General features: G+C 51.4%; 1 protein-coding gene across 1 annotated transcript; it reads right to left on the bottom strand.

The window, feature by feature from the left end:
* Nucleotides 1-33,185: 33,185 nt before the first annotated feature.
* ADAM33 (ADAM metallopeptidase domain 33) lies at nucleotides 33,186-63,775 on the bottom strand (the record flags this gene model as incomplete). Its single annotated transcript, XM_082482067.1, has 24 exons — nucleotides 33,186-33,436; nucleotides 34,742-34,759; nucleotides 35,524-35,687; nucleotides 35,989-36,234; nucleotides 36,861-36,951; nucleotides 37,577-37,724; nucleotides 38,056-38,164; nucleotides 38,992-39,069; nucleotides 40,029-40,233; nucleotides 40,770-40,878; nucleotides 42,061-42,256; nucleotides 42,618-42,707; nucleotides 43,067-43,244; nucleotides 45,506-45,648; nucleotides 46,363-46,447; nucleotides 46,561-46,727; nucleotides 47,170-47,241; nucleotides 47,358-47,423; nucleotides 47,857-48,043; nucleotides 48,608-48,684; nucleotides 49,173-49,248; nucleotides 52,795-52,871; nucleotides 60,596-60,678; nucleotides 63,649-63,775. 24 exons carry the CDS (start codon nucleotides 63,773-63,775, stop codon nucleotides 33,385-33,387), a joined length of 2,844 nt encoding a protein of 947 aa, XP_082338193.1. The 3' UTR covers nucleotides 33,186-33,384.
* Between the last annotated feature and the right edge of the window lie 1,369 nt (nucleotides 63,776-65,144).

Genomic DNA, 65,144 nt, shown 5'->3' with positions numbered 1-65,144 from the left:
GGTGATATCCACGCTTCATCCTGATGGCCCATGATAAACCAACACAAAGCTTGGTGGAGGAGTGGTCTGGAAAGGTTGTTGTCAGGAGGATGATGGACCCAAGTGGTCCCCACACTGCCCCGCTCTCTCAGACCTGTGGACCCTGGGGTCAAACACTGCCTTGTGAAAAATATCTGATACATCTCTAAAACAATGTGGCCCCATATCACTAAACCTGGTCACATCTTTGTGCCAACATAATCTTACCTCATTTTCATCCATTATCAGCAGGGGCTGTAAGAGTCCTATTAAAAAGCAACTTTGTACGTGTGTGTGTGCTCAGAAGATAAATATAATCGCTGGGACTGATTGACTAATAAACTCCTTTCTAGAGTCTGCTGATTATTCCTATGGAGGCGAAACCATGCTGATGAATTAGCAATGGATTATTAGAGTAGTCCTGTGTCCTGTCTGCAGGGCTAATTTTCCTGCTGAGGTAACGTGTGTTTACCAAGCCAAATATTCAACTGTCTTATCTTTATCTTCTTGTTTGCAAGAGAGTAATTCAATGCTTCCTCACCAAACTGTGGTCATGGATAGGGGAATGATTGAAAGGCTGAGCTGGTTTGACAGACTGGGAAAAGAGGTTGTGTAAAGAATTACATCTCAGCTCAAACACAAGGCACCTATAAGGTAAACCAACAAAGACAGACAAACCAGCTCCCACAAAGTTCCAGTGCAATCTTTAGCTCTTCTGTTTACCAAGGAGACCTTGAACATGTAGGTCAGAGATGTCATCTGGGCATTTGATACACTGGCAAGGAAGCATAACCCCAGAAGGGTAGTTAACTCGGGTGCCAAGGCTGTTGGGAGCCCCATAGCACAGCTACAGGAACCAAGAGCAAGGTTCATATATAGTTGAGCCTTTGAGACCAAAGCAAGTAACATTTTCTTCTGAGAACAATGAGCTAGTACAACTATATTCCTCTGCTGTAGTTCTTCAAGGACAATGACATTGGCGGATCACAGACATCCAGCCATAAGTGAACAGGACCAGAATGACCAGGAGAACAAGCCTGGGTAGAGAAGGAACTGAAGATTAATTTGGCAATGTGCAATGTCCTTGCAGAGTCATGGAAAACAAAAGGGCAAACCCCACAGCTCCTGAGTTCCTGCTCCCATACAGGCTTGAAATGGAGTTTCTGCCCCCAGAACCAAGCACCCCTTGCTCCACCTCGGGGCACAAGCAAGCCAAGGGAAATTCAAACATTTCCCATTGGAAAGACTTTTTCTGAGCCAGGTCTGGCTCTGAGCTCACCATACTGGAACTGTTTAATGGATGTTGTGGGTGAGTTACTGAAGTGATATTTTATAGAGGGTTTTTCCCAGTCAACAAATTCTCAGCCCTTGTGAGGTCCTAAATCAATGCTGAAGCCATTCAGTCTCTTTTCTTGTCTTTCCAAAGTATATTGAAAGCTTTTCAGGCTGTATCCCTCTCAATCTCAATTCTGTCATTGGTGTTACAATGCTTAAACAGGCTGTGCCATGTGTGACCACCTGGACCTGTCTTTAACCAAGTGTTTACACAGAACAGTGGCAGGGCCAGACTCAATAGCTCAAATCATCTATGTACTAGTAAGTGTCTAAGTGCCAAATTCCCCCTTGGCATTTTCCCCCAGCCCAATCTCTCAACTCTGGAGTTAGAGAAGGCTCCCCAAAGCAGGCGGATGAATGAGAAGACAAATGATAGAAAATATAACATGGGGAATATCTGTCTAATCTCCTTCTGAATCTAGACGGGCTGGCTGTGTGGAAGGACCGGGGATCCAGGATGCCCTAAGCACTGAGCCAGGGGGTGTACCCTCCCCTCACTAGCCCATGAACATGATAGTATTTGCATTTAGATGGGAACAGTTATGAACTCAAATGGCCTTTTGTCACCACACAGCTGCTGCACACAGCTGCTTCTTGATGCAAAAAGGTCCCTTATGGTTGTTACACACTGGGGCCCTGCAGTCCTTTGGTGTCTTCCCCCATTCATCTGAATAAAAGTGCTGGGTGGAAATGCCAGAGAGCAGCAAGCTTTCCCTGCGGAGTTCTCCCATCGGTCTGTGATCCCAGCACCGCTGCTAACACACCACACTGTGTTGGAGGGGGGGGGGGGGGGGAGACAGATTCAGACACCTGCACATAAGCATTTCTGGTTCAGTTGCCAAAACATGGCATATGACATGAAAGATGCTGTAGGTTATCCATAGGGCTACCGTGCTACAAAGGTGAAGGTTTCCCGGGGTCTGCAGGCCCTGTGGGGGCAGCTTAGATGCCCCTGGACATCTCCAATGCCACTAGACAGCTGTCTTTAAAAAATCAAGTTGGGTCCCTAATAAATACACTCTTGAGCAATTCAGCTTGGTCTATACTTAAGACTTCCACCAAATTATAACATGAGCTGCCATGCCTTGCTCCTGGGAGGCACCTGCAAGTACAGAGCTAAGGCCAGGGTGTCAATTTGGAGCTGAATCTCTCCTGCGGTGCGTTTGGCATTAAAAAAATATTATTGGTTTAAAAACATACTACTTCTATGATATAGCAACAGAGCCAGCCTTTTCTGTAATGCTCTGGGAAACTGCGGTGATATTGGGCAGGGAGAAAACCCCCAGAAAGCGTAGCTCTGATCTCCCCAACCATCACATCGCTCCCTTGGTGTCCGCATGATTTCACATTTGTGAATGTGTGTGTCAATGGGATTTCACATTTACCCACTGCAATGTCCAGAGATTTGCAACGAACTTTGTGGCTCAACAGGACTGCAGGATTATTGCCCTCACCAAAAAAATACTGATTCACTGCAACCGAAATGTTTTGCTGAGACACAGTGGTTTGGGAGAGGTCAATGACTCACGGGCATGTGGGAGCTCACACTGCCCACACTTGGAGCTGGGAATGGGATAAAATCTAAGCATCTAACACAGGGCTTTATTAAGGCCCATGAACCCTGAGATTCTGCAGTGGCTGTAAAACAAATCCTTCACCTTGGGAATTCAGGAGGTTTGCGCTTCCAACTCAGAAGCAGTAAGGAGGTCGGCTAGACAGCACAGCCAGTATTCAAGACAGCTGGCCTTTGGATGCTGAAAATCATGGGTTAGTTACAAAACTGCAATAAAGATCTTATCTGAATGTTGAGACTTTTACATATGCAAGTTCTGCTGAATTCCTTCTGAATCTGGTTGCCTTTCCTTCCTGGAAGCTGGAATATTTGTAATGGAAGATTTCCCCTCTCTAGGAAGTGCCCCCCTGCCCCTTGCAGACGCACTGTCTATTTGTTTACCAACCTTATTTTAGAAGTAATATTAACCAGTAATGCTCTCTTGACAGGGATGGTTTTTTCCCCCTCAATGGTGAAATTGCATGTGAATTCTGAATTTTCCAGTTAATTGAGCAAGCTAAGCACTGGCAATGCAACAGGCCCCTGTAATGCACATATGCTTTATTCCACTTTTCCTCAAGGGGTCCATATTCGAATAGTCATAGGGAAAAGAAAAGACACACACACAAAAAAAAAAAAAAGATGATGACACTTGCTGTAACTTGCAGGGTCATTTCTCAGTGAGCTCTGAAATCCTTTTCCAGATTACTTTCTCTACATCTGGGGGGTTATCTCAGGATACCCCAGAAGCAGTGATGCTTCTATGAGTGATAGGTTTGAGGGAAAAAGGGCTCAAACAGAGCTGAGAGGACTAGAGGAGCAGAGGTGATCGGAAGTGGAGCCCTCATTCAGCAGCAAACACCAGGAAATGGCCATTCTGGGATGGAAATGTCAGCCTTTCCCAGGAATCTGGAAGTCCTGGGTCAGGTTCAGGAGTTAAAGTGCAATGCCGGCAGCCTCGGCTATAGGAGGGGTGCACGGCAAGCCCAGGGCTCAGACCTGAAATGAGGTAACCCGGAAAACCTCTCTCCAGCATAACCAACCTACTGCAAAGCCAACCCCATCCCAAGGAGCGCTTCAGTGCTGATGGGTGGGGGTTTCCCAGCGGGGAACGACAGTCCATCAGCTCTGCGATACAAAACCCATCAGCTTCAAGGCAAAGTGTAACTGAGGGCCAGGTCCTTTGCGGGTGTTACACCATTGTGGTTCCACCAACACCCAGCAGCAGAAAGCCAGTGGGACAATGCCAATTTACGGCCAGCAGGGAGCTGGCCCTGTATCAAAACATGCATTAAAACTCCATTTGGGCAACAGGATTTTATTTAACATATGTTCCCCATTGACAGAGTTTGCTTTATGCGAAAAAGGATTTGCATTAGGAGCATTGTCGAGAGCAGCAGATGTATGTAAACAGCAGACTCAGCAATGGGTCTGCCCCCCGTGCTGGAGGGGACAAGACTGGTTAAGCCCTTGGGCTGAATATAGCTCCATATTTTGCAGACAGCGCTTGCTTTCTCCTTGGGGTTTGGGACTGAGTTGCCAGTCAAAAAACAAGCCAGGTGTGACTTCCACTGCTGGTGTTGGTGCAGTAAATTTCTTCCCTTTTCACAAAAAAAAAAAAAAAAAAAAAAAAAGTATTATTATTCTCCTTCCATTTGAACAGGGGCTTTGCAGGAGCTTTCCTTCCCATGGCTGAAAGCTAGGAATGGAAAGCCCACGTGCTCCGCCTTCACGGGTTCGGGATGTCCTTACAACAGAGAGGGACTGATTTCCAGCACCCTATTTTTAACCTGAATTTTAAAGCCTAAAGAAGAGTTCTTACATAAATGCTCCACTTAGGTTTTCCAAGGCATTTCTTTCTGTCCTTATGGCCACTAGAAGCCAAGATTTTAGCCATTTCCAGGTCTCTCCAGTTCCTTTCCTGTCTCACACTGGAGATTTGGGAAACCACTCATAGCTCAGACATCCCCTAAATTATTTTTTTTTCCTCTTCCCATGCAAGGGTTAAGAATAAATCACCTCTGAGTAGCCCAGCCACTTACTCCCAGAAATCCGTTCAAGTGGGACCTGCTGCCAATGCCGGAACACATTTGTATCCCACTGTTCCCAGCCATGTGGCAGGTGATTCTTAGTCACAATGAATTTGCTTTGCTCCTGCAGGACTGTCATCTAGTGTTTATTCCGGGACTGCAGGAAAAATCACTGGTCTGAGGCAGGGCTTGAACACGGGAACTACTCGTTTACCGTCTTGCACAGGGTGTTATAATTTTATTAAAACCCAGACAAGCCTGACACCTTGGTGACAGAATATAATTTCCCTAACCAAATGCCTTGACACCAAAAAATAGGCTAAATTGCATTATTTTAAAAGAGCAGATGGGAATGCTAAACATTTGCCCAGGGAAATGCTTAGATTGCCACAGTCCATTACTGCCACAGCACGGCAGGGTACCTAATGGCCTCCATTAGCAAGTGCAGAGCAGAAGCCACAGGTAAAAGTCCATCCCTGGGTGGTCATGTTCCTTCACAAGAAATAGCTTTGCTCCTCCCCAAACACTGCAGGCCTGAAGATGCTGGGGTAGAAGATCAGGTTTATAGTGAGGCTATAAAGGTAAGAGGATAAGGGGTTAAAGCGTTACTGTCTCCTTCCCATCCACATGGTCCTGCAGCAGAAAGTGTCAGAGATGACTGCTCAGCCAGCTACATCTTCAGAAATCTCCCACTTGCCATTAACTGAACTCTTCACAAGCAAATCACCCCTGTGCAGTTCAAGTAGAAGACTACAGCAATGGGAGTCCTGACCCACACAGACCCCAGGAATGAGCATTACTGCCTTTCCAAGCTGTATGTAGCCAAGCAAGCCAGGAGATGTGCCTGTGTACTTGTCCTAGAGGTCAGTAGCAGATCCTTTCTCTGGACCTTATCTTCCCCATCTCCAAACAGCAGGATTGACACATGGAAGGTGTACAGGGGCAAGCAAACTTTTGTCTAGAGAAGGACTGAATATTGGGGTGCTTAGATTGGCAGGTGAGAAATCGGGATTCTTGGTATCTCTGTCCTGTCATCTCTGACTGATTAAATAAAACCTGGAGGAGATATCTGACTTCTTCAGAATGGTAGTGATGCCTCCTTCGTCTAGATGGAAAGGAGATACCTCCTGGAGGCTGCCTGAGCATCTAGGATCTTCAGCTCACAGCAGCCAGTTGTTTGTGTTAAACCATAGCATTGACTTTTACACGGGCAGCCTTTAGAGTTGCCCTTTCCTGATTTAAAGCCTATCAACATGAGCTGAGGTGTACCCCTGCAAACTAACAAATTGTCACAGGAAGAAGGCATTAGACTGGGAATCTGGAGATGCCAGTCTTGGCTTACCCACATGTTTGTAGTGTGACCACATATCCTGGGCTCCATCTGTAGAGGCATGAACAAGTCACAGCAAAAGCCGCACACTTAGAAAGCAAATCAAGCTTTATGCATAGGGCATTTACATCTCACATTTTAGCCCCCAGCTGGTCAGCAAACCAACCAAAACTCCACACGTGTGAAGGAGCAACTCACTGCTTCATCTCTCACATCTTTGGATTCTCAATGGGTGGAGGGAGGGAAGACACAGGTCAGTCCAGGCTGGTTGTCTGCTAATGTCAGGGCTGTACACCATAGCTCATGTTTCCTGCAGTGTTTATGGACAGTGTGCGGCTCCCCTTGTCCCTGATGACAGATTTGGGGACATCTTAATGGAAGAAAACTCTATCAAGTAAACATCAAGGCTACATTTTGGCTCAAAAAGTTCCTGAGCTACAGCCTGCTGGTGACTGGAGACTTACTAAAGCCTTTCTGGGAAAGTGTCACTGTGTTCTTGCATTGTTCTTCTTCCTTTACCTTCAATATCTGCTACCGACCACTTTCAGAAGCAGCGTATATGGTGACCTGGTGTGGACAGCCTTCTCTTGTGCTGAAGATGCCAAGGTACAAAGAAAGGAGGACTGGTTTGTCCTGAGTTGAGGAACATGAGCAGAGCCAGCACTGATTAAAGAGAGGTCCAAGCTTCCTCAAAGCCTCTTTGCTCCCACAAGAAAAGCAGGCTGTTGTTCAAAGCTCTCACTAGTTGTTTTGCTGCTGCTGGACCAAAACCACTTCCAACTGCTGGATGGGGGCATCAAACCAGCCCACAGTCCCTGCAGCACATTGCAAACCTGCAACTGCCAGCACTGCACTGGTACTTCAGTGGGGCTGGAGACGGGAGGGAGGCAGGGCTGCTGCTCCTGTGAGGTGAAGCACATCTACCCACATTTCTCAAACAGGCAGTAGCAGAGAGGCAGTGGCCCTGGGGAGATGGGGAAAGGCAAGGAAGAAAGTGTGAGAAATCTCCTTCACCCAGCAGCAGGGTCAGTCAAGAAAACACCCAGCCCCAGGAGATGGAGACAAGTCCCAGCAGAGCCACAGCCTAGGGAAGGCAAGTAGGTCAGGAGGTGGAAGTCCTCTGCCCAGGGCTCTCTGCCACCACTGAAAGACCTGCAGGTTTTTGTCTTGAGGCATAGCTGAGCTGCCTGTGTCCACATCCAGCACAGCTGCCCGAGCAAGGTCTGACCCAAATCATAGCTTAGTTTGAGCACTGCTGAGCTTTAATAAACTGAGAAAGCCATTGTGCTTGCCAAATATACTTCATTTCTGCCTCAGAGCTGTCTTGCAATTGGCTTCAATGATAAGCAGAGTGAAATCCATGCTGACACATAACCCATGTCTTGCCCTGGACAGCAAGTTTGCCACAACTTGGATCTTACTAGGGGCACTTTTCTGAATGCTTTCCAAATGATCAATGTGTTTTTTGAATCAAGGACTCCATATTCAACTAGTCATGTCAACAGTTTTGGAGAGGGATGGCACATTCAACCCTCTGCATACTCTCTTGTTACATGTCCAAGGTCCCTCAGGACTTGCCAGCCCCAACCATGATCTGAAACACCATCAGCTAGAAGTCTCTGTAGAAATAAAACAGCCTAGAAAACCCAGGGCAATTTCTCATAATGCAAACCCAAGTCCAAATTGGAGTAGATTGGACAATTTCTGCCTATTCTGGAAGCAGAATGCAAGGAGTGTTTAAGAAACAGTTGGGGAGAAAGCAATCAAGAGGACAACAACAACAACAAAAGAGAAGTAGATGTGGAAAAACAAAAACAAAAAAAACCAACAAACTTGGTGTACTGGAAACAGTAGCGGTTTAGCTGGAAAGAGACCCCCCAAGAGAGCAAACAGATGATGCTGTGGGGGAGGAGAGGGGAGGAAGCAGCATCAGAATAAAAATACAGCAAAGACACTGAGCTGGGGAAAGAGTGAGAGCCACAAAACAAGCAGAGAGAACACAAAGCAATCATTAATTAGAGGAGGAAAAAGAAATAATGTGCAACAAATTGCAGAGAGCATTGGCAATTAGCAGCAAGGAATCCATTCGATTCTGCACACAATAGATGACAGATAAGAACATCCATTTCAGGATGTTTTGCTCAAGTATTGCTGGAGGGCAAGTACCCATACCAGTTCGGGCATTTGTGCTGGCACTGCCTGTGCAAAGGGAGGGAAGATTTGTCATGAGAGGGAACAGCTGGCTGGGTGGGGGGGAACCCAAAGAGATCGGAAAAGTGTGGGTGGCAAAGGATTTAAGAAAAGCATTCCTCTCTGAAGAAGCTGAAGTACGTATTTAAGATCCAGTAACATGAGGCACCTGCTCCCTCAGTGGGGACTGCACTTAGAGCTGATGCTAGGTATCCCTAAACCTGTCTTGACAGCTACAGCAGTGATGCTCATTACCTGAAACGACTCGGGACAATGCAGGATTAGCTACCCATATTCCCTCTGGACTCAAGTGGCTCCTTAAATAACTTAAGTGCTTTGTGCTGGAAAGCTCTACAGAGATTGAAGGAACCGGTTCTCCCCCCCAATGGCTCTTGAACCAGTCCAGGGTACTTTTCATAGGTACAGAGATCTGTCCAGTTCCGTGAGTCAGCATGAGCAAACTACCAACGCTCCCCAGTGGCTGAAACCAGCACATCCTAAATTAACGTATACAAGATCAGTTACCACTGGGTGGTACCTCTTTAAAGCACAGTAGCTCAACTGTTTTTGAGCATGTTGCAAGAGTTTGCTTCTGTCCAAGTTTTCTGGAGGACTCCCAGCTCCATTAGTCATTGTGGCCTGCAATGAAAAGTGGAGATGATGGGGAGAGTGTTTCTTCACTTCCTGCCTAGCAAGCAAATTGCCAAGTTACAGCTCAGGTTCTAAGTATTGATGGTCAAGTACAGCTCACCCTGCACTCACTTCAGGTGGGATTTAATTCACTGATCTCAATGCGCACATTTAGATGTATCCAAGGGTCTGAGTACCCACTGCAGACTTTGGAGACCCAGTCAACACAGTCAAGAGATCCTGGAGAGCCGTTCCATTGACCGGGGAGGTCTAATTTTGGGAAGTTGAGTGGCTCTGTAGATCTCCCGTGGTTAAGTAGGAGCTTAAACACTTGTTGCACAGTTGGGCTCCTACCAAGGGCAGCTGGAGGCCAGCCAGGATGCCCTATGGCAGTAGAACTACCTGAAAGGAGGTTGCAGAGAGGTGGGAGTCCACCTCTTCTGGCTAGTAACAAGCAACAGGACAAGAGGAAATGGCCTCATGTTATGCCAGGGTAGGTTTAGAGTGAATATTAGGAAAAAGTTCTTCACAGAAAGGGTTGTTAAGCATTGGAAGAGGCTGCCCAAGGAAGTGATGGAGTTGCCATCCCTGGAGGTATTTAAAAGACAGGTAGACATGGTGCTTAGGGACATGGTTTAGTGGTGGTTTTGGCAGTGTTAGGTTGATGGTTAGACTTGATGATCTTCAAGGTTCCTTCAAACCTAGACAATTCTATAATTCTATATGATTCTATGAAATGTTTAGGCAACTGAACCAAGCAATAAGTGAGCTCACTCCCCACCCAGGGCATCCAGTGCCATTGGAATTGGTCTTGGGTGTCCTATCTGACCTCCAGTATCTCCTGTAAAATGAGTCACCTTCTATCCCACATCAGATCTGCAACCCTTGAGCAGATGTCTTGGAAATCTTAGACAGCCTGAATGGTGGGAAGCACCCACATCTTAGGAAGTGGAGATGACAGGGATGGGGAGGTGGGAGGCATGGAGAAGGAAGAAGAGGCACAATAAGTGAACAGTTAGGGTTGGTGGTATGCAGGTTGCACCTGAAAGCAGTGAAGGAAGCGGCAGGCAGTGCTGGCTGAAGAGGTGTTGTAAGGCTCAGGGAGTGACAGATACATAAGGAATGGGGAAAAGGGTAGACAAGTCTCAGATCCTCAAAGCGTTTGGTAACACTGGAGGCAGTAGGAAAGGTCAAACCCTTTATGTGCTTCTCCTAGAGCAGCTGTCCCCTCCAGGGTAGACACCAGTCAGAGTGAAATAAATAACCCACCTCCCACACTTTTCAGTTCACACGTCTCAGTTGCGTTGAGAAAGTTAAACACCACTGAAAGCCATGCAGAACCTGGAAAAGCCAGGTAAAACCCTGCCCTGACTAAAGACAGCAGTGTGAGTGCAGGGACGAGAGGTCTCATTTAGGTGATTTGTTAGACGTCTTTGAAGACATCACTACTGCAGTATTGGAAGAAAATTACGCTCTCAGCCTGTGATTTTTTTGAAGGAGCATCTCAGAGGGTTTCATCTGTGAGATAAATGGTTGAAGCAAAGGGCTGGGGAGTGAGAGGAAGGAAGGAAAAACAGAGGCTGGAGCACAAACCAGTTAGAGAATAGGCAAGAAAACAATGCCAGAGGTAGGAACCATCTCAGCTTGGAAACACACCATGGGACAGCCTACACCAATGGGGCCATTGGGGCAGTTGTGATTTGTAACAGGTAGGCAGCTAAAGACTGTGGGGTTTTGGCAGGACTAGGCAAAGAATGCTTAAGGCACAGAAATGACCCAAGGAGCCTAAATCGGTTTTCAAAGTAGATGTAGGCACCTACATTACTTTTTCATTCAGATTTTAAAGACCTTTTTCACTGGCTTTCAACAGTGCAGGCACATGCCACAGCACAATGTTTACCTCCTGAAGTGCTGAAGGAAAACAAACCCAACAAATTGAACAGTAGCTTTGAAACTTGTTGGTTTGGGATATAACTGAGCAAAATATTTATTATACAGTTGTTGTTTGGCCTCAGCCAGCAACAAAGAGCCACACAGCCACTCGCTCGACTCCCACAGCCGTGGGAAAAATCGGCAGAAAAAGGCAAAACTCGTGGGCTGAAATAGTGTAATTTAACAGAACAGACAAAGGGAAGAAGAAAGAAAAATAATAACACCGATAAAGGGGTATAAGAAAGCGATTACAGTACCGCCGCGCAGCACACCTACCGGACCCGCACCGCCGCAGCCCGCCCCCGAGTGGCTACTGACTCCCTCTCCCCGGCTAGCGCCTCTTATAGCCGGGCACGGGTCACGTGGGATGGGATGCCTGCCTCCCCTGCCGGCTCCTCGGGGAAATTAACCCCTTCCTCGCTGGAACATTATCCACCCCTTATTCCATACCATCTATGTCATGCCCAGATCTTACAGTTCCCATAGTCTATGAGCCATCCCTCAAAAATGTCCATTAAGCTCACTTAGTCCATGATGGTAGGCTCCATCGGTGAGAACAGTCTCTCAGCGCACAGAAGATGGTGTGTAGTGCTGAACTGGTGGGTGCTGTATTTGAAGCTTGTGACTGGGGTACCCGATGCAGTCCATGCCCACGGTCCAGAGGTTGAAGATGTCGATCTCAAGGAGATTGCTGGGCACCAGCTGCTGAGGCTGGTGTACCCGATGCAGTCCATGCCCACAGTCCGCAGATTGAAGATGTCGATCTCAAGGAAATTGCTGGGTGCCAGCTGCTGAGATCAGTTCTTATTACATCATCACTGCACTTTACTCAGTCTCATCAAAGTCCATCTGTCATTGATTTGGGTGATTCTTCTGTAGTACCGTTGATAGCAATAATAATGATAACATACACCAGCAAGTTTATTTAACATTTAACATCATAAAATTTATTAATTGGCTATTCTCACCCAAAATCAAATCCCCATGAGGTATGCATCAGACCTCCCCATCCTCTCGCATCACCCACCAAGTGCACCCAGGTCCTTGTGCAAAAGCAATCCCACGGATGGGTTTGCCTTTGCCTGAGGCAGGGCTAACCCAGACTGTCTTCCCTAACATATTCTTCATGTGCACTACAGGGACTTTATCCCCTTCTACTGTACGTGGAAGTTTTGATTGGGCAGGGCCAGCTCGATTGGCAGATCCCCTGGTGTTAACTAACCAGGTGGCTTTTGCTAAATGGGCATCCCAATGTTTGAACGTCCCACCCCCCACGGCTCTCAGTGTAGTCTTTAGCAGTCCATCTTAAGTTCTATCTTACCCGAGGCTGGTGCGTGATAAGGAATGTGATATACCCACTCAATGCCATGCTCTTTGGCCCAGGTGTCTATGAGGCTGTTTCGGAAGTGAGTCCCGTTGTCCGACTCAGTTCTTTCTGGGGTGCCATGTCACCATAAGATTTGCTTTTCAAGGCCCAGGATAGTGTTACGGGCGGTGGCATGGGGCACAGGGTATGTCTCCAGCCATCCAGTGGTTGCTTCCACCATTGTGAGCACGTGGCGCTTGCCTTGGCGAGTTTGTGGGAGTGTGATATAATCAATCTGCCAGGCCTCCCCATATTTATATTTTAGCCATCATCCTCCGTACCAAAGAGGCTTTAACCGCTTGGCTTGCTTAATGGCAGCACACGTTTCACATTCATGGATAACCTGTGCAATAGTGTCCATGGACTAGGTGACTTTTAAAGGTCCAACCCGAACTATTCTATGATTCTATGATCTGTCTCTTTGGTAGAGCCAAATATGAGTCTTATACCTTTTACTTTCCCAAAAAACAACTTTTCAACAACTGAAAATGAGAAGAATTCAATTCAAGACAAACTGAAAAGCACATGTTTCTAAATTTCTTGGCAAAAAATCAAGTCTTTCCATTTAAAGTTTAATTCTACTTTTGTATCAGTACTATTCTGGGGAGAGAAATTTGGAAACCAGAGTTTTGTCAACCAGCACATACTACTGGGAAATTATTCCTTCTGCACAGCAAAAGCAGCACGCTGACACAGAGAAAACCTCCTATATTAGATATTAGAATATGAACCTCACACATGTACAAGATATCTGTTTACCATGCATGGTTTTACCTCTTTTCTTGAATTTTTTTCAACTCCTCTATCAGAGATGCCATTCACTTTTCAGCCAAATATTTCATTCAGGAGCAATGAGTTCTTTTTTTGGATAAATACCTGTCACTGCCTTCCTATCAGCAGTAATTAAAGTCATATGATGCAGCTCTCAGCGTCACAGGTTGTGAGCAGTTCATGGCTGTTGATGGGTAACAAATTCTTTTGGGGAAGACGGTCACTGTACCAACATAAAATGCTGACAGATCCTGGATCCTCCCAGGACAGAGAGGCCACTGGGACCCACCATCACACTGTTCCTGGGATGCAGCATCTTCTTCGCCTCAGCAGGAGACATTGATGCTGGAGCTTACAATGCAACCTGGCTTACTAAGGACCCCCTTGCCCTCAGGGCAGTTTTTCCCTGGCCCCAACCTCCTTCACTCAGCACTGCGTCCAGAAAAAGCTGTTTTTTTCTTGTTCAAAGGTCCTCTGACCTTCCAGCTTTGTCTCACTGACCTCCCACACCAGCCACCTCATGCATCCCCATCCAACCCAAGCCACCTTCCCCTGCCCAGGTTGCTTATCCCATCACTCTGGCTCTGTATTGCTTAGGTATAAATATTTATATGTCCATATATATCTATTGGACAGATATAACTAAGCATAATTGCCTTATATATTCACGCAGAAGAGGTGGCTGTGACACCCAGCTATTTCATTACAGCTCAGCCCACTGTTCAAGTACCCATCCTTCAAGTACCAAAACCACCATGTACCAGGTGTTGCCAAAAGGATAATTAGGCCCCAAAAATTCCCCCCCCCACCCAGTGAAATGAAAACCTGAATGCAGGTCAGAAATGCTGATAGCTTGCTCTGTCACTGTTCCTCAGACTAAGATCCCATCTTCTCTTCCTCCTGCTGCAGCTAAGCTCCTCTAGCACTCCGGAATGGATAGACCTTATCCTCACCCATATGCTACTCCTGTTTGCAGTGTAGACCTGCCTTAGGTATGTCCCCAGGTCACGGTAAAGGGGTGGAGAGGCTCCATCTACTTTTGATCTCAAAGCACATGAGACTCCCCATCCCCAGGAGACTGAGAGGAAGGGGATGATGTGGCAATCCTGGGTCACCTGACAAACAGCACATATTAAACTCAGTCACAGTGCAGCCAAGGAGACAGGGAATTTATTAACTGCATTCCCTTCACTCTGCACCATGCACCATCACATGCACAGACATTCTTCCGCCCCCAGACACGCATGCACAACCCACGCAACACAAACCACACGTGCACTCCTGCTCTCTGCCCCCAGCCCTGCTAAAGACCCCAGCCCTGCCTCCAGAGCTAAACCATAAGTCAGAGCATGGAGGCCAAGCAGTAGAGAGGGTGGTTCTCATTTTCATTCCGGTTCAGTTCAGCATCCTCAAGAAGCAAAGCCACGCACAGGCACTGATAGTGGATTTCATACAAAGTAATCAGAATGCAATAATATTCTCCCCAGTAACTGTCCTGGCAAAAGCCTGGGAGATGTTGACATTATTTGCATCTTTATTGTTCCTGAGCAGTAGAGCAATGATGTTGCCGTGTTTTGACTAAATAGATGAAGAGAGATGTTTTGTTGCTTCCTTGAGTGTAGAAAGATTAAGCCCAATTACACATTCGCTCCATCTCTCCTCCATTCACACATACAGATTCTGCCTTTGCCGAAATTGCAGAACCGCCCTGTGAGCTATTTAAGGTGGGCATTAATGGAGACTGAGTATCATCTGCACAAAATAGAGAGGAATGCCACCCCCCAAGGAGGATTATAATGATTTTTTCTAGATGGGTTGAGAGTGGTGGTGCACAGGAGATTCACGCCATCCCAGAAGGCCCCACGGTCCCAGCCCCAAACAAGTTCAGCGTGCCAGCGTTAGCACACCCAGCCTGTGAGCAGTCTGGTAAAGGGAGCTTGAATGCCTCATTGTATCCCCTTTTGCACTGTTGGAGAAGATAGGACAGCCTCTCATCCCCAAGCTGCAGGAGCATCCAAGCAGGGCCCTCAGTACTCCATGAACTACCTCCCCATGGAGATCACACATGGGGCTGCAGCACAGCTACATCTGCATCATCTCCAGGGAGGACATGGCAAAAACAGGGACAGTACTGATCATCCAGTCAAAGATGATCATCCATCACCAAATCTGCTGCCTTCCAGTCCAGAGGGAACCACAATCCAGCGCACTCCCTTGGCAGACAAACCTCTGCCTCCAAAATTGCTGTGAGCTTCACAAAGCACGTCCCATCCTTCCTTCCCCCCTTTTTTGCTGTGCATGTCCTCAGACAACCCAGACCTCTCCAGTTCCCTTGCCAGGGAGAAAATTACGATGTCACTTTGGCTGTCAGGTTTCCGGCTTGGCATCGGCAAACATCCAGAGGAGGAGGAGAAGGAGGAAGGGCAGGAGGAGCAGGGAGAGGAGGGTGAAGGGGGAGAAGAGGAAAACAAGCAAAGGTTTGTGCAGTAAAGAGGGCAACAGCTGCTGCTGCAAAATATGAATGGCAAAGGGCCAGCACAAAGGATGGATTTTGCTCTCTGGCCTTCCCACCTGGAGGGAAGAAGGAACCGTTGGTTGAGGGTCTGGAAGAGAAAATTAAAGTCCAGGTGGTGAGGCTTACTGAAGGCAGCCCGCATTAAGCAGGCAAAGGTGCCATCTGGACTTCCCCAGCTTCCTAAGAAAGCTAACCATCCTTTGCCACCCTTAAATCTAGTTTTGGGGTTGCTGGGCAGTGAAGTTGGGATCTATGTGCAGCCTAAAGCCAGGGTTGCAATAGGGCAGGATGAATGAACTTTGTTGGACCATCCTGGGCTCAGGAAACTGATTACCACCCTGCACGGTACGTCTCCACCTTTCTCTAACCCTCCAGGTTGAGCATTTGTGCACAAGCAGGTCGTGCCCCTGCTAGCACTGCTTAAGGGCACGACCCTCACATGCACGCAGAAAACACCAAGGGACGGTGCAAGCTGGGATGATGACTCCTCATCCCACCTTTGCAGGGGCGGAGCTCTACCGGTGCAGAGGACCTCCCTCACTATTTTGCTGCTCCATCTCTATGCTGACACCTTCCTCAAAGGACCTTTCCCACAGTCCCCACAAGCTTCCTCTCCGGCAGCTGCATCCCCAACCTTGGTGGATGTAGATTACTCAGCCGTCTGTGTAAATACTATTTGCTTGCCTGCGCATCATGAATCTCTCTTGCTCTGAGCCAGGCAGAGCACAATCCCACTTCTTTCTGGCCTTCCAGGTGATTTATTTAAGCTCCTGTCACCCCACAAGCAAAGTGGCTTTGCTAAGGCTTAATGCATGGCAACGGCTGCTCCTTTTTCCACGTCTAGCCTTGTCCTTACACAATTTGCCCCACAGGTTTCTCTCCATCCCTCTCTCTGTGTTCTCCAGATGTTTCCAACCTACAGATTCCACAGGACCACAGGACCTGTGGCGTTCTAGGGATCTGATCAAGATGCCCAAGCAAAGTAGGTTCAACCAGGAGGGCCTTATGGATTTGCCTTTTTATTGTAGCGTATTGGGGACTCACAAAGAAAAGGGTTGAAAACTGCATGTGTAGGCAATTCCTTCTTGTCTTCCACATACTGCAAAAAGTCCAGGTTTTCAGTGAAGCTTCCTAAACCTATCGCAGAGTCCAGCTGCACCCACTTGTCCACAGACAGGTTCACCTTATCGTCATATCTCAGGTACCAGCTTGGGGTCTCTCCATTCTTCTGCCACTGTGGAGGTAGGAAATAAAAGGAAATTCATATATATCCCCCATGATACGTCCTCCAGAACTTGGTCCTATCTGAGTTGCATCCCAGCATTTTTCAATCATCTTGCAAAACAACAAGATACTCCATTTTTTCAGGTGAGAGCTGGCTTTATCGGCTGTGTCCACTCTTTGCTCCATCCTGACATAAGAAGCCAAAGACAATTAAGGGTAGTTAATGGCTCTCGGGGCAGCGTGGCCACGAGCTGCCAGGGTTACTTCATTTTTCACTCTCCACCCTGGAGGAACTGAACCGTCACCAATTAACACTCCTTTTCTCACACTTCCCCTCAATTTTAGTAAAGGCAGGAACAGATACTGTTGGATTTGTTTTTCCTGTTCAAATGAAGCGAGAGACTGCTAAACTCTCCCAATTGCAGCCACGTTCACAGCTTAGCAAATTGATCTAATTTTCCACAAATGCAACAGAAAGATGAAAGTGCAACCAGAAACCAACCGTCACTAAGCAAGGAGGCACAGAAGCAAGGACCAGTTTTAGTTCCCCATCGTATCAACTTCTTCAGAATAAAAAAATAACACTAGGGTGATGTTTATGGGATGGTTTGAGCTTTGAGTCCTCCAAGGGTATCCGTTCATCAAGCAACATGTTCCCATGTAGGAGAGGAATCCATCACCAAACATGAAGCTGGTGAGGAACCTGGAAGTACAGTGGTGATCACTTGATAAAGTCCAGTTGGGATGAGTGCAGGTAAATCCTCCCATGGCAGAGGGACAAATCTAGGAGAGGGATGTGCTGCCCTGTAATAACTCACCCTGCAGAATGGAAGGATTTGAATAACAGATGGGTGGTGAGAAATGCAATTTTTTTGAGCAGGGAGCAAATGGGAATCGCTGCAGAGATGGCCCTGGGGTGCTGGCTTTGGCCATGAGATGCAGCATGGGGGTTAATGGTTCCTGGAAGATTTTTTCCCCCAGTTCAATCCCTGAAGAATGACCAATCGCTGTCTTCTGTAGATGGCAGCACCAAGCAACGAGTGTTGCATTTTCTGCTCCCACCATCACCATCTCCCAGAATTTGTGAAGGCTTTCAAACAGCCTATTTTTGTCATTAGCCACCAAGAAAGAAAGGTTAGTCGCTTCTCCCCCTGGGTTGCCGCTGCTTGAAGGCTGTGCGCAGAGGCAGCAGGCACAAAACCACCATTGATGGCAGCTGCTTTCAAGCGCCACCAAAGCTCAGTGGAAAATGGGGAGTGAGACTCACTAATTAGACAGACAGTTGACTTAAAGCCCCTCCACAATCCTGCTTTACCAGGATGCTTTTGTTGCTCTTCTCAGGTGAAGCTCACCCCTGGTGTAAGAACCTGCATCCACCCCTGGTGTAAGAGCCTGCATCAGACCTGTGCACAATTTCAACCTGAATTTGAAGACACAACTGGGCACCAGCCCCCCGCTAGCATGGATCTCCTTTTCTTATCTCCCATCTTAGTAACTCCTTTCCACCTAATCCAGACCTCTTGCCTCTGCCCAACCATTGCATCCCATCCAACAGTGAATTTTGAAGTGTCTGTCCCATTCAACTTAAGGAACAACAAGATACTGACACTCAAGAATGTTTTTGAGTGTGTAAAACCCAGGCATAAAATTCCCCCTCTCTGAAGTGGGACTTCTGTGCTTGTAAATATTAATCCTACTAATACTTGGCTTTCAGACTTTACCAGGTTTTCAGCACTTCTGTTTACAATTTCCCTGCTCTGAGCCTCCTGGAGAGGAGCTCCGTGCATTCCACATGCAGCCACTGGTATGGGGAGACCTCTTAGCTCATCTGCTTGCCTGGCTGGTTCTCTCCACAACTCCAGGGTGGTGCCCACATGTCCCTAAAGCTCTGTTTTCCTCAGGGAGCACTGCCAGCAGCAAAACCAAAGCTAGAATTGGGTCAGACACGCTTATCTACCTCTACTATGAGGGCTTACAATGGTTTCCCAACTCCAGACACTTGATTTGAGAGGTGCACCTGTATTCATGCCTTGTGAGTTTGTATCATCTCCTTTTTGAAGCATTTCTTATCAGCAGCAACAACAGCAAGGAGACCGGGGACATCTGCTCTGAGGTCCCAGTGATCCAGCATGGCCATACCCCAGCCATCTCCGAACCAGTAACCTTGGTGATGTGACAGCTCCTATGGGATGCAGCATGAATGTCTGCCCAACCACCCACCTATCAGGGGGGTTACAGCCTTGCAATGTCCTGTATTTTAGGCTACTGGTGTGTCACAGTCACTGCTGTGCCTACTTGACAGCCAGGACAACCTGCTGTGCTTCAGGTATCTGGTGCATCAATACCTCCCCTGGGCTCCTCCAGTCATTACTGGAGAGCATGGTTTAGCTCATGCTTTGGTGGGGTAAAATGAAGGAAAGTAACCACGGACATGTCTGTTTCTCCCTACTTAAGATAAATGGGTTCATGACTTGCCAGAAACAGCAAAAGCAACATCCCACCCATAGTCGTGGGTGAAGACGCCCTGGCAGAAATCCCTCTCGTTGCATTACAGCTCATCTCCTCCTGGTCTCCAGAGAGACATGGCAATAGGAAAACTCACACGGCTTTAGCCCCACCAGCTTGTGCCCATCAGACACATCTGTATCTCAGTAAAACCCAATGAGATTTAGGTACATTAGCAAAATCACATCCCTTTTCTTTCTGACCAAAACTGAAGATTCTACAAAAAAAAATTCTTTTCATTGGCTTTCAGTACAATGCCCTCCAAAATCCATGTGGTACCCTGGGAAAAGGATCCTGAAACACTGAGTTCTTGCTGAATTTCAGTATCGAGCACCTTTCCCAGGGGACTGAGCCTGCTCAGGTCTCTATAAAGCTGGCTTAGTTAACACCAAAAGGATTAGAAAATCCTTCCCTGCTGAATCAGGGCTTAAATGGCAGCATTTCTGCACTTCTCAGTGACATCAGGAATGGTGATTTTGGGGCAGGAGGGTGGCGAGAAAAGCTCTATGATTAAGTGATTCAACTGAGGAAAAACATTCTTTTGAACCTATCTAAAGGTATACTTTTCAATTTTTCACTGGCAAATCATTTGAACAAAATAAGCCCATTTTGTTTACCTGGGAACTTCTTTCCATTTAAAATAAATACTTCTGTGTTTTAAGTTGAAGTGAAGCAAGTGAAATATTGTTTCAAATGGAGACATCAAACTGTTTGGGAGGGAAAAAAAGTAAATTGAAGCTTTTCTTTTTCAGAACTGTCTGGTTTGGTTATTTCAACCCAAACAATGAACCAAGATTGATATAAAACCACAGCATGTTGCAGGTGACCTGAAAGTGTATCTTTCAGTGTAAAAAGTTCCAGGTGAAAATGTTTTCCTGGTGCCAGCAACAACTGATTCATGAGCAGAATTAGGATTTAAAGCTTGGGCCACACAGTTTAATCCACTCCCCCCAAACCCAGTCAAATCTTATTTGAACATGCCTGGGGTGGAGGGGGGGGCAGAGAAATCTGCAGAGGAAATAAAAGAGCAGCCATAGAAGGCTCTGGTGTCCACTTAACATGAAAATGAGAAAGAAAGCAGCGTAAGACCAGGACAATTAGATCCTGAGCAACACAGGCCTTTCCAAAAAGGAAAGACAGCAGGGGGAATTAATGGGCATAAATGCAACCCAGTAATTAATTGATAAATGGCATTAGAGAGTTTTCTAAAGAGGAAGACTCCAACGTGACTTATCATCCCAAAGGCAGAAGACAATTTCTCCCTCCTTTCACCTTGCAGATAAGGACAGAGAACAGGCATCTTTCAGTTTTGAAGCTTAAGAGGAATCTGGAAGTTGAAGACGAAAGGAAAAAGCCCCACGTGGTAGGAGAGACAAACACAGGGGGCTGTTGTTACTAACTGAACCACCGAAGCTGGAGAAGAGCAACCTGCAACTATTCGCCACTGAGAAATTTGTCTTGGTAGGAGCAAAGTGAGGGGTAAAACAGGAGCGGGAGCAAAGTGAGTCCTGCTGCAAAGGCAATGGGATTATACCTTGTAGGGAAGAGGGGGACCTAGCGGCTGGGCTGCTCCACAGCTTTCCACATAAACCTTTTCGCCTTCCCCACTAGGCAGTGGGGCAGGTCTGCACTGTGGGACCGCTTCTGTTTGCTGCAGCTGCAACTTCCCAGCCAGCCCCTCAAGCATGTGCATTGCCCCGGTTGGACAAGACAAAGCCCAGCTGTGGGCTTTCCATCTCCTCCCCTTGCTCCTTCCATGCCAGCTGTAAGGTCTCACCTGTGCTTCACGCCAGCCAAGATGCTCAAGCTGATGCCCCCCGCAGCTATCCTGCAGGGTCCACCATCTCCTGACACATCCTGCAAGCAGATGCCCAACAGTACAGCAATGACTTTTTCAAGGCTGAATACACCTAATAATTGAGACACTTCCCTCCTTCCCTGCTAGACACTTATTATTAACAACCACATTGAATCCCTAGGCGGGATTAACTGATAGATGGGAACTCATAAATTTCAGTGTCTAAGTGTAGGTGTCTATGCCCCTGTCACAGACAGTGGAGACCGAAGACTCAGTTCAGTTGCCTGAAGGTAATGATGCCCAAAGGTGTGCAAGACACCTGCATACTTCTGGAGCAGTACATAGAGGACACCTGAGTTGCACCAGGGCATCAACCTAGACCTAGATGACTGGTCTCAGGAGACACCAGCTTCTGAACAGATAATGGCTGTCCCCAATATTCCTTTTAATGTGTGCTAAACAGTGATTCCTCTCCATGCCAACAAGATATGTGTGGTGTGAGTTACCCAGCTTCCTCCGAAGAGACAGGCCCAGCTTGGTTTAAGAAGAAGAGGCAAAATTTGGGCAGAACAGCAGGAGAAAAGGAGCCACCCTTGCTCATGGTCAACACAAATGGAGTGAAGAACCATGGCTGTTTGCTGGATTCCTCACAGCCTTGGGGGCAAGACAGTGAAAGTATCGTGAGGCCAGGCCAGATGCGTCAGCAGGGATGCAACAAGAGCCAAATTTCCCTGAACAGCTGTCTGTACCATGGTCCAGCTCTGAGGTTTGCACAAAAACCCTCAATCCTCACCTGGAGACAACTCTGCACCACTTCATAAACCCACCCGTTCACACTGGTCCTGGAGCAAAACTATTTGCTGCCACGGTCATCCCAGCAGAGAACATGGTGTAGTGATTTCATCAGAGCAGCCAGATGAGACCCAAAGACTGGCAATGTCATAGTGGCCTCCAGAACCACCTCCAGGGTATCACAGACCCTGTCTCTATTTCCTACCCCCTTAATAGGCTCCTTTGCAGGAGAGGACCTGGAGGCAGGCACAAGCAAAAGGGGCACCGTGTGTCTGGAGAATCCATTCTGCTGCATCTACCCAGTCGAGGTTTCTGGCTGACCCTGTCCCTAACTGGGATCCTCCTCTGCCATTCCTGCAGGCTGTACTCATGCAGGGTTTCCCCCTGTACCATGCAAGAGGCTTTTCTGTGCTTGAAAAGCAAGGTAGGTCTGTGAGATGGCACAATGCATGCCCAGGTCTTGTTCCTACATGTACAATAGCATTTAGCTGGGACATATTTCTGGTTCTGGAAACTAGGAAGACCTTGGCTTCCCCAAACCAAGCACCATCTCTGGTCCCATGAGCTGGTGGTGGGGAAGTAAGGTCTATGAGCAGAAATGCATCAAGTACTTATCTGACACCCTGACTCTTCCTGGAGCAGTTCCTCCATTCCCAGTCCTGCTGGGTAGCAGGCAGATGGAACAGCTCAGCAGCTATTCATTCTTGTCATGAAAATAGGTGTAATCTCCAGCCAACGCATCGAGCCAATTCAGCAAAAACCTGCACAATTGCCCTGAGCTGAATCAATAGCCCCCCAGCTTCATCGCTGGAACAGGTCATCCGCTTATCAAGGGAGAGCTGAAATCATTCATAGGATGCTTGTGGTTTTGCCGTCCTTGCAATGGCTTTCCTGAACTCTGTCCAAAGCAGAGACATGTCATTTAGATTCTATTAAAACAAAAGTGCACGTCTGCACATGCGGGAAGAGAAGGAGGGAAGAGAAAAGAAGGAGGGAGCTGGGTGTCCTTGAGGTCATGTAATCTAACAAATCACGGAGAAGCCATTAGCACCACGAAATGACAGGAGGCAAAACAAGGCAGAACGTTAAGCGCCCAGCACTACCAAATCCATCAGCTGCGCCCTTTATTCTGATGGTGTGTCGGCGCAGCATATAATCATCAAAATTGGTATTCTGCTGCAAACCATCCGTCTCCTGCTTTCACTCCAGGCTGAGTTTTGCTGGTCATTAGGGATCAAGGAGAAAGTACAGAGTCCACCTCGCATCAGTTCTTGCACAGAGTCTGCTTGGCCCTCCTTTTATAAGACTCCCTTATTGAAGCTCGCAGGGATGTTAGAATTGACCAGACACTAAATGCCATCACCAACAGCCTCTCCCTGGAAAGAAAAGAGGAAAGGCTCTGAGCAGACACTGCAGACATCCAGCAGAGGTCCTTTCCAACCAGCACCTCTGCGATTCTTGGGCATGGATGAAATTCGCATTCTGCAAACCAAGAGAGTGCCTTGTCTCATCCAGAGCAACCCCATCAGAGGCAGGGCATGTCCTGGGGTGGTTACCAGCAACCCCATGGTAATTCCATGGCTCTTAAGGAGACACCAGCATTGCAAGATCTACTTGAGAGACCTGCAAGGACCTCTCCTCTCTGCAGGTTAGGAAGATCCAGGTAGCAGAGTTCAGACCAGGTGTGAAGCTACAAAGACCATTTCACAGAAAAAAAGGGCCAGCAGGACTAAAAGCTCTTTTCACACCAAGCTTTTGTCTGAATAGTGTTGGAGATCCAGCACATGGGCATCCAAAAGGGCAGTTGTGCTACTTTCACCTGTGCCTTTCCATCCTCAAACCCTGCCACAGGATATTCCCAGTGTGCTGCAGGGCATCTGAAGGAGAGCATCAGCTGGATGTTTGGGATGGCCCAGTCTCAGCTCTGCAAGTCCTGGAGAAGATCCTGACCTCCTGCTGAAAATACAGCAGAGCCCAATTTAGCTATAGTCCAGGGCCTGTTCTCTAACAAGACAGAGCAGAAAAGAAAAGCAGCCATTTCCCGTGCCAGAAAACAACGTGTTTTTTGAAGTTCAGTGGAGAAAGTTCTCCAGCCAATTGTCTGGTGTTTTTTTTTTAAAGTATTGTGCATGTCACTCAGTGCCAAGGATTTCAAAGTGTGTCATCGTTGATTTTTGTTTGTCATTAACTGCCAGGTTTGGGGGGTGGTTCAGAGCTGAGCCAGAGGAAGATTGGAGGCAAAGCTGGCTTGATTAAGACTGTGTTTTGAAACCTTTCTGCATCTTGTTTAAATTGATTTTCTTCTGCTTCTGCTCTAAAAGAGGAAGAGAAAGAAAAAAAAAAAAAAAAAGAGGAGCTCCATCCAAGGAAACATCAAAGCGAACTGAGCTATTTTCACTGCTGTTTTAAAAACGAAAAACATGCGAAGACCAAACTGCACAACTGATGCTAATAAAGTGCCCGAGAACAGAGCCCTGTAGAGACAAGGCACAGGAACAGACAATAATACCTTCACGCAGTCCTGAGTTGCTTGCAATACAAAAGCTTCACACGTGTAAAACCCTCCTGGGAAAGACACTGTCGAGGAGACTGTGTGGTGAAAAAAATCACACCAGGAATGATTTGAAACTCAAAGAATGACTAAACTTTGTCTTGCAGTCATGGCTTTTCTTTCTGGAAAGGGCAAGCAGGGGAATGAAACCCAACAAAATGAAGCAGAAGAAAAAATAGTTGAAAAAGCCACCTGTTATTTTTATGCCCAGGAGAAAATTAGGCTGTTTATCCAAACTGTGGCTCATTTTGGACTCACTAAGCAAAGCCAGCATGATGGCTTGGCAGGTTGGACTCTGGCCTTTGGTCACCTCCTGTCACACGTTCCCTGGATCACACTTGTACCTCTGTCCTGCATGTTTGACCTGATGTATATACTCAGCTCAGGTCCTGCCCCAACACATATATCCATGGCTGGAGATCTTCGCGCAGCAGAAGCAGTCTTGATGGGACCACCATGCGAAGGAAAGTCTCAGGCTCTGGAGTCCTACCATGGTAGGTCCTGTCCTGCAGCTGTAAGCTCTGCCTTGCCCTTCCCCTTGTGCTTTCTGCCCTTCATGTTAGCAGAATCTTGCTGTGAATCCAAAAGGATAAATTCACACCTTGCTAGAAAATTAATCCAAAAGCTGTATTGAGTTGATTCAGCTGGGAATAGTAAGGTGACTATTCATAAATGAAAGGGGCCTTGTAAGGGTGTTGACATTTTCTTTTCCCTCATATACACCACTGACAACAGGAATAACTGGCTTCTCACAATGAAAGAGGATGTTGGTACCAGGGACTCCTCATCTAGACCTTTAGAGGTACCTCTTAGATCAGTCCTTTTGTGCTAAAGTTGTCAAAGATGACTTAAGGACTCTCTTCTTGTGTCTTCACCCATTCTCTACCAACCACAGCCAGAGGCAGGAGGGCCAAAAATGGACTATTCTTGGTTGAGGAGAGCCACAGAGGTGAAATATATTCCTTCTCAGCCTAGTCCCAAAAACTGTGTCTGTACTTGTGAACTGAACAGTGGACTGAACTCATGCTGCTGAATTGTTAGTCCTTCCTGGCACACATTTGGCCTTAGCACAAAGCACTTTATGATTCTTGCACGGGTCAGCCACTTATGTGGCCCATGAATCATCCCAGCAGACAGTTTGCTGATGGCCACTTTGTTTTGAAGGTAAGAGAATTTAATAACACAGATGAAGACCTCTCCGTGCCATTGGCCTCAGGACCCCCAAAACATTCCCAAGCACATTTTAATCTACAAGCACAGACATGACCAAAGCTCCTTGCTCTGCAAGCCTAGGGATCACAAAGTGCATGAAGTCCCTCAGCCACAGAAGGCTACTTTGTACTGAAACATCTTCTTTATTTATTTTTATGCAAACCCAACAAAGATAAAATGATCTCTTTATGACAAAAAATTCATCTTATACCTATTTCTTTAAAGCACATTTGGGTATAAAAGAAGTGGCAGTAATAGCAGTTAACAGCCCTCTGTCCCTGGGTGAGTGTCCCACCAGCTTTCCCTGTCCAAGCAGGAAAGCTGGTGAGCAACATCCTGACCTTCAGTACTTTGCTGCAGGCAAGCACAGTGGAGATATGCGCTGGGGAGGTGACAGCACTCAGCCATTCTCCTGGGCACTGTCAGCCCCATTCAGTCCCTGGCTCATCATGATTGTCCTCTGCAAGCATTCGTAGCATATCTTTAGTGTCCACTGAGTGAAGGAGGCTACACAAGTCCTCTTAGATGTGTTTCTCAAGGTAGTAATTTGGTGCATCTTCCCTAATTAGGCCAGAACAGCTCCTCCTTCATTTACATATCTCATCTGTTGATAAGAGCCTGGACACCTGGGTCTCAAGCAGCACATTTGAGGCCACACTGAAGTTTTTCCACCCTCATTTCTACATTTTCCAACTTCCTGATTTTACTCCTTTGGAACAGTTTGGTTTTATTGTCTCAGACGAGCACCTGGGATCAAAATAGACATGTTGCACGCGCACTCTGATATCCAGCTTCAGCCCTGCCTCCACTCACTGATGTTCCTCAAACCACAGCGGACAGCAGAAACAGGGTATTTGCATCAAGATGCCATGTCACCATGAAGTCACAGGGCAGGGCTTCTCCTCCACTCCAAACATTGCCCAAACTTGCACCGAGTCTTTCATTTGTTTCTCCAAGCAAGGATTTAAAACCGAAAGGAAAGTTGGAGAGGGAGAGCTGCATCCTGCTTTGACACTGCTGACACAATAGTGCTCCATCTCCAAGCTCGCTTTGTACTTCATAGCACCGGGACTTGAAAGACACTCACTTCTTTAAGAAATCCTTGGAAATTAGAGAGATAAGACATCAGCTTTAAGCAATACTTCAGTGACAGCACTCAACAGGACCCCAGTCTTTAGCGTGTGTGTATAATATTATAAATTTATTTCTGTCCTTCTCTCCGTATATAAAGAAATGTTGACGCAGTGAATTAAAATCAAGCTGTGCTTTATACTTTCATTTTTAATGGGACCGTTCTTGGCTCCAAGGAGAGAGCTATCAGCCCCTGAACGGCAGGAATGGGTGGAGAGAGCAATCGCCTTCTGCCAAAGACAAATAAAGTAAAAGGAAAGAAAAGAAGAAAAGGCACTGGAAGATGATGAATTGTTCAACTTCCTTGGCTGCAGGAGCCTCTTCATTAACCGCTTCACTGCCTTTTTTTTTTCCTTTTTTCTTTGGGGTTTTTTTTTGTCTTTGGCTCTGTGCATGTGTCTGCCTGCAGCTCTGTATACCCATGAGTGTGTTGTCTGCCTGCAGCTGGTCCCAGTTCAGGTGTCCATCCCCCTCATCTCTCCCACCCCAGGATGCAACGTTAAATGAGAAAAATAAAAAGAAGATGGGTTTACATTTTACACTAGAAATGTCACCTTGTACTACATCCCAGGGGACAGAGCCTGCCTGATGCCAGGACACCCACAATGACCTTAGTGCAAACTCGATGCACCTTGAAATTCAGGCTCCAGGGAGCCAAGGAGGACACTTCTCGTCCCAAAATGACATCCCCAGTGTGCTCCAGAAATGCCCCCTCTATTTCTGAAGCTCACTGGAAGCCACTCAATCCTTTGGTTCTCTCCCTTGGCCCCTCCATCACTTGGTCCTTCCTCCACATCCACCTTCATCCCTTTGAAAACCTTGCAGTGCCCAAGCAGGTCAGAAGCCCATGGAGCTCCTGTGGGTCAGGAACTGGTCCCTTGCGGTGGCTCCTGCACCCCAGGGTAAATGGGCATGATGGGGCACAGGTGGGACAGATGAAGGACCAGTGGGTCCATTTCACAAACTGAGGAAAACCAAGGCACAGTGACAGATACAACTTCATCACAAGTGTGATGGGTGACAGTGACCCCCTGAAGTGGCCAGGGAGGTACAGTCTTGAGTCCCTTTGCAACCTGGGCTTGCTTCTGCTCCATAGGGAAAAGCAGCCAGTCCCAATGAGGCCATTAACATGCTGGAGCAGTTATTCTGGGGTCAGGCATCCACAGAGCGTGGTGTCTTCCTCCCAGTGAGCTACATCAGTCCTGCCTCAAATTCAAGACCTAAGCCAGGCCCAGTGTCTTGCACAGCTCTGCCTGCAACTGATAGTCTCAGGGTGGAGTTGCCGGCATTGAGATGAAGCCAACTGTAGCCTCCCCACCACTGCCACTCAAGCTGTTTCCCTAGGGTGTCACATATATCTGGCCACCTCCAGGACCATAATGGCCCCACATGAGCCCTACCAGCACAGTAGAACCTTTCTCCAGAATTGAGGTTGTGTCTGTCTTATCACCTGGATGTCTGGTTCCAAGGAGACCACTGTGTTAAAAGTAAGCCTGAGAGATGTTAAAACACCCCCACGAACACTTCTAATCAGCCCCAGTAAGAGTGAAAGCATCCAGAAAACCCAGAGGCCCCTACTCATTTTATAGTAGGCTGGGTGACAAGCTCTGTTTTGCTGTTTGCAAAGTGCCTGGTGTGCAGGGACCTCAGAAGTCTTTGCAAGAATGCCGATGGCCATGAGACGCGACAAGAGAAGAGCAGCTGCGCAGAGAAACAGACACCGCTGGAGATGACTCACCCAAGTTACCGCAGCTTAACTTCTTCCCCATTTCTTTTGCACAGGCCTTGAAGCATCTCAGTGCAGGAGGAAGACAGAGACTGTTAAATCAGACCAAAGCTGGAGAAAACGTTTGTACCATAGGGAGGAAAGCATAGGAAGATGCTCTCTGGAGCAGTGTGGGCTCTCTATCGCTGGAGGGCTGAAGAACATATGGGGAAAAAGCAAAAAGCAGGTGCTGTCGGGGATCAGACGCCTTTCAGGTTAAAATCTGAACAGAGCTGGGCTTTGCTCCACCTGTTTTCCGAAACATCTGGATCTGATTGCTGTTGGAAATTGGATATGGGACTAGATGGACCAAGGGGATCAACCCATCCTGTCTCCCGAGATGTTGCTGGGAATTAGGAGCATGGTTGCACCCTCCAGCATGTACAATGTAAGGCATTTGAATGTGATACAAAAGCTTTCTCCTGAGCTACCCAGGAGGTTTTTGTCTTCCTTATTTCAATCTCATAATCTCTGTCACATGGTAAGTACAAGTACCACTGGATAAATGAGAAGTGACTGCTCAAACCACCAGTGAAGCATTAGCCTGAGCCTCTCAGCCTCAGCCCTTGCTCGAGAGCACTGGAGGTGGAGCATTTCAGCACACATCTCCATAATCACGGTCTCAGGTTCTACCTTACTTGACAGGAGGGGAAAGAGTGAGGCCCAGCCTCCCAGGAGATGCAACATTTTGTGGACCATTTTACCCCAAGAGACAGCGAGACCAACGCCAAAAAATGCAGATGGCTTAAACCAAGTTACAGCATTTGGCATACTCACTGGTCTCCACCTCAAAGTACATACTGGGACAGATGTGACATATGAGTTTGCCTATACAGCAGCAAAGCTGGGACAAGCCCCCCAGAAATGTTGAGGTGATGAAGGTAAAAGTGGTCTGACCCTCTATCCCACACCCACCCCTCCAAGCCTTAGGGAGACTGAAAGACATTTAAGCAGTAGATAGGACCATGATGCACGTCTCGGTGCCCCCGGGTTTCAGTGAAAGGACTGAGACAGGACTGTCATGATGGGAGGTATCCCTTCTCTCCTTCACCAAGCACATGCTGGCTGAGCAAGGCTCCATTAGCCAAGAAAGTGCCTTTGATGCTGAAGACATGGTACGGTGAAGGGCCGTGGTTTTTCGGCTCTCCTACCATCATTTTCCAAAGGTAACCAAACTGGCAGCGGACCCCTTTATAAAGAGGAAAGCTCCATTTGGACAGACTTCAAGCTCATCGAGTCATCAGAGGCACTTGGCAGCTTTCATGCCCAGCTCACACTTTTAATGGGTTTGCAGATGATGGGGCAGGGAAGAAAGTGCAAAGAGAAAAGCTGCACTGGAGGGTCTGGTCCCGGGAAATCCCAGCAGCAATTCAGAGGTAAGGCCGAGCAGAGGCTTTGGTGGTCATCTGCTGCCATCTAGTGTCATCTGAACACCCAAAAGCCCTCCCTGGATTCATTTCTCTAACCAGACCTCAAATCCTGCCTGTCCCATGGATCACAGGCCAAGTCGTACATTTGTGGGTGCATCAGGATGGACATCATCCATCTACACTCCCTGTGATCATCTCAGGTTAGACAGAGCTAGCAAACAGACCATTGTGCACCATCCTTAAAATACAACCCCCTTTTATACTGCTGCTCCCAGAGGGGAGCCAGCTTGCAGCTCAAGGGCAGAGGAGATGGGCTGGGCTGGGCTGGGCTGGGCATGCGGACTGGCAGGGCAGTTCTCAGCACTGCTGCTCTTGCCTGTGGAAAAGGGATGTGATAGGTCATTGTGCACCATGGCACAGCCAGTCTGCTTCAAGAAAAATCATAGAATGGTTTAGGTTGGAAAGGACCTTGAAGATCATCGAGTTCCAACCCCCCTGCCATAGGCAGGGACACCTCCCACTAGACCAGGTTACCCAAGACCACGTCCAGCCTGGCCTTGAACACCTCCAGGGATGGGGCCTCAACAACCTCTGTGGGCAACCTGTTCCAGTGCCTTACTACCCTCAAAGTGAAAAATTTCTTCCTAATGTTTAATCTAAACCTGCCCTCTTCCAGTTTAAAGCCATTCCCCCTCGTTCTATCACTACATGCCTGTGTAAAGTTCTTCCCCAGCTCTCCTGTAGGCCCCCTTTAGGTACTGGAAGGCCGCAATAAGATCTCCCTGGAGTCTTCTCTTCTCCAGGCTGAACAGCCCCAACTCTTTCAGCCTCTCTTCATAGGAGAGGTGCTCCAGCCCTTGGATCATCCTTGTAGTTCTCCTCTGGACACGCTCCAGCAGGTCCATGTCCTTCTTACGTTGGGGACTCCAGAGTTGGACGCAGTACTCCAGGTGGGGTCTCACGAGAGTGGAGTAGAGGGTGCATGCAAAGACATCTCCCAGGCAGAGAAAGTGTTTTTGGGAAGGGTGAAAACATTGTACTTATTGTACTTATTGTGCTGCTGAGCAGAGCCCTAGACCAGTACATCTTTGCAGGATCCCTGGGACCAGAAACGGGGGTTTCTATCAATTCTTTTCTAGCCTGAATAGCTCAAATTTAGCTCCTCAATTTGCGTGTCCTAACTTTGCACTGTTGGTGAAGTTTGGATAGCTGTAGAGGGTCAACTCCCCATCTCTCCCCATTGGCAATAGGAGGAGATGAAGGGAAGTGTGATGGCCAGGTAGGTGACATGAATGGGCAAGAAGCCAAGCCCAGGGACATTGCATCAGCTTGATGTGATCATTCAATTGCTGGTCTCACAGTAAGGTGTTTTTTTGACTGCAGCGCTGTCATCCCTCACTTTGTCATTAAGCTAAATGGCCTGGCTCATTGAGAAAAGTTTTTTCCAAACACTTAATCATTGCAGTGACTTCTCCAAATCTTCTCCAACTGTTTAACACCCTGTTAACGCCTATACTGGACAGCAGAAGGGCATTCATAGGCAGGGAGCAGGGCTTCCCCTCTCCAGGAGCTCCGTAGGCTCTCCCTCAAATCTGACCATGTCAGAAATCCTTGGAAGATCACTAAAAAGAATGGAACCTCGGGAAGGTTTAGGGACCAGTTCATTTATCCTGTCCTCTGGAGGTCATCTGTGGATGATCTCAAGAGGTCCCTTTCAACCAAAATGACTCTGTGATTTTGTGACTTGTTATGAAAGTAAGAGGAGCTGATGGATCCTATATCCCACCTGGATATCCACCAACCAAGAAAAATATGGAGGTAGCAGAAATGCTTCAGGGAAGACCCATGTGCATGACAAAACACTTCAAAACAGAGTCTGATCTTAATGGAGTAAAGACAGATTAGGTTAAGGTGGCCTTAACCACAACATGCAATTAGCAGCCCATTTTATAACACTGGGGATAATGAAACACCAGAGCAGTTTCCTGAGGGTTGTCCCTGAGCCTACATCAAGCTCAACTTTTACATTGGTTTGACATACCTCAAAAAATTTGTCCTAGGACAGATGGAATCTACACCAGGGTAGTTGACATGTTGCACACAGTTGGACCAAATGATCCTAGGCTTCAGGGCTAACAGAAGGGGTTCCAAGGCTGGCTGCTTGCACTGATGTGGTGGGAGACCCAGAGTCCTTGTGTCTAAAGGCTCAGGGAACATCTGAGAAAAAAAAGAGCCAGAGGAGCCAGCTGACTGTACAAAGCCTTTGTTCTCATTTCAGACCCTGACAGAGCCGCATGTCAAGTCATAGGAAAGTGGCACCGTATAGTACTGTGCAGGTCAACAGCACCTTTCATCTGAGGATTGTAAAGCCCTTTCAAGACATCAGTTTGTTAAACCTCACAACACCCCTGTGAGGTAGGTATTACCCCCCATTTTACAGACGGGGGGAACTGAGGCACAGAGAAATGCAATGGCTTGGCCAAGGCCTTTGGGCAAGCCAATGACACAGACAGGAGGTCTTCCTGCGCTTGTTCCCGGCTTGTGGCTCCTTCCCACTTTGGACAGCAGAGTGTTAGCAGCTCACAGAGCCACTGTTGGGCTTGCCCCATAAGCAGGGAACATGCAATGTTTAAGGAGGGCTCCTGAGCCCCTTAAAAGCACCCTGGTAACCAGCTGCCACCAGCACTTCAGACATTAAACCGTTTCCCAGACAGCTTCTCCTTCCAGGTATGGTCCCCGGATTGTCACTTGTTTTTCTTGTGCAATCAGACAGGAGGCCAGGAGGAGCCTGAGAACTTGGATCCTTCATGAAAATGTCCCGGCACTGTATGGCACAGTCCAAACTGGAAACCACTTTTCTCTCATGGCAAATGTTCCCCTGGACAACAATGCCCAGCATTGAACTCTAGTGGCAATGGGTGGTGGTGGGGTCTCACCAAGCCAGGAGGAGAAGGAGGAGGTAGCTAGAAGGATATTACACAGCTTTTGCTGCCACTGTTGTCAGTATCTTCCATCAGCGTTGGATATTCACTTGACCCAAAGTCACCCCACGTGCAATGTCAAGAAGAAACTAAAGCTGGGGCATAAATTGGCCAGGTAGCGATGCCAGGAGCTGTGGTGGAGTCTGCATCGTGGTAACCCCACCATCAGCCCACCCCAACCCTTAGTTATGTCGTGGTACCAATTTCCCCTCTCCTCCCCCACCACTACAGTTTTTGTGCTAAATACATATTCTGTCTTATAAAAATAGTCCTCTGGTATCAAAAGACAAATAAACCAAGAGAGGAATAAAAGACCCCTGTCGCCAGCAGCAGTGCAAATCAGGAGATCCAGCTCAGGAAGGATGGGCTTAAGGTGTCCATGTTTGTCACTTCTTCAAGGGGAAGGAGGTTGATTGGACTTTGATGGCTGGGACTGGCCTAAAGCGAGAAAGAGAAAGGAGACAACTCATTTGAGTGCAGGGACCAAGCATCCACCACTTCCACTGCAACCATCCTTCCACAGCTCAGGGAAGACAGACCAGCTGCTGAACCTAAGACCAGAGGGGACCTGGGACTGTCATGATCACCCATGTCTTCTCTCAAAGATACAACCCCAAATTGTATCGCTTTCAAGTGTTTTCCTTTGGTGCACCCTCAAAACCCTATAGAACACAGTCCACCAAAGCATGTGTTGGCACTGAGCAGTAACCAGTGTTGAGAACTGTGAGCCCATCAACTATGGGAACCATGTCCCCGAAGAGGGTTTCTGCTCTCCACTTCCCAAAAACAGCCAAGGTGGTTCGTGCACTACCAAGAGACATCACCAAATCAACTAACTCAATATGGACCCTATAGTCCATCCTGGGAATTCATTAAATACCACACTTCATCCATTCAGGAAAGAAAACAGTTCCCTGGCCTTCTCTTACCATGTTGATGGTGTCAAGTAACAATTTCAGATGAAGACACAGGCATGTCCTGCTCCCTGGCATAAGTCTGGCCCTGCCAGACAACACTTTTTTATATGGGCTCCATTTCAAGAGAAGATGGCCAGGCACTGTTCTCAGTGTGCCGCAAGGACAGAACTACACCATCAGGGGAGGAAGAATAGTTTTCCTGCTGGGCTGTGCCAAATGTTTCTCTTTCGGGACCACAGAACAGGCTTGTTTTATCTATTAGAAGAGATGAGCTATAGGGTTTGAATTACATTGAGAAATTTTGGGGCATATTCAGCCTCCTTGTGGTGGCAACTACAAAGACATAGGAACCTAAAATGGTCCAAGAGAGTCAAAACAGTAATTAGCAAAGCAGACCATCTGGGGATGAAGGCCAACTTCAGTCCAGCATGGTGCCTTCTCTCCATGGCTGGATATGGCCCACAAACCTGGCCAGCAGGAGCGGATGCAACCATGATCCCCTGAGGCTCCACTGACCTATTTACAGAGGACTTAGCAATATAGCTAAAAATATATATAGCTGAAAGCAGTAGTGATATTGTAAAGGACTTGGACTGAATCTCCCAGCTCCAAACTGGAAAGTCCGTGTCCTCCATTCCCTTGAACACAGGTGTCCAAACCCTGCTATTGTATGGGTACCCAGAGGGCCTATGTCCTGCTCCTCTAAAAGCCTCTCGGAAGGGGAAATTTAAGCCCTGGTCTCTTGGGTCCCAGCCCAGTGCTTAACCATGCCTCACAAGCAGCAAAGACCATCCCCCCACGGTCCTGCACGGTGTTTGTGACTCACCTTTGAGGTGGCATCGGTCTGTAGGGAGGAAAGACGAAATAGAGCATCAACATACATCCCTTCACTACACTATCCCCCAGAGGCCCACCAACCCCACTCTCCACACTCTGGGACGGGGGCCCATCTGCACCCTCAAAAGATGGCATCTCCCTTAACCTATCAGGAACCTACAAGACCCAAAGTCCCAACCTTGGTCACTGCTGGCTAACCTCGTCCAAACACCGTGGGCTCCTACCAGGTGTAAGGATGGCTGCAGACCCCAGGCACCCACAGGTACAATGTTTGGGTGGGCAGGCCTTTTTCCTGCACCATGCAAGAGGGAACATGGGCACAGGGTTGTTTTTGCACATAGGGTCCCCATCTGAACAAACACTTCAGTTGCAGTTGCTCCCCAGGGAGAAGAATTTGGGACGTCTTCTGATTTCCTTCCTACCTGTTGCTGCTGCCCCTAGATCCAAGATCCCCTGCTGCTCCTGTACCAAAGATCCTCAGTGCCCTACAGGTCAGTTACCCCAAAGCTGGTGGGCTTTGAACACCTCTGTAGCTCCAGCAGTGTGCACAGACCCACACACCCCAGAGCACAGAGCATTTCTCCAGCTCCTCAGCATCCTGGCCTGTACACATCAGCCGTATTGGGGAGGAGCAGGAGAAACCCAGGTCACAGTGAAGACACCGTGAGGGGCAGACCAGAGCACACCACAGTGACATTTGGAATTTCCCACCCAGACATGACCCACAGGACCCCAGCAGTGGTGAGATGTATCTCAACTCTCTCAACTTACTTTAATGGCCTCGTGGGGGGGCTCATGGCACTTGTACCTGACGCCTTGAAGTTGGTAGGAGGGACCATGACCAGCAGGGTCTGTCCATGTGCAGGAGGCAGTTCTTTGGCCAGAAGAGGACTTCCAGGCAGTGGCCGGCGTGGGGGCTGGTGCTTTGGGACTACCTGGGATCACAAATTGTATGGGGAGAGACAACATCCTCAGAGGAGCATCCAGTGACGACCTACAAACCTCTCTCCCTTGCTGCAGAGCTGAGCTGCTTCAAAGCATATAACACCACCACCCAAACTACCTTAAAATATTCTCATTATCTACCAAGCTTTCTTCACCGTTGCAGCAGATGCATCTCTTAGAATGGCATGACAGCTTCTCAGTAGTGCCCAACCCAAAAGAGCCACAGGCAGCCAAAAACCTGGGTATTTCTATGAGTCTGGCAGGGAAGTACAGTCAAAGAGCAAAGCTCACCAGCGGAGTCCTCACGGGGCTGCAGGGAAGAGGTTTCTTTGGAGGTGGCAGCTTAGCCTGGGAGACGATTGTTTTGGTGGGGACCATGGGCGATTTGCTGACTGGTGGAGGCGGCCGGGCAGGCTTGGGGTCCCTCGGGCGTGGAGGGATGGAGTGAGGAGCCGGGCGAAGAGGGTGAACAATGTTGACGGGCTGGGACCCAGGCTGGTGAGCACTGGGTTTGGTGGGGAATACAGCCCGTGTTGCCTGCAGGGATGAGAAAAGCAGAAGTATGGAGAAAATCCTTAGGTGAGTTTTCCTGGGTGCTAAAAAGCAGATGTGCCCTCAAGGTCTGGGTGCTAGGGAGTTGCAGAAGGAGCACTGGGTAATTATTCCACTTTCTGGGACCAGCACTTTCACCATGCCGCCCAAAAGCTGAACACATTTTCTCCTTGCTAATCCAGTGATAGCACATAGGGATGAGAAAGGTGCTGGGCTCAGGAAATCTGGACCAGGGCCAGCTCTGGTCAATCCATACCAGATTTTCACCAGATTGAATTACAGAGATGGGAGACACCATCCCTCTGCCTTGACCTCAGCCACTGTGGCTATGCTGAAAAAGACCATTGCTTTCTACCTAAATTCAGCCCCGGGCTTACTCATCCCAAGGTGACCAGAGCAGACACAACCACCAGCAGAAGCATCTGCCTCCCCAGAGACCCAGCACAAAGTTATCAGTGGGATTTGCAGACTAAGGACTCACAGCGTAGACACAATGCAAAACCACCACAGAGTACCAGTTGCTTGCCCAGTTGCTAGAGGGAGATGTGGTAACCCACAAGTATCAAGTCCCAGGGAGGGAAAGCAAACCTGGAAGGTGAGTTATTACTTACTTTATTAGCATGGCTGGAGGTGGAAATGTTCCGCAAGGTAAAAGCAGCTTTGGGATGACCACCAGTTGACTTCCGACTAATGGTTTTGTTCCTGCCCGGGATCACAAACATAAATTGCAGACAGCAAAATAAAGCAACCATTTTTGCAACAGCTGCCTCCTGAAATGCTGCACATCAGCGAGATCCTGTCTCAATTAACAGATTGTTAACAGACAGTCTTGCAGTGCTGGGTAAGCAGGGATGACAAGTGTCTTGAGATAATGAGGGTAATGAAGTAGGTTGTTTAGTTCTGTTTATTTTTCTCAAATTATTGCAGGGGCTCTGCAGTATGTGAGTGTCTGTACCTGTACTGGAAGGGGAAACCGAGAATATCTAAATTCAGAGCTAATTTAAAGCCCTTCCAGCTCTTGCAACCTGCTAGGATCAGATGGCGAGAAAGCTCCTTGGTACCAGGCCACCTTTGTCGTGACTCTCTGGGGTTGTCCTGTCCAACAGACCATTCCTGTCCTCTGCTCAGGGGAGAGCTGAGAGCCTCAGATTGTCCCAGAAGAGATCTCTTCATATCTCAACCAGGTCTCACGCCAGTTTGAAACAGGCCCTCCAGCTCCCCCACAACCATTCCTACCAGGCTGGATGCTACCAGTGGCAAGGAAACGTTTCAAGGTCTCACTAGGTGCTCAAGAGAGAAGAGAAGAGAACTAGGACGCATCACCTACCTATACGTCTCCTGGCTCCTCCTCCTCATCTCCTTTAGCCATTTATTCAAGAGCGAGTTCTCCCGCCGGTACCAAAAGTAGATGCTCATCATCAGGGCCGGGAGGAAGAGCAGGAAGATGAGCAGGGTTATTAAGATGGCTTCGTGGTCTGGCAGAGAAAGCACAAAGATGAGTAAGGGGCTGGGAGAGCCAGCAGCCTCCAGCTTAACTCAATGCAAACATCCATCCAGTCTGCCCATTCCTGGCCACCCAGGCTGGAGACATCATTGCTGATCACATCTCCAAAAAGGGAGCAGTACCATCTGGTGGCACCTGATTAAAATGGGTGGCCATCAAGCAGCCAGAGCTGGGAACAGTCTGCCTGAACAGACCTGAGCCAGCAGAACTGTCAGTAGCTCTATCGCCCCAACTCCCCCTCTCGTGGCATCTCTCCAGCCCCACCAGCATCACAAAGCACCAGACAAGAAGTCAGGACTCACTGTCACGCTGCACAGGGCCACTGTCCACGCTGCCACCCAAACCCAGCTTCTCACAGTAGGGGGGAGCCCAGCCAGCATCGCAGTGGCAGTTCTTGTTGCTGTTGCATACCTGCAGAGAGAGACAGAGGATCAGAGATACGAGGGACATATGGAAATGATGGTCTGTACAGCGAGGCTGACAGCAGATGCCAAATGGCAGAAGTCTGGGCTGAAGGAGCTTAAACCCTTTCAACCTTTGTTCATCACTTTGAACATTTTTTTGTTCACCCTTTGGACATCACTTGGAGCGTGTCTGTGTTGCCCTCAAATCTGTAATTGCAATGTACAGAGATATTTTCTTGCCAATACTTTTATTTCCCTGCTCTTTGCAGAAACCTTGAAGACAGGTATCTTACACCCCCCGTTTTCACACCGTTTGACTAGACAAGTCTGATACCTTTAATACTTTGCATTAGGCCAGAAGTCATATGGGATTTTCCCATTAAACCATAGCCCTGTTGTTGCCTTATCTGACAAAGCCCGGCATTCTGCAGAGGTCAAACCTTTGTAGCCTTTAAGCTTTAGACAACAGTGGCTCTTTCTATTCATTGAACCACTTCCCTGCCTTTTTGCAGTCCCAGTTGTGTTTCTAACTCTTGCTTTACTCTCAGAGGGAAGAGGCACCTGCTCTGAGCTCTTAACGCTCTCCAGTCCAAATGAGACCCTGATCCAAATTTTGCAGATGGGCCTTACATCATGAATTATCTTCTTCCTCTAACTTGGACACGGGTAAGCAAAGATCTCAGCTCAGTCTCACCCATAGCTGATGCATGTGAGAGTTATGAAAAGCAGATGCCCACTGTGTTGCAAGGCTCACCCCTGTGGGAGACACTTGGTTTTGCTTAACAATCTGCGCTCATCTCAGGAGCCTGCTGTAGATCTCAGGCAATAACTCACCCCATGGCCGTTGCACTGGGAAACGCACTTTTCCAGCTCAAAAAGGGAGGCATTCTGGCATCGGCGATCTTTGCAAACCTGAGAGAGAGACGAGAAGCCAAGGTTAGGGAAAGATCCGAGAGGGGAAGGACCAGAGATCTTCTGGCTTCACAGATGGGAGTCCTCTGGAAGGACGCTGTCCATTGGAAAATGCAGGTTGGTTAAATTGTGTTGTTCCAGGTCAATGCATTTCACTCCATTTTTCAGCACAGCCCAGGAAACCTCTGCTATTCTCCCATCCGGGATGGCTTAGCAGAGACCAGCCACCACCACTCCCATCCCCTCCCCTAACAGCCCACCTGGCAGCTCTTGGAGAAGGCATTTCCCATCTGGCCCTAGAAGGCAGGCATCAGCCAAAAAAACTAACGCTGGATTTCAAAACCAGCCATCCTTGCTCATGAAAATGTCAACATTTTGGCCTTCCATCCCAAAGTGGGACGAAAATTTCACAATTAAAATGCCAAATAGGAAAGGCCGTATCTCCCCAGCCAGCTCTGCCTGGCATGCATCCCTGCTACTGTATTGTCTACCAGGCTTCTGCCCTTTCCCAGCTGAACTGACCCTCTGTAAAGTACTTGGAGATGCAGGGGCTGCAAAAAAAACCCCTAATGCTCAGTTAGCAGCATCTATTTGGATCTGTTGTCTTGATTCCTAACACAGCTTTCCCCCTGGGAAACAATTCATTCACAGGAGGAAGCCTCATCCATCAAGTCCTGAGGCATGCAATTCTTGTTGGGGTTGCTCCACTATGCTTTAAATCAGTAAAGAAGTATGGAGGCCAGAGAGAAGAATTTGGTGGCCTACACACAAGCATCTGATGATGTCTAGAAATGCCCCAGTTGAGATGTCACCAGCCCAATGTCTGCAAGCATGGAGGAAACCACATTCTATGGCCTGGCTGTAACCCAGAGAAGAGCTAATGTCCACATTGGAGGTGGGATAAGAGCCAAGGAGATGATCTCCTGTAGGAGACCCCAGCCCTATGAAGAGGTACTCACCATCCCATCTCCACATTTTGTCCCCGTCATCACCAGCCCAGGGTCGGAGAGGTCTTCCTCATCGTCCTTTGCAGTGTACATGTAGGTGCCTCGGCACTTCACCTCCCGCCCGTTGAAGCGGATGGTGGTGTCGATGGAGACAGTATTGGTCCCCTGTGGCTTCTTAGCTGAGCTCTGGCACTGGATCTTGCCACACATAGCATCCCTAGGAGCGGGGCACGGCTGAGGTGAGTGCAGGAGATGTGGGTACAGGCCACCTCACCCTCCCTGCCCCATCACCCCCTGTCCCACTGCCTGCTGGCTCACCTCCCTCTGAATTTATGGACATTTTAGGTTGTGATGGGAGAGGCTCAGCAGGTTCAGAAAGGACTTAGATAAACCATGGACAGCATAGAGAAATGCTGGAGGGAACAGGCAGGGGGTTCCCTCTAACATCCCTGGTCTAACTGGGAATACTGGAGAGCACACACTCCCTAAATAGCATCTCCTGCTGATGCTGTCTTCAGTTTTCCCTTCAGGCTGGGATGGGAGATGATGCATGGTAGGACAAACTCCCAGCAGTGATGGGGACTGAGCCCAGGAATGACCCGGTGGCTTCCTCAGGTCTGAAACGGAGCCAGCCTGAGGGGCGATGCCAGAGGTTGAGGTAGGACCCTGCCAGTCCCTTCGCAGGGGTGGGCAGTGGGGAGCTGCGGGTGCAGGAGGAGATGGGACATCCACGGGTGCCAGCGCTGCACCCACCTCTTGTCGCATTTCACATAGCGCCCTTGGCTGTCTTTGCCGCAGTTGCCATAGGTGTTGCCGGCCATGTTCACATCCTGGAAACAGGCATCCGGGGCTGGCCAGGCGCCTGCGGGGAGAGAGGAAAGATCCCGCCTGGGGTGGGGAAAGCAGCCAGCAGGGAGAAATACCAAACCGGGCGCAGCGGCTGCATGGTCATGGAGAAAATACCATGGAAAAGTCTCCCAGAGAGTTGCTGCTGCGGGTGCCAGGACACAAACAGCACAAGAGGGGTGAAAACCCCTTTGCTCTGGGGTCTTGCAGGGGACTTTGGCCCTGGGGGAGGATTCCCTCCTGCGCAGCTGCAGCTTTCCTGGGGGCACCCACAGGTGCTGGCCCTGGGGGTGACAGCACCGCTGTGCAAATGGGTACCTATGTGCCCTGTATGGGGTGGGAGCAGTAGAGGGGTGTACACGGGTGCAAGCGGGGTGTTGGGAGTGCGGGCCTGGGGACCGTAGTGTGCACACGGGCAGGGTGCGGCACACAGCTAGGGGTGGCCATATGTAGTGTGGGGACCCTATGCAGCATGGGGTCATACGCAACTGGGGGCCATACACAGCAGATGGCCATATGCAGCGTATGACCTATGGGCCATATGCAGAGCGAGGACCGTATGCAGTGTGGGGGCTGTATGCAGTCTTTGGCTGTGTACAGCATGTAGATATATGAAGTGTGAAATCGTACAAAGGATCTGGCCATATACACTATGGAGGCTATGTACACCGTAAGAGCCACATCACCTATGGGCCATACGCAGTATAGAGTCTGTAAACAGTGTGAGGGCCATATGCAAAATATGGGGTAACTAAAGTGAGAAGGCCATATAGTCTATGCAGGTACGAGCTGTATGCAGTGCTAAAGCCATATGTAGTGTATGGGCTGCACTACAGCGTGGAGGTCACTTGCAGCATATGGAGTCACGTGCAGCATGGGGGCCATATGCAGCAGGGGACTGTATGCAATGTATGGGCAGTATGCAGTGTGGGACCCATAGGCAGCGAGCGGATGGGCACAGCAGAGGACCAGGCACCTGTGAGTGTGTGTACACAGCACCCCCGGCCCTCCACACCAGCCCCACGGACACAGACCCCAACCCTGGATGGGGGCAGCACAACCCCACCATCCACTACCTTCCAGTCCCACGGGCAGGGGCCACAGGGACCCCACATGCAGGGACAGCACTGAGACCCAATATGGCACCTGCTCTGGAAAGGGGTGGCAAGGTGGAAGGGCTGGGGCTGGTGGGACTCACCTGGTCCCCAGAGCTGGACGCACTGCTGGTGGTGGGTCATGCACATGCCGTTGTTACAGTAAGCCTCGCCGTAAGCGCAGGACGAGCCATCCAGCAGGTACACATTGGCTGGGCAGTAGGGTGAGGCACCCGTGCAGTATTCGGGGAGGTCGCAGGATCCCGCTGCTTCCCTGCAAATCGTTCCAGCTACCTTTAGCTGCCGCAGGAGGAGAGAGAAACGTCAGCACTGAGTGGCAGCAAAGGGGCCAAGCTGGGATTGCTGCTGCCTCTTGGTACAGCTTGCAGCCATAAACCATCTACAATGTCCCCCGTGTGACTATATGAGGCTGTCAAGGTATAAAGCCAAATTCCTGGGCTGGACCCCAGCCACAAAGCAGCCAGCAGAGACTCTCCTGCAGACGCAAGTTTAAGCATAACCCTCCTCATCTGGCACCGGGGAGGTTGAGCTTATGGACATGCAGCACCCGAGTCCCGAGGGAATGGTGGGGGCCGTATCTCCCTGCTCAGCCCATGGGCAGGCGGGTGGCCATGGTAGGAGACACGGGGAAGGGGCTCACCTTGCAATTCTGGCAGCAGTCGCCGTGGGCACACTGGGCCCCTGCCTTCAGCGTGCAGTTGTGTGCATTGCAGCATGGGTTGGTGCACTCCTGCGTGGGGAGAAGATGACACCACCATGATTAGAGAGTCCATCCCTTCCCCAGTGCAGCCCCCAGCCCCTCGTCCACGCATCACAACATTGCTCTTCTCATTTTGCCAATGGGGAAACTGAGGCACGGGGAGGGATGAGGAAGACCTGCGCACTCTAGGGCAAAGTCAAGAAGAAAGCCAGGCCCAGGTTAAATGGCTTTAGGAAGGTGGGACTGGGAAAAGCCCTTGGGATGGAGTCCCAGTGGTGACCAGCAAACCCCTTTCTCTTGGAAATACCCCTCTCCACGTGGGCCACGTCTTGCCACCCAGCAGCTGCAAAAGCCTCTGTGGGAAAGTGATGCAGCACCCAGCACCATACCTCCACCTCCCCGCAGTCACAGTCTTCTCCTTCCTCCAGAAAGCCATTGCCACATTTCCGTCCCACCACCAGGTCCTTGGTGTCGGGTAGGTTGAAGAGACACATGCCACCTCCCTTCTGGAAGTAGTTCTCCAGCTGCCTCTTGCTGCAGGAGCTGAACACGCGAGGGAAAGGGTGTCTGCGCAAGGGACAGATGGGGAGGGCAATCAGGACCAGGAGAAGGTGAAAAACCACAGTTGGAGCTGGGAAATAAGGACATGGGCAAACTGGCACAAACCCTTCCACGAGCAGAAGCCACCATCAGCCAGATGTATCAAGACCGCTAACATCTCCCACCCTAACTCACACAGCTGAGCACCAGCCTACCAACCACGGAACACCACTCTAAGCCCAAATATTTGCCAAAATGGGATGGGGCAGAAAAGCAGACCTGCTATACGCCACCCCCAGAGCATCAGCCCTCCAGTAAGAAACCTCTTGGAGACCCCCATGGTCTGAACCTCAAAAGCCCAGGGAGCACCCATGCCTGCAGGGTCTGCCAGGTTGATGCCGGTGTAGGTGTCACCTCCATGCCTCAGTCCCCTGCAACTGGGACACCGCAGATGCCTCCATCCTAAGCACAAGGCAGGTCTCCACATCTGCAGTGCCTATCTGCTCAGGATGTCTGCTAAATATGTGCCTGCTGTCACTGAACCGCTGACGGGAAATACCCTTTTGGGGCTATTTAAATACCTCTGAGGCTGAGACAGAGAAAAATCCCCTAAAAATTTAAGAAAAATGGAAAAGAAACAAACAAACAAAAAAAAACATATTAAATAATTCACAAAGCCTGAGCAGAAGAAAAAAAAAAATAGAGCATACAACATGTAAGGTCATTTTTCTGACAGCCCAACTGGCCTTCTGTAAGGAGCTGGAGAGAAACAGTGATTTTCTAGAGAAGCTCTGAGTGTGGTTCTTCTGTAATTTTGCACAAGTTTGTGGCTTTTTCTGTGTGATGTACTAAGAAGGAGGAAGCAGAGAGTAAGAGCTGCGCACAGCTCTCCGCTTCAGTGCTGGTTTCATTTCCTCCTATCAGTGAAAAAACATTTTATTTCACATTAGTATATCTCATTTCCGAGATGACACAGAGGGCTTTTTCTAAAAGTACTTTTGAAATCTGGGGGAAATCTCTTGAGCTGTAGGGAAAGCTGTAAGTCCATGCAAGTTACAGGAGGGCGAGCAAATAAATATACGCATAAGGTGGTACGGGAGCGTGCAAACAGGAACAGGCTGAACACAGTCAAAAATACGTTCCCTGCCCACGTGGGGAAAAAATACTTCAGCAAAAATAAGAAGGAAAAAATGTCCCAGGGAGAGATGTCAGCTCAGAGAGCTTCGCCTGTAGGGGTGAGCAGAGGCGCAGCTGAGCTACAGCATCTGCTACTGTTTTGCACCAGTGCATCCAGCTGCGGTGGGTGGGGGCACTACATTTAATTAGTAGAATAACTAAACAAACAAGTGCACAAGTGCCTCGCCCTGGAAAGCCGGTGCTTTTCCCCACCGCAATCCACCCAGGCAGAGACTAAACACCATGGGGTCAGCACCACGGTCTGACAGTCCTGAGAGCCACAGGAAAAAGCCTGGGGACACCCTGACACCGCATGGTGGCTTTTGACTGTTATTTATAAACCGGCAGAGCGGGTGAGTTCAAATAATGGGGAATAAACTGCTGCTTTTCTGCAGTGCAGGGAGAGCTGGGATGACTGTATTGTTGGGAGCTGGAAAACCCAACAGGAGAAGGACTTCAGAAGGGAAAGTGGCACCAACCGGCTGAATTTCATACAGCTCTGGACCAAATTAATGGGTAAAAGCACAGGAAAACAAATCCTGGAGGGAGGCCAGAGGGCATGAAAGCTAATGACTGCCACTGTGGAGCATCCCGCATCCAGGTTTAGTGGGGCTGGGGTGAGGGATGTGAGGTCACCCCACCACAGTCCCACAATGCCATGAGTCCCTGTCGGCATGGCCGGGGACTGGGCACCCCTCGGCCCTCCAGTCTTACAATAAAGAATAATTTCACCATGCTGAAGTGTGGGTCAGCACAGGAAAACTCCTTGGATTCCTGTAATGTGTCTAGCAGATAACATCCGTTTGCTACCATCCCTGGCTCTTTTGGGATGGGGCTGCTACCCCTCTGCTATCCTCTGCCACCCCTCGGAGACCACCAGCCCTGCCTGCTCCTGGGCCCCGGGATGTCCTCACTCCAGGGAACTGAGATGTGCAGGGCAAACGGGGAGGAGGGCAACCAGACGGCTTCCCCTTTGCAACGAGGCACTGCACCCGCAACAGTGCCTTGCAGGACAGGACCCCCTCCCCACTCCCCAGCCCATCCAGCTGCAAACAGCATCCACAACCTGCTGGTGGGCTTAGGGACCGCATCCCGTCCCCACCGCCACTTACCCGGTGGCCGCTGCCATGACACAGCCGCCTTGCTCCGGGGTGGCCTCCACGCAGCAGCCCGTGCTGTCGTGGCTCATGCCAAAATTGTGGCCGATTTCATGGGCCATAGTGGCAGCTGCTCCGATGGGGTGCTCCGAGTGGTCCTGCATAGGGATGGGGCATGCGTCAGCACAGCAGCCAGGAGCGATGGAGAGGGGCGATCCCACAGCAGGGAATGTGGTTGGGGTGATGGAGGGACCAGAACATCCCTGGGATTGCAAATGGATCCCATGGGAGGGACAGAGAAAGGGATGGAGGAGGATTCATGGAAGAAGCAGGGTTTGGTCTCCTAAAAGTCCTACGTGGGACTGTTGCGAAGCTCTTTTGCTGGAGCTAACTGCTGAAAACTGGGGCCTTGGAAGGCACATCCCAAAACCCAGAAACCTCGGTGCCCCACACCACCACCCTGCTTAGGGACCACAGGTCACCAGGGCCACCATCACCCCACCAGGAGGAGGATAAGAGTTATCTGGGGCAGAGATGACCCTACAAAACCAGAAAGCACATGCAGGGAACAAGCAGGTGCTATTCAATATGAGGGGGAGAAGCAACACAGGAGATCCCAGCACTGCTGATAGCTGCAAGCTGGGGGTGTACATGGGGCAGACCTTTAAATGAGCCCTTTCTCACCCTCAGTACTTGGCCAACATCTGAGAGGTGTATGGGGCTACCAGGATCATCATCCCCTCTCAGGCTGCATCCCAGAACCAACCCCAGATGGCTGGTCCTCCAAGCCCGTGAAGAACCTCAGCAAGATGGAGCAGCAATGGGGTCCCCCAGCCTGGGAGGAGCAGCAGGGAACCCCATGCCTTTCTTACCACGCTGACACCTCCAGAGTTATCCGCGCTGCACATCCCCTCCAGTGGGGCCATGCCAATGGTTGTCCCCCTGAACGTCTTCCCTCTGCCCAGAAAGGAGAACAGAAGTGCAGTTAGCACCCCAGGGGTGGTCTGGAGACCTCAGTCTGAGCTGGGAGCCCCCTGCCCCAACATCTCCGGGTCCCTAGGGGTGCTCACGTCAGCAGCTGGGCGTTGTCATGCTTCTTGCGTGACCTCAGCGCCTTCTTCCACTGCAGGAAGGACCAGAGCGTGGTGTTGGCATCGCTGGTGACGGCGCACTGGTCCCGCTCTGTCCACACCTCCAGGCCTATCAGGGCCACCTTGATATTCAGTGACCTGTAAAACTGCAGGGAAGGGACAGGGATGGAGGGAACGGAGACTGGCATTTGCTGTACATCCTCCATCATTGCCACGGCGTTTCCCAAATCCACCTGCAAGCGTGAGCTGTACAGGCACAGGTGTCGACACAGGAGCCAGTCAGGGTGGCACAATGCCATCCATCAGCTGACAATGCTTAAGCATGTCCCTGCTCCTGTCAAGGATGCCAGCACTGATCCCCATGGCCACAGCAAGGCGAAAAGCCAGCACCGTCTTCACTGCTGCAGCTCAGCTGACAGGTGGCAAAGCATTTTCTACCACATGCTCACATCTGCCATCTCAACTCCTAGCCCCAGTGACATGGTGACAGTCCCTGAGGGCCACCACCAGGCTAGCTCTGAGCTCAGGTTCTTTCACATGCTCCGGGAATGATGGAGGTGGTGGCAGGTCCCTCTTGCCGGCTGTTACCTTGTCCACGTAGTTTGCGATCTCCACTATGCGCTGCTTGGTGAGGCCCAGGTTGAGGTTCTGGTTCCTGTACTGCAGAGAGATGGGGATGGGGAAGGGTCACCAGAGGAAGAGCAGACAGGGAGACAGAGAGGGGTCCCGGCTTTTCTGGCAGGGGACCAGGTTTCTGCCCCCCCCGCAGCGCTCACCAGTGTGTGATCAGCAACAATGAAGAGCTCCATGTACTTCATGGTCCTCCAGGCATCTCGCTTAGCCTGCAAGACAGACAGCAAGGCTTGGAGGACTGAAACAGCAGGCAGCCTGCGGCTCTGGGCGTCACAGGTTCCCCAGGCACTGCAGAGCTGCCCAGGAAGGACGGCCAAGAGGGGAAACTGAGGCATGAGGAGACCAGGAAAATTTGGGCAGCTTTAGTGCAATTCCCGATGTCACCTCACATCACGTCCCACATTGTATGACACAGCACCGATCCCCAACCCACACATCCTCCCTTCGAGATCTCCTGCCCAAACTGAAACTAGGTGAGCTGCCCATGAACACCCCTCATGTCCCATCTGCCTGTGCAACCCTGCCCAGATGCCAGGGTGACGGGCACCCCACCGCAAGCTGCAGGCATTTAGGAGGGGCACAGATGGCCCCACTCTCAGCCCTCTGCCCCTCCACAAGTGAAGGACCCCAGGACGGATTTACCCGGTGGTGCACCGGCTGGAAGAGTAGAGCGATGTCAGCAATGGTGCTCCCGAAATCGTCGCTGTGGCCGCAGGTCCCACCTCTAATAGGCAAGTGCTCTGCTCGGTGGATGATGTGGTGGCCCGCCTTGGTGGTCCCCAGGGGTTTCAGGTAGTAGCTGGCGTTGCTGCTTAGCACTATCAGACCCCTGGCAACAGAGAGAAGACCCCAGTGGCACCTGTGGTGCTTTCACTCTGCTCCCCCAGCCCCTGCTGAGGCCCCACAAACTCACTACACCTCAGCTTGGTCCATACCCGGGGTCAGGGCAGAGACAAGAGATGGGTGTCTCTGTCACTACAGCCCTACGAGCTAATACAACCTTAGCATTAAAACCTCCGTGCTGGTCAGACCACACAAACACGGGATGGGATACCAGCTGGTGCCTGCAAGCGGGGCTAAGCTCAGTTCTGGGGTACCAGCTGTGGGGTGCGGGATCTCGCCTCCTCCAGAGAGGAATTTCCTTGAAGGCAGCTCCTGCTGCCAGAAAAACGGCTTCTCCCAACCCTGCCTGCCGCCAGGGTTGGCTGAAGGATGGGAGAAGGGGAGCGATGGAAAACCAGCCCCACGAAGCATCTAGAGCTGGGCTTGCAGGACCATCAGTGCTGCTCCAGGGTCCACCCAGAGGGGGTCCCTGCAGGGAGAAAGGGGGCAACCAGATCCATCCCCCTCTTCGTCAGCCCCACAAGATCCCCTGCCCCGCACATCTCCATACCGTATTCCCGAGCAGGTGCTGAGGACGACCCAGGAGCCGCCATAGCCCCGGACGTGTCCATGGTAGTAACAGTGGTCCTGAGAGAGAGGCGATGGAGATCTCCGTTAGAAACCACCACGCAGGGACGGGCAGCAACAAATCCCATGTTCTCAGCCCCAACAAAACACCCATTTTGCATTTCCCAGCCAGGCGAGCGGTGTCCCTCTGCACCGGGCAACGGGAGGGACGGAGCCAGGAGGCTGCCGGCTCCAGCGGTTCAGCCAGGGACACAGACAGCCCCGCGCCCGGCTCGGCTGGCTGGAAGGGTGACAAATGGCCGGTGGGGGGACGTCGGGGAGAGGGAGGGCTGCTCGGGCCCGGCGCTGCCTGTGTTTATTTCCCGAGGTGCTGTATCGCGGCCAAGAGATACAGGAGCCGCGTGTTGCCGCATTCCTCCCGCGACAGGCGCCGGGGATGCTGCCAGCGAAAACACCGCGCCGTGTCACGGTGGGGCTTTTGGCTTCATCCCAAGTGCCAAGGCACCCTCAAAAAAGGAGGTGAGCTACACCCATCACCCAGCACCCACCGTGTGGTTGGGGGCCACCGTCACGGGCTGCCCGTCCGCAGCGTAGTGTGTCTCGGTGTAGCCCGGCGCCAGCAGCCTGCAGTGAGAGGAGAGGGGAGAGAGGTGAGGACCCTCGAGCTGCTCTGGGTGTCCCGGCACAGAGACACACTGAGCCTCTATGCCCAGCCCTGGGCAGCCATGCAGGGCTGAGCCGTCTGCATGGTTCCCCTTCGCAGCCCCCCCTTTGCAAAGCTTCGGGCAGTGGAGATGGCAGTGTGGCCATCACCGCTGCATCAGGGCTGGCCGCTGACCAGCGGTTGGTTGCCCACCATTCAACCATGAATAGCAGTCCAACATCTCCCTTTGTGTCTCAGAAAGGAAGAGGCTGCCCGTACTGCTTCGAGGTCCTGCTGGTCTGGGACAGGGGACCTACACAGGAGGAGCCCGGCTGCCCACCCACCCCCTGGTTCAGTGGCCATCTCGCCACCACTGAAGATGAGCAGCCAGGTAAGGTGACAGCTTCTCCATAAGGACCAAACCTCCCTTGGGACTACCAAAGTCCCCAGAGCGGGAAGCATCCTGCTGGAAGAAGAAGGGATCAACACCATACTCAGGGTCCAGCTGAGGACACGGGAGGTTTGAGGCCTCCGACACAGCCACCCCCTCCAGCCCTGGGCATGTCACTCTGCCTCACTCATGGCACAGCAAGGGTGATGCACCTGGCACAACACCTCAGCAACAGGGTGCGGGGGTCCCCCAAAAACCAGAGCTGATCATGAGAAAGCTCAGGCTGCTTTTAGCAGAGTCTGCACCCTCCCCCTGCCTTCACCCTGTGTGCCTCAGCTTCCCCCCAGCTGCAGTCCATCTCCTACCAAGGCTGGTCCTGGGGCCACCCGTGACGCAGCCCCGTCCCGCACTGACAAATTGCTTCCTGCCATGGGGAACAGCCAGTGCTGAGCTTGCAACCAGCAACCGTGTGGGGCTGGGGGTCCTGGGGAGCTTACGGGGGGGGATTTAGACTGAAATGAACCCACAGGTGGTGGGAGAGAAGAGGAAGGGATGGGGGTTTCCCACGCCCAGATGCCAGGGTGATGGGCACCCCGCCATGAGCTTGCAGCCACCATGGGGACAGCAGGTCCCCCGAGGGACAGCGTGCATGCAGGGGTCTCAGCCACTCAAAGAAGGACAAAGCAAGGCTGGGTTTAACCCTGCTGACAGTTTGGCCCTCGATTCGTGGGGTTTGGCCCCATCCCAGGGGTTTTATTCTGCAGAAGAAGAAAATAAACCAAGCAGCCGACCCCAGAATAGCCCTCCCGCCTCTTGGTTTCTATTTTGCAACCAGTTTGGCCTCAAAAATGTCGCTGTGGGCCCGTTCCCGCCTTCCCAGCCCGCCTGTGAGTGGGTGCTTGGCACCAGTAACTCCAGTTACAGCGGAGAAAGGAGACAGGAGCTCAGCCTGGGTCCTAGATAGGGACCCGTAGGCAGCCTGGCAAGACAAGTGCCCAGCTAGTGTGGGGGCAGATGGGCAGCTGGCGACCGGGATGGGGACAGGTCACTGAGGACAGCAGAGAGGCAAGAGCCTCCATGCCATGCCTGGGGAATAGGGGGAACTGGGAGGGTTGAACCGATCCCCCAACCAGGGTCACAGTAAGTGACCCCCCCATCCAGTGGCACAGTGAGTCCCAGCATGGCTCAGACCACTGGGATGCCCTCTCCAGGGCAGGCCAAGGACCAGAAGCCCCAGGAGAGGAAGGGCAAGGACACATGTATTCCCCTCCAGCACAAGGGAAGGCCTTGTTGGAAAACACCACAAAGGATTATTTTGGAGGCCACATCTCCCAGTACCATAAGAAAGAAGATTTGAGGTCTCGCATGGCCTCACTGGCCCATGACCTAGCAGGGCTAAGGAGCCCTGTTAGCTGGCACAAGACAGCAGTGTAGATGGCCAGGGGTGCACTGGCCTCCCCAGTAGACACAACCACGAGGCACAGCCAGTCTTGGGTGCTATGGACTATACTGGGTGCCATATGGACTGCCTATGGGTGTCACATATGGTCCGAGGTGCCATGGAAGTTCTTGAGTGCCATGTCTTGGGTGTCAGGGATTGTCCTGGGTGCCACGGGTGCTCTTGGATGCCACATACTATCCGGGGTGCTGTGGATGATCTTGAATGCCATGGACTATCATGAGTACCATGAACTGTCTTGGGTGCCATGGATGGTCCTGTGTGCTATGGATGCTCTTTGATGCCACAGATGGTCCTGGGTGCTACAGACAGTCCTGAGTGTCATGGACAGTCCTAGGTGCCATGAATGCTTTCGGGTGCCATGGATGATCCTGGGTACCATGGATGGTCCTGGGTGCCATGGATGGTCCTGGGTGCTCTTCTCCCTTTTGCTGCCACCAACCCCCTCATCTATTTCACTGTGCCCTCATCCAGAGTTCAGCATCCTGCAATGCCCCACACTCCTCTGGTCCTGCTGGAGGCACCACAACCACCACGGATGCTCTTCACCCCTCCTGGTCACACTCATCGCTTCAGCATGGCAAAGTGGTACCAAGACAGAACAAGGGTCATGAGAAGACATACAAACATCTCCAGGCCTGATGCACCAGCTAGAAACAAGGCTAAGCTTTGCACTTGAGTTTTCAACCCCCACTGCCAACCTCTCCATTGCCCACAATCCTAAAACACAACATGCATGGCAACTCCCCAGTTCTCCTTCCTGCACACCAAAAGCCCCTCTGCAGGTCACTGGGACCTGCTGCCCAGCAGGGCTGTTCAGGGGACACCATGGTGGCTGCTTTTGTACCCAAACAGCAGCAAAAAGGGGGCTCTACCAGGCACGGGCCTCCCACAGCAGCTGGTGAGAAGCAGAATTGGAAGCAGAAGCCCACCCTGCAGAGATCAGCTTTCTGCCCTGCTCCACCACGGGGCTACCTGGCACCAGGAAGGACCTGAATCCAAAAAGGAACAAATGCCACAAGGTCTCAGGGAGAGGGGCAAGGAGAACAGGGCAGGAGATGAATACAATTGCTCTCCTTACGCCAGCCCCAACATGAGGGGATGCCAGGCTGGGTGAGAGTCACAAGGGACAGATGCTGCTGGCACCTGCATCCAAGCTGAACCAAAGAAGGGGCCCAGAAAGGGTCAAGCGAGACTACATGGCAAGGTCACCCAGGAACGGTGCCAGGCTGCCAACCCCAGTCCAGCAGAAAAGCAGCAGAGGTTTCCAAATCACTGCCAGCAGTCAGCATTGCCCACCACGAGATACCTCCAAAGACCTCAGAGGATTAGCCCAACCAGCGGGATGGCAGCCCAAGAGGCCCCCGGCCAGCTGACCCTCTGCCTGGCACATCTCCATCCCCTAGACACCCCACACCGCCTTCACCCACGCTGGGTCCTGCACCGTGGCATCGAGCCAAGGCTGCTTCTTGCACAACACAGGTGTGAGCAGTGAAAAAAAGGAGCATTTCAGCCCAAACTACCGCATCGGCCACAGCCGGCAGGAAGCCACACCGGGCCATCCCTTCCTCTGTGGGCAAGAAAGCCAGGACAGGACAGCCAGGATACTACTGGTCTAGGTGGGACCAAGCCAGGGACACCCAGCTCGCCTTCCCCAGACCCAACCCCGACACTTACTGGTTCCTCTCCAGCACCAGGACGAGCTCTCTGCCCTCAGCCATCACAGACAGCTTCGCCCGGGCAGGCGCCAGCACCTACGGAGGAAGCAAAGGAGGGACAGAGTTAGAACAGACAGAGCCCAGGATGCTGCCAGCCGGGTGCCTGCCTACCCTGCTGCCTGCCTGTGTTATTGTAGGACCTACCGCTCCATTAGCGACACAAAGGACAGCAGGTGCAATGGATTTTGAGCACCATACCTGTTTGTAAAAGCAGGAGCTGCTTTTCCAACTGCAAAAATTCAGCAGGAGCAGTGAGAGCACGCATGCCCCAGGGCAAGGGTGGGGGTGAGTGGGGACATGGAGGCCAGGAGGTCCCTGAAGATCCCCAGTCATTCTGCAGGGGACATCCCACACCGACCCATAGCACCTCACCTCACAAAAGCTCAGTCCCTCGATTCAAGCTGGCAATGGACCATGAGGCACCCTGTGCTGTTCCCACCGGACATTATCTCCTCTGCCCATCCCTGTCTCCAGCACCTTCCTCTGCTCCTCAGCTCAGGGCATATCCCAGCCTCTCCTCCGTGGATCTGTTCCACCTACTCCATCCTCTGCTGCAAGCCCGTGGAAGGCATGAAATAAACCCTCCTGCTTGATTTCCCATGAACAGCAGCAGATAAAAGAAGATTCGCGCTGGGATTCACCCCACAAGAGAGGGAGTGAGAAAGCAAATCCCAACTCTGCTGGCAGCTCCCCCAGAAAAAGACGTCAAAAGAGAACAGATATGTGATACAGGATCAGGAGCACTGCCCCGAGCATCCCGAACGGAGTCTGTGTGCTCTATCCCACCGCGGCTTCATCCCACTGGAGATCCTGAGCCGGATCTTGCAGAGGCTGCTCCCTGGGTGGGTCGGCACCTGCGTGCACCCCTGCAGGGTACGGAAATAAATAGCAACCGCCCGGGCACCGGATAACCGCACCGTTAAAAATACGGCAGGGCAGCAAGAGGAAACGATTGACTCAGCTTCCCCAGGATGCCGGCAGTTTTACTCACTCCCTCGCTTTGGAGGGCATTAAATGGGAACCCTATGCAGGGATCCGCACCAGCACAGCTCGTTTGCACGTGACGGGATGGGCTGGAGCCCAGAAGTGCCACCCTCCTCCGATGTCCCCATATCCCTTCCCCGGCTCCAGCGCTGGGGACACTAAAAGCATCTCCCTGTCTCTGTTTATGGCCCGGACAGTGTGGCTGGCTCTGTCTCCCTCGCTCGGTTCCCTCCCCATCCACGACGGATGCAGGGAGCCCGGCAGGCTGCCAGCCCTCAGCCCTATGCTCAGGATCAGCCGCAGGGCTCCAGCACCCTGGCCACAATCTGGCGAGGTTTTCCCAGCTCTGGAGGGAAAGGGGAAAGGAAGGAGCCGTCCCCGCAAGGCTCTGGCTTCAGCTGCTCTCAGCATCACGGGGTTTTGCAGCCGGTCACTAGGAATGCAGCGGGACAGGGGTAAAGTTGGGTGATTCCCAGCTTGGGCTAAATCCTGCTGTCCCCTCTCATCCCTATAGAGGTGGCCGTCAGCAAAGCTTTGCTCTTCATGCACCCTGATCCCCACCCTGCATCCTGGGCGCTGTGGATGCTGGGGGACCTCCAGCCTGGCAGCCCCAGGGCCACCCTCCCGGGGACCATCATGCTTTTAAGGGGCAGCATCATGGGACAAAGTATTTTGGGGTGCAGGGCAGCCGGGTACCACCACTGCTGCACCCCAGGACACAGGGTTTGCAATCCCAGGATGGGTGTTCCTGCAGGTCCACCCCAAATTGAGCTCCAGGGATGGAAGGACCCCATTAAGCTGCTCAAATTGGCCACAGGGATGCTCGTGGCCCCAAGGAAACCCATGGGTTTGAGCCCTTATGGTCCCATTTCCCAAGAACAGGGAGATGCTGGTTACCACAGCATGGGTAGGATGATGAAGGGGGACTGGCTGAGCCCCTCTTTGCCTCCAACACCATCTTCCCAGCTCCAAAAAAGGAGACGAGACACAGCACTTAAAAAAAAAAAAAAAAAAAAACACAACAACAAAGCAGCAAAGCAAGCTGATTCCAAGCTGCTTCGCAGTGAGCACCTTCGGCACAGCCACGGCATGGCCACGGTCCCCGGTCCCCATTCCCGGCGAGGGGCCCTGTGTGATGCAGGGAGGAGGAAGCCGGGGCAGAGGGCTCCCCTCCTTCAGTGATGGTGGGAACGGGCCGTATTTTTAGAACATGATCTTATACAAACATCACTCTCTGGCCAAACATGGTCTGTACATTTTTCTTGCCATTTCCCTTCTTCTCCCCCCGCTCTCCCTTTTTTTCAAGCCTGTTTCTCCCCGTGTCTGATCTCCCTAACACCCTCTCCCCGCAGCCCATCTCCTCCTCCTCCTTCTCCTCCCCCCCCCCCCCCCCCCCCCCCCCCCCCCCCCCCCCCGCCGGCTCCTTCCCGGTTTTGAATTCCCCAGCAATTACTCCCTGCCTCGACTTAAGGGCCTTTACTGGCAAAATGCTCTTTCCCAGCTGCCGTCTTAAAGGGACATATGTGTGTGCAGGGTTATCCCGGCGTTCACAGCTCCCTGTACACGCACTGTCCCGTCTCCCAGGCTGCCAAAGGCTGGAAAACAAACTGCTGCTAATGGGGTCCGTGTCCGACCCCTGCGAGGAGGCACATCGCAATCTCTCCCCTTCCCCATGCCTCAGTTTCCCCGGAGAGCACACGGAGAGGCAGTGGGCAGCAGGGGATTGATCCTGGTTTCAGCCAGGATGGGGCTGAAACCAGCTTGGTGCCTGGAGAAATAAATAGCAAGGAATAAGACGAGGGAGAAGGAGAGTGTAAGCGCCACTCGTGACAGGCAGGAGTCAAAAAAACCCCAACTCTAAGGGCAGGAAGGGTTATTGCATTAATTAAACACAGATAATTTTGCCTTGAGTCTATCAGGCAGGTCCCCAAAAGCTGCTAGTCAAGATGTTGTGCACCAGGAATGAGCGGGGATGAGCATCTGCCTGGACTCCAGCATCACCCCAAGCTCCAGCATCTTCCTGGGCTCCAGCATTTTCCTCCCTCATCCAAACACTGCCACCTCCTTTCTCCAATGGCCATGAAAAGTATGCACTGGTCCCCGGCACGAGCTGCAGGAACCACCTTCCCTCAGCCCTGGCTGGATGTAGAAGTGGTGGCCCCCTTCCAGGACACCCCAGCAAAGCCAGTCCCACCAGGGGCTGGGCTGGGAGAGGCAAAGAGCAGCTGGGATGAATCTGTCCTGGCCAGGACCCAGCCTGCAAGCAACCCAGAAGACCCACTGGGCCCAGTTCGAGTCTATTTTTCTTTTTCAATCCGCTGATCAGAAAAACCGCAAGGATGTTTGCAGAGGAGCTGAGGCCAAAGGGTTTGCGTTGCTCTTCCAGGCGAAAGATGATCTTTGTCTCCCCACGGCTCCTGGCCATCCTCCTCGCCCAGGTTCCCTCCTCCACCCTTCCTGGAAATCTCCTGCTGCCCTGCAGGAAAGTGGCTCGCCTGGGATCAGGCTCAGAGACCGCTGAGGTCCTTGGGAAATCACTAGTTAAGCCAAAATCCAAAAGCCACATTCAAATCACAGCCCGGCCATCTGCGCGGGCAGGTCCCACAAGCCCTGATTTCCTAAGTAAACGCATGCAAGGCTGGATGTAACAAGGAAGACGGGGCTCAGAGTTACCAGGAGATGCTCTCTGGAGGATTTGGTGATGGGTTTTGCAGCTGGAGCATCATGGCTGAGCCAGGTCCTCCTCGGGCAGCTAGATCCCAGCAGCACAGCTAGGATTTGAAGAACACAGCTTGGAGACTGCATCGCCTTGTCTTAAATGCACACCGGTATCGGGATCCGAGACCTCAAGGACAAGGCCCTCGCTCCAGCTGCTCACTGGAAAAGCATCCTGGGGACAGCCAGCTCCAGGGGAGTCAGGGGAACCAGGGTAATCCAGGCCCTGGAGACAGAGGCAGGATTTTGGTTGTTTTGAAGCAAACTTGGCTCAGGGACCATGTCAGGGTTTGCTCAGTCCTGCCACACGCTGCCAAGGGAAAAGGGCTTCCCTACAGGAAACAGATTGCAGGAGTGTGTGTCCTCGGCACCTGGTGGTCCTTCTCCTCCCTTCCTTCTCCCGGAGCAGGGCTGTGACCCCACATGGATGCGATGCTCTCAGGGGAGGGGCCCCCACTGCAGGGCCAGGGCAGGGAAAGGGTATCGCCACCCAGCCACGGCCAGAGGGAATGCTCCAAAGTGTTCGTCAGTAAGGATGAAGGGGACAGCCACGTCCCACCCCCAGGACAGGGAGACACTGGCTGCTCCAGGGACACAGCAGATGATCCCACAGTGTGAAGGGTAGTGGTGGGTGGATCATCAGTGCCATGATGCATTACCGTACAGGGCCAGGGAGCCAGGAGAGACCTGGAGGAAGGCTGAGGGACTCTTCTGCCTGGGTACTCATCAGCCCTCGTGATTTATAGAAACACAGAATCACAGAATGGTTTGCATTGGAAAGGATCTTCAAGGATCATTTAGTCCAACCCACCCACCAAGGACAGGGACAGCTTCTGCTTTGATCAGGTTTGCTCAAAGCCCCCTCCAGCCTGGCCTTGAGCACTTCCAGGGAGGGGACACCCACAACTTCTCTGGGCAACCTGGTCCAGTGTGTCACCACCCTCCTATCAAAACATTTCTTCCTTGTGTCCAATCTAAACCCACCCTCTTTCAGTGGAAAATCACTGCAGTGAGAAACCATGCTTGGGGAAAAGCAATTACAAAGGGAAAGCAATAAGGCAGGGAACGCCACAGGCAGCATGACAGGCTGGGTGGGTCCCCAGGGAAGGGACAGGGGACTCCCGTACTTCGGGGCTGGATACTGGTGGAACACCTGGGCCAGGATGCTGGGCACAACCTCCTTTTCCAGCTCCGAAGGGCTGGAAAAGCCTGCAGTCAGCTCTGGCAGCCTTCGCTCTGTGACCAGAGCCTGGAGGAAGGAGTGGGAGGAGGAGGATGCCGGCAGCAGCGGGGCAGGATCCCACCCTGAGCCGGCAGTGACAAGGGAGCTGTTTGCAATCAGGGTCCCCACGACCTCCTCCCCAGCCTCTCCGAAATCGCTTCCATGTGTGCAGGGAGCCGTTGAGCCCGCCGGGAGTTCAATCCCGAACAATAGGAGAGAGGAGGGTGTAGAGGGGGGAGGCAAGGTCCAGCCCGCCCAGCGCCGTGCCAGCCCGCACACGATGGGACCACAGGGCCACCACCACCATCCTCCTCCTCTTCTCACTGGCTCAATCTCACTCCTCCGGGAAGAGGGAAAGGAGACATCGTGCTGTCCCCCGGGACCATGGCATGGGCCACCCCACAGCATCCCACCCGCTGCGCCAAGGAGGAGCACCCGGGGAAGGGACGGAAGAGCCTCAGGGCAGTCACCACGCTTGAACCCATCATTTCATGCGCTCGAGTGTTGTCTCCTTGCAGATTCCCGCCCCGAAAGCCAGTCATTCCTGGACAAACAGAGCGGGCTGGCAGCAACCACACAGCCCTATTTATTTCCAGGATCTTTGCTGGAGGGCAGGAGGAGACGGGGCGGGGATGGGGCGGGCTAAATTGATCCTAAAAATACACATGTCAGGCAGTACCAGAGCAAAAAGGGCCAGTTTGGGGCTCTCTCTGCAAGCAGGGAGCCTGCTCACTCCTACTCCATCCTTTGTCTGGTTGCCACCGTCCTTCTCCTGCAAAACCTCCCCACTCCTGGCTGCGACCACCCTCCCTCTCCCTGCCTTTCCCCTACTCCAAGGAACAGCAGCCTCCTTGTTTCGGGCTGGCTGGAGCCAGCGGACGCAGAGCAGATGCCAGGAAACACACTGGGACCTACCCAGCCACCCCGTCCCCAGCCAGTGGCCACCCCAGCCCCACCAGCCCCAGGGTCCCCTGGTGACTCCCAAAACACAACGTGTGCCTCCGATTTGCACCCACCCAGCACAATTTCGGGCAGCGGGGGGTTAGGAGAGTATAAATAAACCTCCCACTGCCATACATTCCCTATCTCGAGTGCCCTCCAACCTAAATATAGATCGATACAGGGCTGCTAGGAAGGGAGGGGACATTTCTGCAGGCTGACCACTGCATCCCCAGTACGACCAGCTATTTCAGCTACCAGAGAAGCATAATTCCCAGCAGCCAGTGCCGATCAGAGCGATGCTCCTGATTGCCCTGGGAAAAGGCATCGTCCAGCCCCTCGGAGGAGACAGGGCAGCACAAAGCCCTTCTCCCTCTCCACTTTCGCTTCAGGGAAGCTGGGCTGATTCCCCCCCTCAGTATCTCTTGCCTGGACCAAGGAAGTCTCACTTGGAGGCATCTCATGTTGCTTCAAAGCCATCCTCAGCCCCTGCTCCAGGGAGATGCCACCAGAGAAGGTCACTTCTCAGCATGGAGTCTCCTCATCAGCAAATCTGCTCAGCCCCAAAACACAATGATTTCCTGCAACCATCCACATCAGTGTTTATTGTGCTGGGAAGCGATTTGATCTGCCCCAAAGAAGACCGCAGCCCCTGAGACCCTCCCAGCTGCTGTGTATGAGGACCAGCTGCTGCGACCGATGGGCAGCTGCAGAGCTGGTTGACCCCACAGCCCGGCAAGGCGCCAAACCCAGGCAAGGGTCACCACAAGCATCTCATAAAGTGGATTTGGAGACGGTGGGGGTGGCAGGGAGGGCGCGACGGTCAGCAGACCAGCCCTGGGAAGAGATGTCCTCTCCTCCCCCCAGCCCATGCCTGGCTTCTTTACAGTGATCCCAAGGATATCATCCTTAAATCCTACAGCACTTGCCCTTTAGCTAATACTGCTAGTTTGTCTATCCTGGCCAAGCCACTAGTCTGACGAATTACCTCCATCTCCTCTCTCCAAACAGCCCAGCTCCTTGCCACTCACCCTATAGCTCTTGGTCATCCTTCCTACTGCCCAATAGTTAAGACCACATTTAATTAACTCACTGTTGCATCCTCTGCTTTCCCTGTTCATCACCTGAACAGGGTGATCACAGAATCACAGAATGGTCAGGGTTGGAAGGGACCTCTGGAGATCATCTAGTCCAACCCCCCCGCCAGAGCAGGGTCACCTACAGCAGGTTGCACAAGACAGCGTCCAGGTGGGTTTTGAATGTCTCCAGAGTGGCAGACTCCACCACCTCTCTGGGCAGCCTGTTCCAGTGTTCTGCCACCCTCAAAGTAAAGAAGTTCCTCCTCATGTTTAGGTGGAACTTCCTATACTCAAGTTTGTGCCCGTTACCTCTTGTCTTATCACTGGGCACCACTGAAAAAAAGACTGTTCCCATCCCCCTGGCACCCTCCCTTTAAGTATTTATAAGCATTAATAAGATCCCCCCTCAATCTTCTTTTCTCTAGACTAAAAAGACCCAAGTGCCTCAGCCTTTCCTCATAGGAGAGATGTTCTAATCCTCTAATCATCTTTGTAGCCCTTTGCTGGACCCTCTCCAGCAGTTCCCTGTCCTTCTTGAACTGGGGAGCCCAGAACTGGACACAGCACTCCAGATGCGGCTTCACCAGGGCAGAGTAGAGGGGGAGGATAATCTCCCTCGACCTGCTGGCCACACTCTTCTTGATGCACCCCAGGATGCCATTCACCTTTTTGGCCACCAGGGCACTACGGGTCCTACAAACTCGACATCCTGCTCATGGGACCTCCAAACTCAATGTCTCCATCTGAGTCCCACCATGAAGACCTCTGGGTGCAGGACCCAGCTGCGCAGTGCAGGGGAGAGGAACTGTTTCTGCCCTTACCTTTTCATCCAGGCTGACAGCTCGTCTGGTACGGCCCCTGAGGAGCCAGTGTGGAGTGACCCGCTCTCCATGGGATGGTGACCCTGGGAAAGAGAAGACCTGGTGAGCAGAGGACCAGACCTTGCAAGCCCCTGAGAGTGGGAGTTCCTCCACAGCCACGTCAAGAGAGAAATGGGGGGAAGGCACAGAGCTGGGGTCTCTGGCCAACATCCAGGGGCACCTCTTAGGTGTTTCTTGGGGAGGGACATCAGCATGAAGCCAAAGCGTTGCCCCTTCCCCAGACCAACACCCTCATCGCTGGCCCAGCCTTGGTCTTGGAATCCTCCCAAGAGCACTGCTGCCCACCCAGGTCCCAAAACCGGTGCCCTAAATCCCCTGAAACCCCTCCTTGAAGAGGCAGCCAGCACATGGGTATCGGCCCCGCTCGCACCCTGGCCATCACCAACCAGCTCAGGTAAACCCCATCGAGCACCCCCAGATCACCCCAGCCCCGGGGGAGGGTAGGGCTGCGCAGGCAACAACGCGTCCACCCGCCTGCCCCATCTCTCCTGAATCACACAAACAGTTGTTTGGTTCCCCCCCCCCGCTTTTTTTTTTGGCTTTATGCTTTTACACCATTGATCATCATCATTTACAGGATAGGGAAGCATGGTTTGATCACGCAGAAACGAAGCCATCGCCTTTCCAGCCAGAGCTGGGCTCGAGCAGGGAGCAGAGGAGCTAAAATAGCTGCAGCACATTACGGGTTTCTCTGAGCCATCCCAACTCCCCGGGGCAGAGCAGTACAAGCAATTCCTTGGCTCGATTAGAGACAGGCAGACTTTCTAAGAGTTGGGTTTTTTTTCCTAAACAATGTGGCTGTATTTGATTGCAGCAGAGCGAGCAGCTACTGATGACTTAAGCCCGGACAGCAACAGAAAAAAAAAATAAAATCTGAAGATGCTACAGAGAGGGGATAAGGTCTATCGAAACTGTCAAGGGCTGGACCACCTTGCCAAGCCAAATGTTGTCAGCGAAAGCTTGGACCTAGTAACCTTCCCCAGCAAAGGGCAAAGTTATTTACGAAGGGAGTGGAATAACAGGGCTTACGGCTTTATAATTTTATATGCTTGTTTTGGTTCCCCTTGCAACTATCTGGGGGGATTTGGCTTGAGGAAAGATGAAGTTATTGAAAAGAAAAAGGAAAAAAAAAAAAAAAAAAAAAGATGGAGTTATTCATTGGGAACTGCAGACTGAGTGTTTAACATGATCAAGCTACCCAGCCCGGCCACGTCTGTCCCGCGAGGCCCCAGGACGCGCCCGGCGCTATCGCACAGTGGCATTTAATCAACTTTCATTATATATAGCATTTAATCAGATTCCAGGAATAACTGTAGATAAGGCGGTGGCACCATCCCAGTTTCCTTCTCCTCACCTCCTCCGAAAGCATTGCCAAGGCCCTCCAAACCACCCAGCCATATATAACCCTCACTTTCTGGTGGGGAAACCGAGACACGGCTGCGATGCCACTTGCGTTCAGCCATGAAGGGTGGGCAGCCCTGGCAGGGTTTGCTGCCCTCACGTTACAGATAAAAGGGGGAAAAATATCCTATTTTTTTCCTTCACTGGCTGCTGCAGAGGGAGAAGGACAGGGAGACGCTGCCTATCCCGGCTTGCTGCAAAGCCCGTCTTTCTCCCACGCTGTCTGGGGAGAGGATGGGACACGAGGGGCAGCCGTTCTGCAGGGGTTACTGGGCTGGGCTTCGGGCCACATCGTAAAAACCTCTTGGTTATTATATTAAGCTTCTCACTGTTTTGACTATAGCTTTGGCTGGGAATCGGAGAGACTCGGAGCATAAGATAGGCCCTTAAAAATTTAAGTCAAATAAATCCAAATGTAGGGCAGAGGAGGTTTCTCACACACACACGCACCCCTTCTCTTTTTCCCTGGAAAACACACTCATTCCCACTCCCTTCTGGGAATGCTGTGTCAGGAACAGCGTTGCTTTGGCATTTGGGATGTTTGCACCCCTGCAGCTGGGCAGCCCTGCGTTTGGGAGATGCCCAAGCCCGAAGACGAGCCCTGCAGCGCCCAGGCTCCAGCAGAAGCGGGCAGCTTTCCCGTCTGCTCCTCCTGTCCTCTTTAATCCAAACAGAGGTTTCTGGCTCCCACCACCCTCCCCATTCCTCTCCCAGCTGCACAGCTCACACGGGTCTCTCTTGGAGTTGCTGGAAAACTTAATTTCAGCAGCAGCAGAAAACCCAGCAAAGCTCAAAAGTAAAAAAAAAAAAAAAAAAAAAAATAATAATAAAACTTGTGCTTTGCGAGGAGAAGCATCAGCCTCAGCTACTTGGAGGGGTTGGGGAAGGAATTAGGGATGGAGAAAAGAGACTAGAGGAGGTTGAACCCAACCTGGTAACCCCCCCTCCCATTTGAAAAGCGATAGCAACCTCTGGGGAAAATCGTGTATTTTCTCAGTAGCAGGAAAAGCCAAGTTTCACCCCAAAACACACATCAGCAGCACAAGCCACTACCAGCTCCCTTTCAAGGTGCCACCACCCGGAACTGGGACAGTTGTGGGGACCCAAGAGAGGCTCAGGATGGTGAGACAAGGGGGGAGGGGGGGTGTCTCTGCCCTTCCGGGGGTGCTGGAGGAGCTGGGGGCTGAGAAGCCGAATCCATCCTCTCTCTCGGGGGAGGGGGGGTGGGCTGGCTGGTCCCAGCCCTCCCATCCCAACCAGACCATATAGAGTCATAGCGCAGAGTCTGGCCGCCCAGGCCCGGGCAGCGCTGGGATGGGGCTTAGGGGACCCTCCGAGAGGGGGGAATTTGGGGGCGGGGGGGGAGACACCCCCAGCAGGGCGATGGGGCCAAAAGGAGGGAGCGCTGCCCACAGCCTCCCCCGCTCCGAGCCCAGGGACGCGATCCCCCCCCCCCCCCTCCCTTCCTCCCCCCAACCACATCCATTCTGCCCCTGCAAATCGCGGGGAACCCCTACCCGCACCCACCCACCCCCCTCCCCGCGGGCTGAACCCGGGGTGCGCCTCCCCCTCGCCCCCCCCTCTCCCCTCACCTCGCGGTGCAGAAGCATCCCCCCGCCCGGGGAGCAGCAGCAGCAACCCCAGGATGAAGATGCGGCTCCCCCAAAAAGCGGCCAAGCCCCCGCGGCCGCAGTGCTTGCGGGGGGCCCGCCCGGCCATGCCGGCGCTCCCCGGGGCTGTCACCGCCTCTGCTCGCCGCCGCCGGCGCTGCCTTCCCTTCTTATGCTCTCGGGTCCCCTCCCCTCCGCCCGGCTTCCCCCCGCCAGCCCCATTCACTCGCCCCGGGGCCGGCCCCGCTCGCCGCCGGCCGGAGCCCCCTTTCCCAGGCGCCCGGCTGGATCCTGGGCTGGGCGGAGGGAGGGGGCGGCGGGGGGGAAGGGGGGAGCCGGCATTGTTCGCTTTTATTTATTGCTGTGTTTCTTGGCCCGGCCGGGCCGCTTAATGAAAACCAGACCAGGAGGAGAAGGCGGCTCCCAGGCTCCCCCCGCCGGGGCATCCCGCCGCAGCCGGGCCGGCAGCCGCCGAACCCCCCCGTCCCCTCCCCGCCGCCGCTTCGCCCCCTTCCTCTGGGAGGAGAAGCGAGGGGGTACCGAGAGGCTGCCTGCACAAGGAGGGGGATGGGGGAAGGCAATTAAATAACTCCATCCATCCCACCAGCAACCCTCAGTACACTCCACGGTTGTTATCATTATAAATATTAATTGTGTTTTTTTCCTAACAGGCAATGGGTGCCAGCGTCCAGCCCCATCAAACCGGCGGGTGGCACAGCTCTCCACCGCGCATGGCTTCCTGCACACACACGTACACACACAGAGCACCTTCCCTGCTCTGCTTCAGCCCCTTTGGGTCCCTTCCTGGGGTCACCTAACTCCCCTCCGAAGTTCAGGGCAAGGATTCATCAATAGTTATTGAAGCCCTAATAATAATATTGGTTAACACTAGTAATTAAAGCTTTGCAAATGATTTTACTCTAAAAATGGGGACAGCTGCAAGACACCCTTACCCAAAGTGCTCTAGGGTCCTCTGGGTGCGCCTGCCCAAGGTGACATTTCAGCAGAAGAAAGGGACAGGGGACTTTTCTGGGGTTTCCCAACACAAAGGGCAAATCTAAATAGCACAGAGCCGCCAGCAGCAGTCCTCCTGGCACTCAAACGTGTGTTGAGGTCCTGTTAACAGGGCCCTCAGATGCAGCCAGCAGCTGCAAACATCTGGACAGTGTTAGCGAGTCTTCCCCAGCTTGGCAACACCTTCAAGCACCCATTAGCCTTAGATACAGCGTTTTTCAGGTGGGTTAATACCAATTAGCAACACCTCATTCTCACCACAAACTCTTCCAAGCCTCTTCTGCCCTTTCTGGGTCAAGCTCTGTAGAGCACTAGGAGGGACTCCCTGAAGCTTGAAGATGGTCTCCTGCTTAAGCTCACCATGGAGGGGCTGTGCAAGTCCCACCACTTCCATAAGAGGACAACCTGCAAAACACAAAGTCACTCCAAAGAATAAACCTGTGGAAGTGTAGTGAGGAACAGAG

The sequence above is a fragment of the Vanellus vanellus genome, assembly GCF_965231255.1.
Source record: "Vanellus vanellus genome assembly, chromosome: 4".
NCBI lineage: Eukaryota > Metazoa > Chordata > Aves > Charadriiformes > Charadriidae > Vanellus > Vanellus vanellus.
Note: the sequence above shows the minus strand (reverse complement) of the source record. Positions and strands in the feature narration are given on the sequence as shown.